The 72,089-nt window shown below is 46.5% G+C and overlaps 1 protein-coding gene across 1 annotated transcript; it reads left to right on the top strand.

Annotated features, from left to right (window-relative positions):
• The first annotated feature begins 39,982 nt into the window (after positions 1-39,982).
• plekhh1 (pleckstrin homology domain containing, family H (with MyTH4 domain) member 1) lies at positions 39,983-71,855 on the top strand. Its single transcript, XM_056425794.1, has 30 exons — positions 39,983-40,555; positions 44,394-44,594; positions 48,479-48,541; positions 50,006-50,155; positions 50,256-50,339; positions 52,625-52,706; positions 52,807-52,959; positions 53,590-54,296; positions 55,278-55,356; positions 56,017-56,114; positions 56,512-56,659; positions 56,870-57,006; positions 57,098-57,208; positions 57,726-57,812; positions 61,168-61,326; positions 62,443-62,523; positions 62,704-62,883; positions 62,978-63,089; positions 64,003-64,115; positions 65,524-65,700; positions 65,791-65,888; positions 65,994-66,171; positions 66,641-66,796; positions 67,139-67,236; positions 67,375-67,516; positions 67,605-67,756; positions 68,751-68,880; positions 69,009-69,092; positions 69,456-69,602; positions 70,264-71,855. The coding sequence occupies exons 2-30, from the start codon at positions 44,430-44,432 to the stop codon at positions 70,417-70,419; spliced, it is 4,227 nt and encodes a 1,408-aa protein (XP_056281769.1). The 5' UTR covers positions 39,983-40,555; positions 44,394-44,429; the 3' UTR covers positions 70,420-71,855.
• Positions 71,856-72,089: the final 234 nt, after the last annotated feature.

The following is a 72,089-nucleotide window of genomic DNA, read 5'->3' as shown; positions in this document are numbered from 1 at the left end:
TCAAAGGTCTTGTTATGTAGGTCAGGAGGTTTATTGTTCTTCGTAATGTCATAAGCAATGGCGGCGCTGAGACAGGGGGCTCTTAACCTTGTGTGACTTGAAGTCCACTTCTGATTGCCAATCAAAACCTTCCAACATAAATAAGGAGAAAAAAACATAACGTGACCAAAAAAACAAACACGCTGGGCTGTAAATATCTGTTTTAATGCTGTAATGACCAAAACAGATTAGGATTCCAAATGTAATGATTTATGTGTCATATTCCTTCATCACGCTGCTGTTATTAGCGCAGGGTTGTCTTTTTTTAAAGTTTTCTTTTTGCACATTACATGAAATAGCATTGTAAATTACCAAAATGAAACAAAACTAATCACTTTAATACATAAACTATTGTTCAGGTATGGTTAGTGGACCCTCTGTATGTATATAAACCTTTATTCAGACCCTCTGTATGTATATAAACCTTTATTCAGGCCCTCTGTATGTATATAAACCTTTATTCAGGCCCTCTGTATGTATATAAACCTTTATTCAGGCCCTCTGTATGTATATACACCTTTATTCAGACCCTCTGTATGTATATAAACCTTTATTCAGGCCCTCTGTATGTATATAAACCTTTATTCAGACCCTCTGTATGTATATAAACCTTTATTCAGACCCTCTGTATGTATATAAACCTTTATTCAGGCCCTCTGTATGTATATAAACCTTTATTCAGACCCTCTGTATGTATATAAACCTTTATTCAGACCCTCTGTATGTATATAAACCTTTATTCAGGCCCTCTGTATGTAAATACACCTTTATTCAGACCCTCTGTATGTATATAAACCTTTATTCAGGCCCTCTGTATGTATATAAACCTTTATTCAGACCCTCTGTATGTATATAAACCTTTATTCAGACCCTCTGTATGTATATAAACCTTTATTCAGACCCTCTGTATGTATATAAACCTTTATTCAGACCCTCTGTATGTATATAAACCTTTATTCAGGCCCTCTGTATGTATATAAACCTTTATTCAGACCTATATAAACCTTTATTCAGACCCTCTGTATGTATATAAACCTTTATTCAGGCCCTCTGTGGGTATATAAATCTTTATTCAGACCCTCTGTATGTATATAAACCTTTATTCAGGCCCTCTGTGGGTATATAAATCTTTATTCAGACCCTCTGTATGTATATAAACCTTTATTCAGACCCTCTGTATGTATATACACCTTTATTCAGACCCTCTGTATGTATATAAACCTTTATTCAGACCCTCTGTATGTATATAAACCTTTATTCAGACCCTCTGTATGTAAATACACCTTTATTCAGGCCCTCTGTATGTATATAAACCTTTATTCAGGCCCTCTGTATGTAAATACACCTTTATTCAGGCCCTCTGTATGTATATAAACCTTTATTCAGGCCCTCTGTATGTATATACACCTTTATTCAGACCCTCTGTATGTAAATACACCTTTATTCAGACCCTCTGTATGTATATAAACCTTTATTCAGACCCTCTGTATGTAAATACACCTTTATTCAGACCCTCTGTATGTATATAAACCTTTATTCAGGCCCTCTGTATGTATATACACCTTTATTCAGACCCTCTGTATGTATATAAACCTTTATTCAGACCCTCTGTATGTAAATACACCTTTATTCAGACTCTGTATGTATATAAACCTTTATTCAGCATCTTTCTGGCCCTGTTTGTGTAGCAAGGGCCGGGCTTAGTGGGAAGTAATGCAACGGTGCTGCATTACTTCCTCTGGGAACCTGTTAATGGTATAAACAGTCCCCTAAAAACAACCGCCGGATAGCAACAGGGGGCCGAACCTCCCTCGACCACAGAGCTGGAAACCATTTGAAGAAGTGGAGAAAGTGAGTGGGCTTCTTATCAAATCAGCAAGTCATCCAAAAACTTGCTACAGAGGAACCTTTATTCTTTATTTCAGGAATGTCCAGTCGTGGCGTGGAAGAGGAGATTGCGTAACATGCACGTCTGGCTCTTTCAATGCAAACGCTGTGAAAATCACATCCCCGAATTAAAGCAACAAGCCCCAAATCATTTCCTGTAGTGGCGCTTTAAACTTTTGCTTCGGCCCTATTTATTTTCGGGAGGGAGGAGGAGGACGGGTGGCCGTGGATACATAATACTCCCAGAAAGAAAAAAAGTGATTTATTCATGAATTCCAGTGCAGAACCCCACCGCCCCCCCTCTCCCGAGAGCCGGGCCAGCCTGCCAGAAGTCATTGGCCGGTGTTTACAGGACTGGATTGGCTAATTCCCACGCGGCGGTGTGCCTGCGGCGCTATCTTATTTATACAAGGCCTGATATGGGAGAACAGAGGGGTCTATTTTAAGGATTATTCCCCATAGATGGATTCGATCCCCCCCCCCCCCCCCCCCGACCGGGCCGGTTTCCTCCTGCACTTCAGGTCCTGGCGGGACGTTGTTTTGTTTTTAATCGCGTGCGAGTGGATTTAACGATGTGACGGCGGCCATTAAAAAACAGAAACCAATACTCGACTGGGAGCGTTAAAAAAAACACGTGAGCAGCAACCGCCCGAGAGACTCGAGATGTGCAGAAACCTCCGCGCGTTAGCATATTTCTCCCGTGCGCTCGGAGAATGAGTCACTCTCTGGGACGGGTCGCCAGCGGATTTTAAAAAGCGTCTTTCGCCATCTCTGAGCGTTTTAATCGCGGTCGTAACGCACCGCGTCTCACCTGCCTTCACGTCGCCATCTGCTGGTCGGCCTTGTGCAGCGCACCTTCCTGTTTATTTATTTTCTCTCCCCTCGCCTTCCTCACGTGGCGGAGTGCAAGTGAAGACCACGAAGAACGCGAAGGAAAGTCCCTAGAAATGTCCCTCGCGTGCTGCCGTCCGGGCCGATATCATTCACACTCGTGAGGAGAGGAAACTTGATGAAGTGCACGTACTTTGCTGAAGTACCACTTCGAGCTACTTCACTCCATGCCGCTACTTTTACTGCACGACGAGGCAAATACTGTACGTTGTCCTCCTCTACATTTATTCCATGGTTGCAGTGATTTAGCAAAATCATTAGAGACATAACCGATGCATGTCCGCGTATTTATTATAGGATTAAATCACACCGTATCGATCCCCTTTAATTACCTTCGCATTTAAAATGTGGAAGGTAATGTTTTGATCGCCGTGTATTTGTATGCGTGCGTGTTATTCGCTGACCCTAACCCTAACTGAATTGCATGAAATTTGGTGGGATGATTGGTTATTATCCGGGGACCATTTGATTAGATTTTGGGATTGATCGGGTCAAAGGTCAAGGTCATGAAAAGGTCAAAATCTTCTTTTTACCATAGCGCGGTCAATTTATATCTAATTGGCATGCAACTAATGCCAAAATGTTCATAATTCAATGCCCAATCTTGTGATATGCGAAGGTATGCGCTCTACCGAGTGCCCGTTCTAGTTACATTTGTATTTAAACTAATTAAAATGTTACTGTGCACTCATTTGAAAGCATTGATTATACTTTATAATCCTTTTCGTTTCAATCGGGTCCTCATTGAAGTTTTACAGGCCCTGATTATAACATCAATTATTCTGAAATCGGCCGTACTCTACGATGAGTGGTTCTACTCTTGTGCTTAAAGTTTAGGATGCACTTTTTTTTAGGACTTATACTTATACGTGGCATTATTACTTTTATTAAAGGTTGGTTTGGTAATCTAGATTTATGATATTTATTCAACCCAGAATCAAGGCTGACAGCTCCTCCCTTCAGATCTCCTTCCCCAAGACACGCCCCCAATCGCTACCGCGAAATGATCAACATAAACAACAACCACGGCTATTGTTAGCACTCACAGCTGTCGACTAAGCAGTGGAAAAACCAAGGTGGCGAGAATAGGAGCAGGCCGACAGGAAGCCCGTCCGCTCGTCCCTGATTGGACGAGGCTCATCACGGGATCTCAGGTTCACTTCATTTTCTCTCCGAACTCTTTCAGCAATCAGCTGTCGTGATAACGGGCGACGTCACGAAGGTGAGCTCGTCTGATGTTGCCGAAAAACCCGGCGAGGCCTCTGGTGCTCTTCTTCTTCTTCTTCTTCTTCTTCCTCCCCCTTTGATGCCGGTGCTGGTGTTTTTCCACTCTCGGTTGAATACCGTATCTAGTTTCAGGTGCACGTGCAACCTTGCACACGCCCTGACCCCCCCACCCCCACACACACACACCACTCCCCCCCCCCCCCCCAGGCAGTACTGTGTGACACAGAGAGATGAGTTATGTAGCGTCGTGTTGTTCTGCAAACCCAAAATAGGCGGTTTGGAGAATTACTTTGTTTCCCCCCCCCCCCCTCCTTAAAAAAAAAAAACAAGCGTAATGGACAACAGACGTTCTAATCAACTGGCGGAGAGGAAGCCAGTTGGAATACAACCACGACGAGACTCCCACCAAGCTGTGACCGCGGTCCCACGGGCACCGCTGCAGGAAACCCAAACACCACGATATCGGAATCGTGTAATCATTTGTTCGCCGTGGGATCAGCGCGTCTCGGGAACTCGGGAATCGAATGTCTTCTGGAGAACGAGATGCCGTAACGCCAAAGGAATTGTTCTTCTGAGAAGGTGGCGCAATCTTCGGTTCCGCCAGCTTTAAAGAGAAAGATGTTAAAAGAAGACAAAACCAAAGTAGTTCATTGATGTGTCAAGTGGTCCAGTTAGTGACTGGAACGTGTTGTTATTGGCCATTTGGGGAAATGAGATGTTCAGGGCTTTTATTGTGAAAGGTAAGAGCAAAGGAAGTGGCTCTGGTCTGACAAATGTGACTTAATATTCACCTTCAGTGTGAGAGGACTTGAACAGTTGTAAGAACAACTAGATGGACCTGCTCTCATAGTATTGAAAATAAAAGCTACAGCTAGTATCTAGTTAGCTGAGCATAGAGACTAGAAACAGGGGGAAACAGCTAGTCTGGCTCGTGTGTCGAGGGTTATAAAAATCGGCCTTGTGTATCATTTAATGCCTGTGTAATACATATGAAGGATGTAACCATGTAACCACCACATGTTGTCTTAGCTTAGCATAACGACTGGAAGCACGGAGGTAGTGGGGAGGTTTCGGTCAAGCGACTTGAATTTGTGTTGAGCGCACAGGGAGTAACTTCTAAAGCCGTTTGAACCATTTTGTTCTGTCTCAGGACCGTTCTGTATCTTCACTCTTTAGATCTGCACGTTGAGAGTGTTGGCTGTTGTTGTTCTAGCGTCATGAGGTCATGGGGTCATGAGGTCACGGGGTCATGGGGTCACGGGGGAGATGTGCAGCAGTTGTTCCTCAGCAGTAACCTCAGAGTCGACGTCTGTGCTGCTGGTCTGAAGACGTCCAGATGGAGATTTGTGTTGTTGTTTCAAGAAAACCTGGATTCTTCATGGCTGGCCTTTTAAATCTCTCTCTCTCTCTCTCTCTCCCTCACTCCTTCCCTCTCCTTTTCTCTCTCCCTCCCTTTCTCTCTCTGTTCTCTCTCCCTCACTCCTTCCCTCTCCATTTCTTTCTACATCTCGACACACACACACACACACACACACACATGTGAAGGATGAACCCAAAGCACCAGGTGTTCTCACGCGCTTCTTGCATCCATCAAGAAATAAGTAATGAGAAAGTTTATGAAGAAAACACTTCCCACAGATTTGTTTCTCTTTCTTTTTTGCAAATAAATGTTGTTAATTCAACGCAGGCCGGAGTCGCTCACACAGCGGGCAAAGTAAGGAGCTTCAGCTGGAAACACTGGAGCTCTTTTCTTCTTCTTGTTGTTTTTCTTCTTCTTGTTCTTGTTGTTCTTCTTCTTCTTCTTTCCTGTAAAGTCCGTCGACTCTTTAGATTTCCATGAATGACCAACTCGTCCCTTTGATGGAAATATTGTTTTAGTTCTTCTGGAGGGGAAAACAGACAATGATTCATGATCTTCAAACACATCTCTCTCTCTCTCTCTCTCTCTCTCTCTCTCTCTCTCTCTCCCTCTCATGAATCGATACATGAATACTTGTTTCTTCTTCCTCTCCTTTTGGTTTTTCTGGTCTCACTGTGGTTGCGGAGAGCAGATTCATCATCCATCCCCCCCACTCCTCTCCCTTTCTTTCTCTCTCTCCTTTGATCTCTCTCTATCTTCCCCTCTCTCTCTCCCTCCCTCTCCCTTTATCTCTCCTTCCCCCCTTCCTCTCTCTCCCTCTCTCTCATGAATCGATATGACACACATGACATACTTGTTTCTCAGTTTCTTCTTCCTCTCCTTTTATTTTTTCTGGTCTCACTTTGGTTGCAGAGAGCAGATTCATCATCCAGCCCCCCCCCCCACCCCACCCCCTCCTCTCTCCTCTCCTCCTCCTCCTCCTCTCTCCTCTCTCTCGCTATAACCCCCAAACTCCTTGTCAATGGCTTCCAGCTGGCCGTGGCACGGCGGTCCTCTTGGGAGAGGAGGAGCGCTCAGCTGGCTCCGGGCTCCGACTTGCACATCGTCCAAAGAAAGAAAGCAAGACAAAAAAAACCCTCCTCTCTTCCTCCCCTCTTCCTCCCCTCTACTCCCTCGACTCAACCCCGCCCGCTTCTCTATTTGTTTAATTTGTGGAAAAACCCATAAACATTTGTGTATGATTTGTGGAAAGCGGCTGACAAGAAGGGGGGGGGGAGGGGGAGTGCAAGCCGGAGGCCTGCGCGCGCGTGTGTGTGTGTGCGTGTGCGTGTGCATGTGTGTGCGTCTGCGTGTGTGTGTGTGTGTGTCGTCCAGACTTCGCATGCCGATTACGTCCAATATCTTAAATGACACGTTGAGGTTCTGAGCTGAGGAGGTTCAGGGTTACCTGTGAAGTGGGTCGATCGTGTCATCCTGATGAGAGCAGCTCTTTATTCTGCCGGTGCTGCTGAGGACCGTCTAAATATAGCTGACGGCGGTTCAATAGCAGGGCACCGCTTGCATCACCTCGGGTAAATATTTCTCTCTTTTTGGCAACAAGAACATTCAGCAAGAAAAAGAAAAAAAATCGTTCGTTCAAACACTGAGCTTTGCTCTGCGGCTGCAGGTGGGCTGGATTTGAGGGATCTCTTATTTTGAAGGGCATGAAAAAAATCAGGGCACGGTTTAATAAAAAACAAACTGGGTTTAAAGGACGCATCAAAGTGAGCATGTCGGTTTATTGACACGGAGATACACGCTCACGTTCTCTGCGCCCGCTGGCTTTTGATTTGTTCCCGTGGCGACGACATGTTTGCTGAGCGGGAGTGACGGCGATGACAGTGTGTTGTCATCGAGGTCAGAGGTCGGACGGGGAGGGGAGCGAGTCTGCAGGCCGCTAATGGAGGGACACGGTGCTTTGTCACCCCTCACGTCAAGACTGAGTGTGTGTGTGTGTGTGTGTGTTTCTTTGCAGAATGCCAACACACTGCTGGGAAGTGTGTGTGTATGTCTGTCTGTCTGTTTGTCTGTCTGTATGCGTGTGTGTGTGTGTGTGTATGTCTGTGTGTCTGTCTGTCTGTTTGTCTGTCTGTATGTGTGTGTGTGTGTGTGTGTATGTCTGTGTGTGTGTCTTTCTGTATGTCTGTATGTGTGTGTGTATGTGTCTCTCTCTGCCTGTCTGTGTGTTTGTGTGTGTCTGTGGGTCTGTTGTATGTCTGCCTGTCTGTATGTGTGTGTGTGTGTGTGTGTGTGTGTGTGTTCGGATGTGTGTATGTCTCTCTGTATGTATATATATATATATGTGTGTGTGTGTATACGTATGTCTCTCTGTATGTGTCTGTTTGTCTGTGTGTGTGTGTGTGTGTATGTCTCTCTGTTTGTATATATATATGTGTGTGTGTGTGTGTGTGTATACGTGTATGTCTCTCTGTATGTGTGTGTGTGTGTATGTATCTCTGTATGTGTATGCATGTGTAAGTGTGTGTGTGTCTGTGTGTGTATGTCTCTCTGTATGTGTATGTGTGTGTAAGTGTGTGTGTGTCTGTGTGTGTATGTCTCTCTGTATGTGTGTGTGTGTGTATGTATCTCTGTATGTGTATGTATGTGTAAGTGTGTGTGTGTGTCTGTGTGTGTATGTCTCTCTGTATGTGTGTGTGTGTGTAAGTGTGTGTGTGTCTGTGTGTGTATGTCTCTCTGTATGTGTGTGTGTGTGTGTGTGTGTGTGTGTGTGTGTGTGTGTCCGTCATGAATTCCAGGTTATTTGGGGTAAATCTGTTGTTTACCTGCTCGTATTTTAATATTTTGGATTATTGCAGAACGTTATCTCCGACCAACACATCACAATAATCTCTTGACCTCAACCGGAGACTTTAATCCAGACATCGATCCCAGAACCCGTGAAATAAAACTCTGAGACGAGGGAACAGGAAGTGGAGCGCTGACTCATCTCCACCTGTTGGAAACAATGCTGAGCTCACATCTCTGTGCACAGATTGTCTCCTCGCGACAAGAGCTCTGTCTCGGACATCAGGCAGGCGTCCGACCCAAGCCCCCGGGCCCCGGGCTCTGGCTCTGGCTCTGGTGCCGGAACACCGCCAGAGGTCAGAGGTTAATGGAGCAGAGTGGCGCCGGGCCGGTCATCCCCCCAGAATCCTGGTGGATTTGGTAAACAGTGAAGCTGTCACTGCAGATTAATACTGAGAGGAGAGTGTGGGGGGGGGGGGGCTAATGGCTCCCAACTGAGCCATGAAAGTGCCTGCCTTCCCCATTCTCCCCCCCCCCTCCTCCCAACTCCCCCACAGGCTTAAGAGAGGGAGGGAAGGAGGGAAGGAAAGGTAGGAAAAGAAGTAAACAAGAGGGCAATAATCACAAGTGCACTCGAGCGCCTGAAACTCTGAGAACGTCTTAAAGCTGCAGGAGCCTTTTAAAGGACTTCACCTGGAGGTCCTTCAACCCCCGACGAGCAGCTCTCCTCCGTGGGGACTTTGTCTTTCTTTCTTTCTCTTCTCATACGAAGAGTCGACACAAGCCGTGACACTGTCATGGCATCTTAGATCCGAGGGGTGGGGGGGGGGGGGTCCCACCGCATGCGTCCGGGCAGGATATCGTGTGTCACGTCGCCGCAGCGTTCTCGATTGTGGTTCGCGAGGGTTTATAATTACATCATGTACTCGTAATGGCTGTGTGTGTGTGTGTGTGTGTTTTGAATTTATGGATCTTTAGATATTCGATGAGGGCTGTAAACACTTTGAAGGGATGTTGAACGTAAACACGATTCTCTGCGGACAGGAACATCATCTTGAGGAGGCGGGGCCTCACACATCAAACGAGGCCCCGCAGACAACAGTCGTCTCCATTCATGCAGGAGTATTTTACAACGTGACTAAGAAGTGTTGTGTGCACAAATGTTTTTCATTTTTATGCATTTTTCTTTATCTTTAAAAAAACCTGAATCTCTGTTCTCTGTGACATAACTGTACTCTACTGTACACAGTCCCACGCATTCCTCCAATTACCCACGATGCCCCCTCCCAGCTATGTTGTCAGTTGGACCGCGGGGTGGGGGGTGGGGGGGGGGGGGCAGTGGAGGGGTGTTTTTGTCTGACCGTATTCCATGCAGCACTCCATTGTACAGTCCTCACAATGGGACCCAGTCTTTGATCTTAGAGGGGTCTCTCTCGTCCTCCTCCTCCTCCTCCTCCTCCGTCCTCTCATGTCTTTTGACTTTCTTCTCCAGCATTAAAGCTCCTCACCCTCCCGCCGAGAGAGAGAGAGAGAGAGAAAGGAAATGAAACACTGATTGAAATGAATGAAAAATGTAATGAAGTGAAGAGAAAGGGGGGTGGGGGGGGGCAACTAAAAGTCAGTTGTTGTGTTCTTCTCGTCCGTCGTTATTAAAAGGCCCGGGGTGGTGGTGGTGGGGGGGGGGGGAGCCGGCCCTCTGACACTGAGCAGGTGCTGCGAGGCGGCCTCGGTCATGGGAAGGTTCGCCATACGGGGGGCTGAGGGATGGGAGTTTGTCATAGGGGGGGGAGGGGGGGGGGAGCAGGACAGTAAGAGGCCTAAACACCCCCCCGCCCCCAATGGAGTCTGTCAGGTCAATATTCCGTTTACGTTGTTACCGCGCTCCCCGACTGCAGCCGTCATGTCCTCTGTCCTTATAGCCCCCCTCTCCTCTGTCCTTATAGCCCCCCTCTCCTCTGTCCTTATAGCCCCCCCCCCTCTCCTCTGTAACCCTCCTTCCAATAGCCCGTCTATAGATTCCTGGATCTGCACAGCGCTGCATTGCCCCCCTCCCTTTGGCCGTCTGCCAAGAACCGAGCCGGGCTTTTTGGAGAGAAAATAAAAGTTGTACTTCACCACAGAGCCTCATCTTTTCTTTCGGGCCCGGGCTTCTTTTTTCTTTGCTCCCCCCCACCCCCCCCCCCCACCCACACACCTCCTCCTCCTCCTCCTCCTCCATTCTTTCCCTTTTCATCTCTCCCTGTTCCCCGGCTATTTTCTTTATGCCCAGAGAAGCCCGCGAAGTATTTACCCCGAAGCACCCCGGCATTGAGAGGAGGGGGGAGGGGGGGAGGGAGGGGGGGGGGGTCATTGTGCCGGAGAATGGATGGACAAGTGCAAAAGGCGGAGTGGAGGGGTGGTGCTAAGGCTGCTGGGTAAACAAGGACGTGCATGTTGTTCAGTCTGAGCTGCCCGGTCAGGACTCTGAACCTCACCTCTCGCTGTGTCTAGTCATACAGTCTCACTCCGGATAGTTGTACTTTTAGTTCAACTTTTCTTCTGCTGAATCAGCGATTTCAAGATTTAAAAGTGACTTTTGAGCACACCTCTGATCAACAGAAACACGGCGGCGTCAGTCGCTTTCAGCTCAACGACCATCAGGAATCACCAGTGGGGGATCGGTCAATAAACGCCATATTTAGGGAGTCGTGGTGGATCGGAACAGAGCGGTACAGGTTCACTCACGTGAGCGGGGAGTCCTTCGTGTTCTTGGCGACGCGGCCTCGTTAAATATCGTAGAAATGGACATTTTCTCTTCAATTTCTGGAGCACAGCAAAAGGAAATCCTGAGACACGGAGTCCCACAAAAAGCTTTCAGAAGTATCTCTTCCTCACTTATTGTGACTAAGTCACTGATTCATGAGTCACTCATTAACTTGCCCTACTTCTTTTCTCTCTCTCTCCCTCTCTCTCTCTCTCTCTCCCTCTCTCTCTCTCTCTGTCTCTCGATGATACCTGCGTCGTCCTAACCTCTCCGGTCTGTCCCTCCATCCTCCTGAACTCCCCTCCCTCCCCGTTCACCCAGTGTCACCTGTCCCAGCAGCACCCACGCCCTTCATGGTTTTCACGGTGCGTGGGGGGGGGGGGGGGGGGGCATTCCATCCCGACAGCACTCTGCATCCCAGACGTAAACAAAGGTGACAAATGGGGCCCCACGGTATCGGGTGTCAGGTGTCAGGCATGGAAGATTTATCAGGTAACAAGACAATGGGAGGTGGACACACACACACACACACACAAACACACACACACACACACACACACACACACACACACACAAATTAGCCTCTCTTATCTCCCCATCGACACTTAAGAGGTGGGTGGAAGGTTTTAATAAAGCGAAGGACGCTCGGGTTTCAGCCGCCATGGAGGGAAGAACGATGTCCTCTCTGAGATCCTCTCGGTGGTCCGGTGTCCGGGGGGACGGGGGAGGACCAGTTGGGGGTCAACGGCTGTTTTTTAGGACTAAGAGAGGCGTAATAAAGCACATCTGATACGTGTGTGTGTGTGCAGCAGGCTGTGATGTACAGAACATGATGACATAGAGCCGTTATCTATAAGCTACATTTTGGTTCCCCGTCACTCCCTTTTTTTGGGCGTGTATTTCAACGCGAGTCTCTTTATATCGTAGCTTTGTTACTACGACGACACGCGGTTCACACGGGTCGGATTTCTGCTTCACGGTGAATTCATTACAATCACATTAGAATGTTTAAACTGCAAGGTACTTTATTAAACGTGCATAAAGAAAAGCCACTTGGAAAACACTGTTTATTTAAAACATCCAGCTGTTATGGAGGAACATTGTGATTCATTTGGAGTCATGTTTCGTGTATTTAAGTCTAATATTCACTCTCTTTTTGCTAATATTCGCTCTCTTTTTGCTAATATTCGCTCTCTATTTGCTAATATTCACTCTCTTTTTGCTAATATTCACTCTCTTTTTGCTAATATACACTCTCTTTTTGCTAATATTCAATCTCTATTTGCTAATATTCACTCTCTTTTTGCTAATATTCACTCTCTATTTGCTAATATTCACTCTCTTTTTGCTAATATTCACTCTCTTTTTGCTAATATTCACTCTCTTTTTGCTAATATTCACTCTCTATTTGCTAATATTCACTCTCTTTTTGCTAATATTCACTCTCTTTTTGCTAATATTCACTCTCTATTTGCTAATATTAGCTCTCTTTCGCTAATATTCACTCTCTATTTGCTAATATTCACTCTCTTTTTGCTAATATTCACTCTCGTTTTGCTAATATTCGCTCTCTTTTTGCTAATATTCACTCTCTATTTGCTAACATTAACTCTCTTTTTGCTAATATTCACTCTCTTTTTGCGAATATTCACTCTATTTGCTAACATTAACTCTCTTTTTGCTAATATTCACTCTCTATTTATATATATTTATAGCTTGTCGTTAACTGTGTTTGTCTGAGCAGGCGGAGCTCAGCGGGTTACTAGAGATGCTTCTACCAGCAGGTTGTATCATTTGATTACAACAAACTTTCAAGTCAAAAGACGCGTGCGGCTTGTGGTCTTAAAGTCATTTAGAAGTCTCTCCCGGATCCTCTCAGCAGCCCAGATGGATCCTCCTCCTCCTCCTCCTCCTCCGAGACATCGAGGTGATGACAGGCCAGAGAGGAGATAGGAAGGAAGGGGACCGCTGGCTGCTGGCTGCTTGTTTTTTTGTGGAGCGGTGTGTGTGTGTGTGTGTGTGTGTGTGTGTGTGTGTGTGTGTGTGTGTGTGTGTGTGTGTGTGTGTGTGTGTGTGTGTGTGTGTGTGTGTGTGTGTGTGTGTGTGTGTGTGTGTGTGTGTGTGTGTGTGTGTGTGTGTGTGTGTGTGTGTATGTCTTAATTGTTCGTTCATCTCCTGTTATATTTCAAATACATGAGAAAAAAAGTATTTTACATCAAAATTCCCCTACGTTTATAAAGTTTATTTCCCTTCTGAAAAAAAAGAAGGTTTGAAATGTTTGACGAGTCCAATCTATCGAGCCTTTGGGCCGCACCAATCATATCAACTCAACCTTCACCACTGGTGGGTCGTAGTCCGCTAACAGAGCTCTTTTGGGGGGGACGTGTGTTTGGATTTCGGTTTGGGTAAAAAAAACACGTTGTTTTCCCGACCAGAATGTGGCCGATTGAATTCACTCCAGAGAAGCTCTGCAGATGGAGGTCTACTTTAAGAGTAGACTTAAGACCTTCCTCTTTGACAGAGCTTATAGTTAGGGCTGAATCAGGTTTGCCCTGGTCCAGCCCCTTGATATGCTGCTATAGGCTTATAGCTGCCGGGGGACGTTTTAGGATGCACTGAGTACCTATCTCCTCTTTTTTCTCTCCTTAAGGATGAATTTTCATCTCTCAATCACACGTTACTAACTCTGCTTTCTCCCCGGAAGTCCTTTTGACTTTACGTCTCATGGGGTCATCGGACCCTATGAGACGGCATAGATCTATCTGCCTGATGGATCGTCTGGGTCGTAATTCCTGCTCATGACTACGCCACTGTCCTGTTGAGACTCCGCCCTCCTCCTCCCCACCGCCATCTGCCTGATGGATCGTGGAGGTCTCCATCGTGGAATATGCCTACTATGAACTATTCATACACTCTGTCATATTCATTGAATGTATTTTAACTCTAAATCTGTCCTTCTGTACACATTACATCTATTGCATCTGTCCATCCTAGGAGAGGATCCTCCTGTTGCTCTCCTCCAGGTTTCTTCCCTTTTTTTCCCCCTGAAGGGTTATTTGGGAGTTTTTCCTGGTCCGATGTGAGGTTTTGGGGCAGGGATGTCTATGTGTACAGATTGTAAAGCACTCCGAGACAAATTTGTAATTTGTGAAATTGGGCTATACAAATAAACTGAATTGAATTGAGTGGAGGCCAGCACGGCTCTTAAGCCCCATACCACGTTATAACTCTTTAAGCCGGCCCACTTTTGAGCACACCGATCGCATACAAAGAATTTGCTGTAAATCCCTCTTGTAACTTTGCACTCCGCTCCAATATTTAGTTTCACTTCGAGGAACACGGTCACAAATCAAAGTATGTCGTCGGCTCTGCAGCAACAGAGAGAGCTTTAAAGATACGCTGGATGTGTAAATGGGCCGCTGTTTGACTCTGGATGGTCTTAATCAGGTGATAATATGTCAGTGTTGTGTTCACAGCTTCCTGCGCTGCCCCCTAGCGGCCACAAAATAACTTGTTGCAGGTTTGAAACTTAAGAAAACAGGTTTGTTTTAACTTGTTGACAATGCAAATCGACTTGTTTTCGGGCTGGACAACAAAATGACACTTAGGGTTCAATAATCAAATAACTTGCAGACTATTATCCAGATCTAACGTCATCCTTCAATGTTATGTTTTTGCACCACAATCCCAGAGATGGACGTCTCAATGCGGCGTTAACAGGAAGTATCTGGGACCATTTAGTTGGTTGCACAGACTAACTGAGGCGAGTTATTTTAAGTTGCAGAGAATAAATCACATTATTAATCTTATAATTTGTTCCAAGGATCGAATGTGTTTATCTTCTGTTCTCTATTAAAGCGGGTCATCGGTCTCATGACCACGCTTCGGTTGAAAGCCAACGGAGCAACAGTTTTCCACCCGCCCGTCTAAACATGGCTTCACACCAACTTCTTGAGTCTCCTCTGGTGTGTGTGTGTGTGTGTGTGTGTTTGTGTGTGTGTGGGGGGGGAGGGGAGTTTTCCCTGCGGTGCTGTGCTCTGATTGGCTGACGGGAGATGGTTGAGTTGAGTGACGGACTGTCAGAGGGATACATTGGGGGGCACTCAGAGGCTCAGAGGTCAAGTCGGCTAACAACGGCTCCACCGGTGAAGTTTGTCTTCTGCTGAGGAGCCATCCTTTCATCTGTGCCACTCTTTATCAGAGCTTTATCAGAGCTTAAGCCCCGCCCCCTCCACCCCCGCTGCTCCAAACAGGCTGTTGTGTGTGTGTGTGTGTGTGTGTGTCTGTGTGTGTGTGTGTGTCTGTTTTGTGTCTGCCAGTGACCCTATTTTGCCAGAACAATTGGGAATCCACTGATCAAGGCAGGAGTGTGTTTCGTTTGGCATCAAACCCCCGGGCTGTAGTTTTACTCCCCTTACACCTTTTTTCCCCACGCAAGCCCATAATAATAATCATTATAATAATTATAACCACAGCTCTCCAGAAGTGGATGTCCTGTGGAGTGAGGATCAATAGCGTGTTATTTTAAGCAGAAGCCAGATAGATCGATGATGTGTGAGTGTGTGTGTGAGGATGAGAGGGTTCATGGAGCTTCACCAGATAATGCAGAACACACGTCTGTGTGAATGCATGTGCGTGGGTTAAATTGCATGTGTGTGTGTGTGTGTGTGTGTGTCCATTCTGGTGGAAGAAAGCCGCTCACTGTCCCCTTGCTGGTCCTGGGCTCTGAGAGTCTAGCCGGGTCCTGGCCTGAGACCCGGGCCTGTGTGTCTCTGCAGGCCTGAAGCCCCGGCCTTGTTCCCAGCTGTTTGTTCAGCTGGCCCACCAGCGGGGACACCAGGGACTCCAAACCCCCCCCCCCCACCCCCACCCCCGGCCTCTCTCGGGGCCCAGTCGGACACCTCCACCGCCGCACCCGCCCAGGTCACCAACCTCTTGACCCCCCCCTGGCCCCCCCCTGGGGGTTATTTGCTCCGAGGCCATCGTTTTTGAAGAAGGGAGTTTTGTTCGGACCTCATTTTGGGCCCTGCAGTCCCCGCTTAGGCTCCTGTCATCAGCGCCATTGATCTGCTCCAAATGAGCTGATTAGGGGGCCTGCAGTTTGTCCCGTTGAGTGGGCCAGGCCTAAGCCGGGCTGAGCTCGGCGGGACGAGGAGGGGAGGGGGGAGGGGATGAGGGGGGGGGGTCAGAGGGCACGCAGAGCAAACACAGTCGGGCCATTCACGCTCAAAAGATGCAACAGGAAATTAGCGGTTGTTTGAAGAGGATTGGATCAAACACATTTTTTTGGGGTGGGGGGGGGGGGTTGTTATGTCAGTTCTGACCCCCGCGGCGCTCGGATCAGCGTCCGCTCTGACAGCGAGCGTTCTCTTTGCTTTTCATTATTATCCTCCTTAACACTCGGTTCCTCCTCATCGCTTGGTTCCCCCGTAACAACTCAGACGTCCGAGAACCAGAAATTAGGATCAGGACATGTGACGCTCTGAACGCTGAGTGTCACGGCTGCTCTTAGTGCCCACAGGCCTGCGTGCATCGGCGCGTGTGAGCGTTTCTCTATTTTGTATTCATCGGCCTTGAATCCTCATAATTATAGTCCTGGGTGGGTGTCATCCAACACTCCTCGTATAGACTGAGAGTTCTTCCTCCTCCGGCTGGGGGGGGAGGGGGGGTCAGGGTTTAGAGCCTGCGGAATGAGCTGCACGTTACTCCGAGACACCCTTAACACTTGTCAGGGAGGTATCAATAATATGAGAGGGAAAAGGAGTTTGTCCAAGGCCCCAAAAAGATAAGGAGACAGGGGCAGGGGGGGGGGGGTACCCATAATTACTCACGTAATTTGTCACAGGAAGCATAAACAGAGCGAGGGTTTTAATTAATGAACGGTATTGTGCATCGGCGCGATGCGGACGCATTGAGACTCTCTCTTCGTGCATCGGGCCCTCGGGGCCACAATGGGGCCCTTTGTTGCCTTCGCTTGTTTACACGCAAGCTGATATATTTCTTGTTTTTTAAGGCTGTGAAAGCGTTTCTTCCGAAGCGGGATAGTGAAACTGTTGGATGGATGTCGTGTAATTATCCGAATGTGCAAATGAAGCCGTCTTTGTCCCGCTCTCTCTCGCTCTCTCTTCTTTTCTTTTCTTTTTCCCCTCTCTCCGCTATATAGGCCTCTGTGCAATGCTGTGTCATGGGTCAAAGTTGACAAGGGTTAGGGTGGACACTGTGTCCTCACATCCGTCTTCATTAGAGGTCTGGAAGTACTCAGTGACCAGACCTCCTCCTCCTCCTTTCTTTTCAAAACGATCTGTCCGTTTCTGATAAACAGCCACATCAGAGGTCGGGGCTCAGCGGTGTCAACGCGCAGCGGCCTGACGGGATCCACCGGTGAGATGCACTCTGCCGTAAACAAGCGTCTTCATCCCTCTCCCTGGTGGATGAGAGCTTTGGATCCACCAGATGAGTTTCTTCTGTAAGTTGTTTGTAATTTATTTCCCCCTCTAGACAGATGATGCATGTGCTTACATTATTGGAGATAGGCGGATATGACAGCATATTTCAGAAATGCTTTGAGCCCCAGCTCAGGCGCTCTCATTATACCAATATTGTGAATTAAGAGCCGGTACGAGTCTTGAACTTTACTAAGGATGGAACTCTTTCATAAATACTAAACTGTTTCTACTTTGTTGCAGCTCAGCACATTTTACTAAAACAACCACTTGTGTGAATGCTGCAAAAACAACATCAGAAACAAGTAGTTATAAACAAAAAACATAAGAAACTTATAGTTATAAACAAAAAACACAAGAAACACGTAGTTATAAACAAAAAACATAAGAAACTTATAGTTATAAACAAAAAACACAAGAAATACATAGTTATAAACAAAAAAACATAAGAAACACGTAGTTATAAACAAAAACGCAAGAAGCACGTAGTTATAAACAAAAAAACATAAGAAACACGTAGTTATAAACAAAAAACACAAGAAACACATAGTTATAAACAAAAAACACAAGAAACACGTAGTTATAAACAAAAAAACATAAGAAACATGTAGTTATAAACAAAAAACACAGAACAAGTTAAAAGAAAGTAAAAGTTAGGAGACAAGTGACATAACTGAGTTAATTTCAGAAACATTGAACATTTTGGGAACCTGTCACCATTTCTTTCATTCTTTATTTAAAAGCATTAAGGGGTATGTTCATTTAGGCTTGCGCATGAATTCTGTTGCCGTTGCCCCTGGTTTCCAGTCTTCGTGCTAAGCTACGCTACGCTAAGCGGCTACATATTTAACGTACACACATGAGAGTAGCCCCAATCTTCTCAACTGATTTTCGACGAGAAAGCGAATGAAAGCGTTTTCCAGAAGGTATTCCACACCATTACACGTGGAAGTGACTTCACACACACACGTCTATTATCTAAAATGTCAAAAGAACATGATTACTCTCGGCGTGTTGCTCCCACCACAGAGAAGGAAGAAGTTCGGGGGAAAGCGAGATCTATCGTTTATCAAAGTGGATCCAAACAAGACCGGACTAGATTGACTCCGAACCAAACCAGACCAGACGCTACACATGCAAAGGAGGGTGGGGGGTAGGGGTGGGGTGGGGGGGGCGTCCCTCTTCCTCCTAGAGGACGTTATCAGAACAATGACATCACTGTGGTGGAGTCCGTCTTTGGCGTTCCCTCCTGTGGTCAGGACTTATAGGGGGAAGAGAGCAAAGGAGCGATGAAGGGAATGAGAAGGAAAGAAGGATGCATTGACAGAGACAACAGCAGTCTCAGAGAGAGAGAGAGAGGGGGAATAAAAAGAGAGAAAGCCTCGAGCTTGGCTGAACTCACCGTGAACCTCAGGCAGATTTATTTCCCCCGGAGCTCGTTGCTCGCTCCAAGGGGAGGCCAGACTTACACGCCTCTCCCCGGCCGCTGTGGAGCTCGGCGATGGACGGGGATGAGGGGCTGGTCACGCACCGCGAGAGGAGACCTTCAGAGTCCACCTCCCCGATCCTGCCGGCGGCTCGCCATCAGAATGAGAAGCACTCTCTCCATTAACCGGGGGGGGGGGGGGATCGCGGCTCACGCTCGCTGCATCCTCTGCGGTGACGACGCGTCTCTTTCCCCTCCAGAGTTTCATCGCGTCTTTACCGCAAGAAGGGAACAACGAAATGAAGTCTCGCTGCAGACGACGAGGCCCGAGGTTCAACTGTGAGGACACAAGCAGGCTGTCTGTCAGCGGGAACATAGTATGATTACTGGGTCTGATTGGGTTTCCCATGATGCACTGCGACATCCCGACAAGAAGATCACATTTCATGTTTGGGTTTACGCCATTTCTCTGGTTCACGAAGGCCGTAATGTGCCGGACTTGCACATGTAGAGACGCAGAGCTTATGCAGACTCGGCTGGGCGTCTCTTACTGTTAGGTCACAGTAAAAGTGGAGAAGATCGTTCATATTTGGCCAAACTGAGGCAACAGGACTTTATAAATATTTAATATAGGTTTATCAATTCAGGACCTCTTCCCTGCACTATTATCTGCTCATAAGATGTGATTTATTTCAAGAATCATAAGTCACTGGAGTTAGAAAGAAGTCAGCATGAAGGTCTAATGTACATATCCTCGCCAGTGCATTATGGGAAATATAGGATCCAGAAAGTCAGAATATATCTCGGCCTCTGCTTCATGCTTTTTTTTCTTCTTCAGATTCCTGATATTTCAGAACCTTATGGGCGTACGGTACTGGCCCTTTAAGAGAGCAAGTCAACCGACTGTAATACGAATGAATGTGTTGTTGTATTTGTTCAAACTGTCACCGTGGAGCCTGACGGTCGCCACACGGATCACCTGTGACACGATTCCCGTTGCTCCGCCTTCTTTTCGTGCTCCCGATGTTATTTGGAAATAGGAGGAGCCTCGAGCACGCTGTCCATCACTCCTCGTAAACAATCACACCGTCCAGTCGGACAACGCCGATCTAAGCGTCTCTTTCCAGCCTAAAAAAGTTTCGTCGTCACGTTTCAGCTTTCTGGTTCGCTTCGCACACTGCGGAAGGTTATGTTTTGATCGCTGTGTATTTATTTATTTGTATGTGTATGTGTGTGTTTGTGTGTCATTCGCATAACTCAAAAAGTATTAAACCGAATCGCATGAAATTTGGTGGGATGATTGGTTATTATCGGGGGACCATTTGATTAGATTTTGGGATCGATCGGGTCAAAGGTCAAGGTCAAGGTCATGAAAAGGAACCAAAAAAGTGGCTGCGGCGAAGGTATGCGCTCTACCGAGTTCCCGTTCTAGTTGTTGTTGTTTTTTTACCCGGCCGCCATGTTGAAAACGGTCGAGCCGCCTAAAACCAAGCCCCGCCCACCACTCTCTAGTCACTTCTGACTGCATAGAAAAGAAAGATGGCGACGTCCACAGTCTATGACACGAGCGGCCTTCCAGAAGCACACGCCCACCTCCCGCCTTCCACGCAAGGTATGCACGATACTAAAAAGAAAAGAAAAGCTGCATTACATATGTTTAACCTCCAGGGTTCCCAGAATGCCTTGGACCAGCGTGTCCGTCCATGTTGTTCCCTAAAAGTTCCCCTCATGGAAACAGGATTTCCTCCGGTCCTGTAGCTGTGGAGGGGTCAGGGTTCGATGATACAGTGAACGAGCTCACACTGGAGCCCACTGAGGAAGAGAAGAATTACCCCCCCCACACACACACACACACACACACACACACACCTCTGACTCAACTCTCCGTGAACCGCTGGTGGAAACCAGGGGTCAGCGGCTCTGGCTCTCGTTTCGTTTTCCCCCTCCCACTCCTCTACTGTTTTTGCAGGGTGAGTTAAGGAGGGTTCTGGGAGGCAGGAAGGCCCCTCACTCAGCTCCCCATGTCCAGCTCGCCCCGTCTGACAGGTAACGCTGAGCAAGCCCAGCTGTGACCTGTGAGGGAGGGGGGACGAGGGATGGGTGTAGAGCATTAGAGCGCCATTGGAAACTCCTCTCGCACATGTTTTTGATTTTACAATCAGGCAGAGGTGATGTGTGGGTGGGTGGGTGTGGGGGGGAATAAAAGCGTGTGTGATCTATTTGGGGTGCGACAGATGTTTCACCCGATAATGCTCAATATGTCATTATTCTGTCTTTCTTTTCTCTTTGACGGTGCAACTTCCGTTTTAACTGCATTCGTTGTACGAATTTTGCCAAATGTTTAGTTTTACTTCCCCCCCCCCCCCCCCCCCCCCCACACACACACACAAGTGCAAAATACATGTTTTAATTTTGCTGAATCGGATGATTTGTCACGTATCTGGTGTGACTTTAAAAATAGTGAGTCATCACAAACTCTTTCCCATGGCAGGGCTGAGTTTTGTGTAAATGTGCATTAAACGATACACACATGCACGTAATACATCTATAATATTGTTATTATCATGTATCTTGAATATATTCAATGTGACACAATGGAATAAGATGATTTAAACGACCCTTACTTCACAACGGTGGATGTTCCAGCTACACAGAAAGCTGTAAACACAACACTGACATGTTATCATCACCGTATAAACGTGTTATAGTGGTATAACTGTTTACACCTCCAGGAAATAGGCCTCCAACTTTAAAGTGAGGAGCAACATCCAAGTATTTATTTACTCCTATTTTCCTGCTCAGGGGAAATATGTGTCCATCCAGTGACTGGACAGACTCACAATTATTATTATTATTATCTTTATTTTAAAGGGACCCTAAATGTCACCATTACAGCTCATTTGCATATTTAACAGACCATAAAACACATAAAACAATAATAAACAGTCTACGGGATAAGACACACCACAACAGTGAAGAACACACAATACACACAATGTGAAGCTACAGTACAGCACATTAAAAGTTAATACTATTAAAAGTAAGGAATAAAAACCGTTAAAAGTAAGTAACACGAGCCGTAAAAACTATAAACCAAAACAATAAGCGGAAAGATATTAAAACCACTTGTTGCTGGATACATTTCTGTCTCAATAAAACTTAGAAAAACAGAAAATATTTGATTAAAGCTGCTTTTAAAGCTCCTAGAAAGGGGAGACGGATGCTCGGTTGGTTAAAACAAGAAGTCGACAACAGCCAATCGACTTGTGACTCCTGCACTTCGAGCTAATCACTCGAAATCCAGACTGTTTGCTATCCTGGCTCCTCGGTGGTGGAACGAGCTCCCCACATCAGGGCAGCAGGAAGTCTCTTCACCTTCCGCCGAAACTAAAAACACATCTTTTCCGACTATATCTGGATTAAAACACAGATTAGCACTTCAGTGGCACTTAAATGGCTCTTATTGTGGTACTTTTGGAGTTCGACTATGTTGAGAAAATGTTACTTTCTGTATTCTTGTTGTTCTTAGTTTGTACTCTTGGTTGAAATGCACTTATTGTAAGTCGCTTCGGATAAAAGCGTCTGCTAAACGACATGTAATGTAATGTAAAAGTCTGCTTATTATAATCATAATAATAAAAAATAGCCATATGCTAACGTGGCCTTCCTTCATATGAATGTACGGTTGCAGTTGTTTTTTCGAGGTACAGACTCATGTGATCATCACGTGTAAAGAGAGCAGAACATTTACACACTAACTTTAAAGGCTTATCAAAAATACGCCAGGAGGAGGAGGAGGAGGAGGAGGAGCGGATCAAAGAAGATGTGGTTTTAAAAAAAGAACAGCACCCAGGGACACCCACCTCCACATAAACAGGAGATCTCCTTACCAAAAACAAAGAGGCCAGAGCCGCCAACCACATCCAGCGGAACGGGGGGGGGGAGGTTGAACACGGTGGTTGTTTACCGGAAGACAACTACACACACACACACAGAGGATCAATCTGACTCTCTTTTCCGGCTGTAATTGATATTTTTGTGACATATTTTGGCCATTTGAGCTCCTTTTAGCTCATTGCTACTCATCGCCTCAGCGTGACGGATGTTTTCACTGTGTAATGAAACACAATGGTACGCTGCCCGTAAAAAAAGTAATAAACTAGAACGGGCACTCGGTAGAGCGCATACCTTCGCATATCACAAGATTGGGCATTGAATTATGAACATTTTGGCATTAGTTGCATGCCAATTAGATAGAAATTGACTGCGCTATGGTAAAAAGAATATTTTGACCTTTTCATGACCTTGACCTTTGACCCGATCGATCCCAAAATCTAATCAAATGGTCCCCGGATAATAACCAATCATCCCACCAAATTTCATGCGATTCGGTTTAAAACTTTTTTTGTTATGCGAATAACACGCATACAAATAAATAAATGAACTAGAACGGGCACTCGGTAGAGTGCATACCTTCGCATATCACAAGATTGGGCATTGAATTATGAACATTTTGGCATCAGTTGCATGCCAATTGGACACAAATGTATCGTGCTATGGTAAAAAAAAAAGATGTTGACCTTTCCATGACCTTGACCTTGACCTTTGACCCGATTGATCCCAAAATCTAATCAAATGGCCCCCGGATAATAACCAATCATCCCACCAAATTTCATGCGATTCAAGAAGATTTTGACCCGTTCATGACCTTTGACCTTGAACTTTGACCCGATCGATCCCAAAATCTAATCAACTGGTCCCCGGATAATAACCAATCATCTCACCAAATTTCATGCGATTCGGTTCAATACTTTTTGAGTTTTGCGAATAACACGCATACAAATAAATTAATTAATAAATAAATAAATAAAAACACGGCGATCAAAACATAACCTTCCGCATTTTCAATGCGAAGGTAATGAAGTTGAGCTCCCATGGCTGGTGGACATACGGCTCCCCCCCCCAAGAAAACAACCCAAATCATATCTCACAGACGTGTAAATCTAAAGCTGAGAAGTTAGCTATATCAATTCACAAAGACTATAATATGTCATCGTTGGTGTATAAACACGGTTAGCAGCGTTTAGCTTAGCACGAAGCTACCTCTGCATACTTTGTATACATTATATGTATATTTAAGCAATAAGGTACTCGAGGCATACTGTATTGTCAATAATGTCCTGCTCAAGGTTGTTGCTCGGCAAACCCTTGAGCAGGACATTATTGATGATACAGTTCTGCCTCTCGTACCTTATTGCTTTTATAATACGGTTGCGTGCGGCATCAGAATGCTTGATTTCATCCACCCGTATTATAAAATCTATTTAATCTGCACTGACTCCAGCTTTCATGCTAAGCTAACCCGTTGGGGATAGATATTTAGATATTGATCTCCATCTCTATCTGTCAGCAAGAAAATCAAAGTATTTTTTTGCACTTGAACTGCGGCTTTAAGTTAAAAAAATACAAACAAGGTTCATTTCTCACTTTTAAATGTGAAATGACCAGTTAAAAAATCACACGGGAGACAAAAAAAAGGAAGCAAAGTCTTTTTAAAACCATTTATCACTTTTAGGTGCCTGAAGTTCCTACCTAACCCTAACCCTCGTGGAACATTTTCTGACCGCAGCTTCCAGCTTCTCATCTTTTTTATCGCCTCCTCCTTGTCATGTTTACCTCCTCCTCTCCGTGTCCCCCATCTTAGAACAACAAAAACAACAACAACAAAGACACTGATGCGTTTCCAGTCATTCAGGAGACCTACAGGTGTTTCATCTGTGCCAGGAAGAAAGAAGGAAAACATCTCCGGCGTGCTGCAGCAGGAACATGACACTGTAAAGTGTAAAGGAAGTGATTATGGTGTACATGTACATGCATGTGAGATGTGTCACGTGACATCGGTGCAGAGTTTGCTTTGGTGTTCGTCTCCATCCTGGAGGTCAGGAGTCTGATTTGTTTCCAGAGCTCAGGGTTTTAAAAGTGAAGTGCAGAGACGGAGCACAAGTGGCACCTAGTGGACAGAAGCGGTGCTGCACCCTGCCTGATGTTTCTTCTCAGCTCCCACTGGCTCAGTGAGACATGGCCACCTCTTGGTCCATCTTCTCTTTACCACTCACACATGTTTAGGTTGACCTCTATTATTGTTCAGGACAGTTGTGAAGCACTTTGAAACAATGTTCTAAAAAGTTATATTTTATATTATAAATATATTTAATTATAATTATTATAATTAATATATATTTATATATATATAAATATATGTATTTATATATATCTAATATATATATATCGATGATTTATGTATATATATAAATAATTATATTTATATAGAAATAATATATATTTATATATATTATATATTTATTATATGTATATATTATAGATATATATGTACATTATTATTTATTTATATGTAGCTTTTTAAAACATTGTTTCAAATTGCATCACACATATATATATATATATACATATATACTATAGTAAATGGATGCATTTATGTTTTTAGCACAAATAAGAGTAACACATAAATAGATCCATGCATCAGTGATCACGTGGACAGTAAATGAATCTGACATATCAAGTGAACAAAACATAACAAATATAAATCACAGACAAACTGAACTTGTGAAGAGTTAAAGAATCGTTTCCCGTTTTAATGTCAGGACTCGAGCCGCTGGTGGTGATGCTGTGGACGGCCATCCTGATGTCATGAGACGAACCACGTTGTTCTCCCACGGTCCTGTCACAGATCAATACGATGCTGCTGTCTCACGCTCCGCTCTCACGATGAGAACAGAAATTGCAAAACTTTTTAACCGTCCACACAAGGATGAAATAAAATGGCCTCCTTGTGTGTGCCGGCTTTTTTCCCGCAGCAAATTTCAATCGTTCAATATTGCATCCTGGATATTTCCAGACTCGTGAGTCACGGGTATGGGCCTCGCTTCTTGTCGTCTCTCCTCCCTTTCTTCTCAGAACATCTGGCTCCATCCGTGTGTTTGTCTCCCGCTGACCTGCAACAACTCCTCTTCCTCCAGAGAGGCTCTCGACGGCCACGCCATCTGACCTGCTCACGGCCCATTGGCTCGTGCACATACACACACGTGTTCGCGGGGCCTCTTTCGTGTCGATGAAAAATAAACGCGGCGCTGTGTAAATATGCACACGCGCACACGGCGGACTCATACACACCGGCATCCAAGCACGCACGCATGACCGCGCCCTGCAGCCTCTCCTCCTTCGCGGACGGTGCACATCTGGGCTGCAGATGTGCACCGTCCGCACCGAGGTGGGGGGGGGGGTGGGGGGGGATGCATTAGTCGGTTTGCCCGGCCGGCTCCCGGGGGTTTTGGTACCGACCTGCACAAAGCCAAATCATTTAGGGCCGATGCCAGGCTGCCGGGTCAGGTGGGTCATGTGGGTCAGATGGGTCATGTGGGTCAGGTGGGTCAGGTGGGTCATGTGGGTCAGGTGGGTCAGGTGGGTCATGTGGGTCAGATGGGTCATGTGGGTCAGGTGGGTCAGGTGGGTCAGATGGGTCAGGTGGGTCAAGTGGGTCATGTGGGTCAGATGGGTCAGGTGGGTCATGTGGGTCAGGTGGGTCATGTGGGTCATGTGGGTCAGGTGGGTCAGATGGGTCAGGTGGGTCAGGTGGGTCATGTGGGTCAGATGGGTCATGTGGGTCATGTGGGTCATGTGGGTCAGGTGGGTCATGTGGGTCAGATGGGTCAGGTGGGTCATGTGGGTCATGTGGGTCAGGTGGGTCATGTGGGTCAGGTGGGTCATGTGGGTCAGGTGGGTCATGTGGGTCATGTGGGTCAGGTGGGTCATGTGGGTCAGGTGAGTCAGGTGGGTCATGTGGGTCATGTGGGTCAGGTGGGTCATGTGGGTCATGTGGGTCAGGTGGGTCAGGTGGGTCATGTGGGTCAGGTGGGTCATGTGGGTCAGGTGGGTCATGTGGGTCATGTGGGTCATGTGGGTCAGGTGGGTCAGGTGGGTCATGTGGGTCATGTGGGTCAGATGGGTCATGTGGGTCATGTGGGTCATGTGGGTCAGGTGGGTCATGTGGGTCATGTGGGTCAGGTGGGTCAGGTGGGTCATGTGGGTCAGGTGGGTCATGTGGGGGACCTTCGTGCCGAGATCTTCTTCGTCGTGAACCGTCTCTACTTCTGCGTCCGTCACGTGTGATGTGGATCAACTTAAATAATGGAACTTTATTTTAATCGTCACATACATAATATTTAACCTCTGCATTTGACCCCTCCTCAGCCTTTAGTAGCTGTACTGTACTATGCTGTCCTGTATTATACTGTACTGCACTATGTGCCTAATTAATTAACTGAGTACCAACGACCTCAGTTGTACATTTCATATTTGTGTCTTTGAGATTTAGAACAATAATAAAAATTGTACCTTCAGGTTTGATGTTGTAACAAATTTCTTTCAAAGTGTATATTTATTTTAAAAAGTGTTCCAACTTGTGTCTTATTTGACACATTGTTGTCCTATTGTTGCTGCTGCTAAAAATAACATCATAGGAGTAACATAGTTCCTTCCTGAGGTTTGGAAACGTGACGAGGTCACGAAGAAATAAGTCATAAAGGGCGAAACGAGAGGAGTCCCACGAGGACACGTTTATAACAAATGTCTCTTTTTAACTCCCAGAATGTGAAACACAACGTTGTTTTCCTCAATGAGTTGGATCCAGCAGCACTTCTGAAAATGTAGGTCATGACTAATTAACCAGATGCATCATGGGATCAGACCGAGCCCTGCCCCCCCCCCCCCTCCCCCTCTGTGCCTCTCGGCTAGCCTTTGGAAAATGTTCGGTTAATCCAGAGGAAGGCCCAAATCCACGAGAGGAAGTCCGATCCACGGGAATAATAAAACACGACGACATGACACGTTTATATATCATAATGATCACTTAACAAGCTGGGAACAGAGTCGTCGTTGTGTCGTAGCTTCGTATTGTCTGCGTCTCTCGAGGAGCTTTGTGTAGCGTAGCGTAGGATTTTGATGACTCGGCTGGATTGATTTTAATCTCAAAATAAATACTGACCCAAACGTTATCAAAGTGCCTTCAACAAGCGCAATAATATAAACATATAATACTGCAAAAAAGGTCTTTTTTTATTTTCGTATCATCATAACCAAAACATAAGACCACATGACCGGTCCACCGGACCACCGGACCACCGGACCACCGGTCTGACGTTCAAGTCTCAGTTCAACTTTTTTTGATCCTCCTCCATTTCTTTGGGGCCGTTGGCCGGCGTCTCCACAGCTGCCCCCGGAGAACCGATTCCATCCCTCACACCACCTGCTGCAGGTTCATAGCCACAGAGAGATGGGAACAGTGTGTGTGTGTGTGTGTGTGTGTGTTAAAGCATCCATCTATACACACACACACACAGTTCATAACCGACACCGCATGGGGCCCCATTGTGTCCTCATCAGTGGACCAGGAACTGAATAACCAGCGAGTCCTCCGCCGCCGCTCCACTGAGCACGGCCAGATAGCGCCGGCCCCTTTGATCGGAGCGTCCATTGGTCATTATGGGATGTGGCGTTGCCGGGAGGAGGAGGAGGAGGAGGAGGAGGGGAAGGAGAGAGAGTGCTCGATTGTCTTGTCCCTTTCTCTCTCTTTTTTCCGGGATGCATGACCCCACCAAGGAGCCGACACCCAGGTCGTGACCCCCTTCTGTCCGCTGAGCGACGCCCCCCCCACCCACAGACCCGTCTCACTCAACTACTCGTGCCACCCTGGCGGAGGAGGATGCGTCGGGTGGAGGGAGTAGATTAAAGACGAACGCCGGCGAGAGACAGATTGACTGTGTCAGCGTGTTTTAGTTATGGAGGCATCTGTCGCTGCAGCATGTGTGTGGGTGTGTGTGTGTGTGTGTGTGTGTGTGTGTGAGCGTTTTCTGAGAAATGGAGGAGGAGGGGCTGTTTGTTTCAGGAGTCTGGTGTTATTTACTCTATTGTTATTTATGCGTGTGTGCAGCCATCAAAGGCCATTCGGTCGTTAGCGGCGACGTCGTGTGTGACGGCCGTGCTGCAGACTTCAAACTAAAAGAGAAAAGGCATCCGCGGCCCCCCCACACACACACACACACCGAGAAGGCCTCAACACACGCATGTTTCCCATCTACTCTGAGAAGCTGGGGGTGGTGGGAACACAAGATGTCCGACATGTGGAGAGAACATGACCCGACGTGGAACCGATTGTGAATTTTCAAAACACAAAAATAGAAGAAGAAAAAAAGTTTCTGACGCTCCATTTACACTTTTAATTGATTTCATGTGAAACAATGACAAACACTGGTGGGATTATACTGATCTATTACGACTAAATCTCCACATAATCATAATCTACATGAAAGATGCAGGTCAGATGAATATTTAACCAGTTTAATTGATTCACATATAATAATAAAAGAAGCACACAAACTCAGCTCCCTTGACACAGTTAAATTCCTTCTTAGATATTAAACATACTCGTGGAATATGGAGGGTAATATGAACCTCTGACAAACAGTCGAGTACAATGGAGATGTTCAAGTAACTTCAGGACAATAGAAAGAAATAGAAGAGATCCTTTTTTGAATCGCTGATTTTCTTGAGATAATTTCCCTTCATCAGTGATTTTCTTTTCATAGAAATGAGTCCAGAGCTGCAGGTCTGGCGGGCTCGAGTGGCGAGGAGGCGGAGACTGGACGTCGAGGACAGTTCCCTAAACTGTCCAGCAGAGGGCAGCAAGTTACTGATACAGTCATGTTTGAACGCCCCACCTTCCTCGTTTCTCTCTCTCTCTCTGTCACATTCTCTTCCTCCATTGCCCCTTTTCATCAGTCTGTTCATCTTGAGCTCTTTCTCTGTCAGCTTTGCTTAAATTGCAGACAGATAAACACACACACAGACATACACACACAGACAAACACACACACACAGACAGACAAAACACACACACACACACATATACACAGACAGACACACACACACACACACACACACACACACAGTGACAGACAAAACACACACACACATATACACAGACAGACACACACACACAGACAAAACACACACACAGACAGACAAAACACACACACACATATACACAGACAGACACACACACACAGACACACACACACACACACACAGTGACAGACAAAACACACACACACATATACACAGACAGACACACACACACACACACAGACAAAACACACACACACATATACACAGACACACACACAGAGACACACAAAACACACACACACATATACACAGACAGACACACACAGACAAAACACACACACAGTGACAGACTAAACACACACACACACACACACACATATACACAGACAGACACACAGAGACAGACAAAACACACACACACACACACACATATACACAGACAGACACACACACACAGAGACAGACAAAACACACACACACACACACACACACACATATACACAGACATACACACACACACAGAGACAGACAAAACACACACACAGACAGACAGACACACAGACACACACACACAGAGACACACAAAACACACGCACACAGACATACACACACAGATAGACAAAACACACACACACATATACACGGACAGACACACACACACAGACACACACACACAGAGACACACAAAACACATGCACACATATACACAGACAGACACACACACACAGACAAAACACACACACACATATACACAGACAGACACACACACAGACACACACACAGTGACAGACAAAACACACACACACACACACATACAGACAGACACACACACACACACAGAGACACACAAAACACATGCACACATATACACAGACAGACACACACACACACAGACAAAACACACACACACATATACACAGACAGACACACACACACACACACACAGACACACACACACAGACACACACACAGTGACAGACAAAACACACACATATACACAGACAGACACACACACACACACACACACACAGAGACACACAAAACACACGCACACATATACACAGACAGACACACACACACACAGACAAAACACACACACACACAGACAGACACACACACACACACAGACAGACACACACACAGGCGGGCAACAAACCAACCATATGGGTCTTGAGTAACAGAAGACTGTTTTTCCTCTCTGTCTTCTTCTTCTTCTTCTTCTTCTTCTTCTTCTTCTTCTTCTTCTTCTTCTTCTTCTTCGTCTGCTTCAGCCTGAATCTGCTAAAACCATCAACCCCCCCCCGCCCCCCCCTCCACCCTAACCTCTCCTCAGTCCTTTCCTCTCACTCATCTCCCTTCCTTTGCCCCCCCCCCCCCTCTCTCTCTTCATTCTTCACCTACAAATCTTTCCTTTTCTCCCACTCTTAAACCAAAGTGCTGTGGGAGTCTCTGACTCTGAGTGGAGGACGTCAGCTCCCCGAGATGAAAGAAGCTGACGTGTGAAAAGAAAAGGCCAGGTGGGATGAGGCCAGAGTGTGTGTATGTGTGTGTGTGTGTGTGTGTGTGTGTGTGTGTGTGTGTGTGTGTGTGTGTTCTTCTTAGCAAACCTATTTCATATTTCTCACATCTTTCCCCCAGTCAAAGAAGAAGCAAGAACTCGTAGTTTGTGAAATCCGATCTCAAAGGAAGCCATTTTTATTATCAACACATAACCGGGACGCTAGCGTCTGCCCTCTGGTCCACGGCTTTGTTCCGGGCTGAAATATCACACGGCGATCCTCTGACTTTGCTTTTTATGGGGGTTGGAGCAAAATTTCTCGACAACAACAGACCATTAGGTACAGGGATCCCCCCTCCCCCCCACATGTCTCCTCAGTGTCTCCTCAGTGTCTCCTCAAGGTGTCTCCTCAGTGTCTCCTCAAGGTGTCTCCTCAAGGTGTCTCCTCAGTGTCTCCTCAAGGTGTCTGCTCAAGGTGTCTCCTCAGTGTCTCCTCAAGGTGTCTCCTCAGTGTCTCCTCAGTGTCTCCTCAAGGTGTCTCCTCAGTGTCTCCTCAGTGTCTCCTCAAGGTGTCTCCTCAGTGTCTCCTCAAGGTGTCTGCTCAAGGTGTCTCCTCAGTGTCTCCTCAAGGTGTCTCCTCAGTGTCTCCTCAAGGTGTCTCCTCAAGGTGTCTCCTCAAGGTGTCTCCTCAGTGTCTCATCAAGGTGTCTCCTCAGTGTCTCCTCAAGGTGTCTCCTCAGTGTCTCATCAAGGTGTCTCCTCAGTGTCTCCTCAAGGTGTCTCCTCAGTGTCTCCTCAAGGTGTCTCCTCAAGGTGTCTCCTCAGTGTCTCCTCAAGGTGTCTCCTCAAGGTGTCTCCTCAAGGTGTCTCCTCAAGGTGTCTCCTCAGTGTCTCCTCAAGGTGTCTCCTCAGTGTCTCCTCAAGGTGTCTCCTCAGTGTCTCCTCAAGGTGTCTCCTCAAGGTGTCTCCTCAGTGTCTCCTCAAGGTGTCTCCTCAGTGTCTCCTCAAGGTGTCTCCTCAAGGTGTCTCCTCAGTGTCTCCTCAAGGTGTCTCCTCCTCTCCTCCTCCACAGAAGATAGCTGGCAGATGACAAACTGACCTCAGGATTTATAGCTTCATAAACACATCTGGTTTTTGGGAACACTTTCATGGCGAGCTGTTTAGAGTTTGTTGGCGTTAGCATGTTTGTGGTCGTTGGGTGACTCCTCTGTCTCTTCCTCCGGCGGTTAAAAAGCATCGAACACACGGCAACAGCGCCGCCGCGTGTTCGCGGGTCGTACGAAGGTCTTCTCTTAGGGGTGACCAGATGCGTTCACACGTTTCACGCGGACATCCCCCCCATCCCCCCATCCCCCGGAGGAAGTGGAGTCGAGGCTTGTTTTGCATCTCTAAAGCTCAGTGTGAAGCTTTTGTTATGCTCTCATAGACTCTGTGAGGCCAAGAAATCAGTGAATTCTTTTCTATGTACTTCTAATGTGTTAATTTGTGAGCTTTTAGACGTGGTAGCTGGTGGATTTTCATCGGCCTCCTGTTTCCAGTCTGTGTGCTAAGCTAAGCTAAGCTAACCCCCAGCTGGCTGAAGCCTTGTCGTGGCGGTCTGACAAGATAAGTTCGAGACACTAATTATCCAGCGTGCCATGAAAATGGAAGATTTGAGAAAAATCCAAAACTTGAATATTAAGAACTTTATTTTAGTTTTTTCCCCGTCTGATTCGTCGTCTCACATCAGGTCCGATTTATCCGGTGACCCTCAGGTTGGACCCCGAGTAGTTAAAATGCGCTCCACCTCCGCCAGCAACAACAGGTCCATGGTGCTTATGAATTGTTGGATCAGTATTAACTAATCTAATAAACACTGGCAGTATATTTTTTTACTTTAATTTTGTTGATAATACTCGTGAATATTTGAGTCCTTCCTCCAGCTCACGGCGTCACATGGAGTCTGAAAGTTAGCCTCTCACTTTCTCCACCCTTGAATTCTCGTTTCCGCTTTCTTTTTTTCTTTTTTAAACGATAGCGCCCGAGCTTCACTTCCTGTCTGTACGTGTTCGAGAGAGAGAGAGAGAGAGAGAGAGAGAGAGAGACGCTTATCGAAAGCCGGATCTTATCATCATCTCTCCTTTTGCAAAAAGCACTCTCACTCTCTCAAACTCTCGCCGGAGGAGTGGAACACGGCTCACTCTTTACAACCATCTCATTCTCTCATGCTCTCCTTTGTCCCCGAGCTCCAGCAGATCATGTAACATTGCCTCATCCTCCGCCTCTCGGCCTCCGCCCTGTTTTACTGCGTGTGTGTGTTTTACTTTTTCTTCTCCCCAAATGAATAAACACATATTACGCACGCTGTCTGGCATTGCGTGTCACTCGCTCCATCATTCTTCATCGCCCGGGCGCTCGTTCACTCTTAATTCAGTCGTTTGGTGGCCGCATCACTCTCCTTCGCTGCGCTCTCCTTCGTTCCGCTCTCCTTCGTTCCGCTCTCCTTCGCTGCGCTCTCCTTCGTTCCGCTCTCCTTCGTTCCGCTCTCCTTCGTTCCGCTCTCCTTCGTTCCGCACGCTCTCCTTCGCTGCGCTCTCCTTCGTTCCGCTCTCCTTCGCTACGCTCTCCTTCGCTGCGCTCTCCTTCGTTCTGCTCTCCTTCGTTCCGCTCTCCTTCGCTACGCTCTCCTTCGTTCCGCTCTCCTTCGTTCCGCTCTCCTTCGCTGCGCTCTCCTTCGCTGTGCTCTCCTTCATTCCGCTCTCCTTCGCTGCGCTCTCCTTCGTTCCGCTCTCCTTCGTTCCGCTCTCCTTCGTTCCGCTCTCCTTCGCTGCGCTCTCCTTCGCTGCGCTCTCCTTCGCTGCGCTCTCCTTCGTTGCGCTCTCCTTCCTTGCGCTCTTAGGAGAGAGCTTTTTAAAGCATCAGTCATGGCACCAGAGGGGGTAAAGTCTTGTTTGAGCCCGTAGCTGTGAATGTGTGACCGCTGGACGTGAACGTGGCTACAGTTTCACAACTTTAGACTATCTATATATATATATATATATATATATATATATATATATATATATAAACTATATTCAATACCTGTGGCCCGGCGGTGAGTCACCCACAGGACTAGGCCAGGTCATTTAGGTCATTTAGATCTTCACGCTGCACATTGTTTACGCATTGCAGAGCCACTTGTGTGTTTTACAGATGTGCACGTGTGTGCACGTGTGTGCACGTGTGTGCACGTGTGTGCACGTGCAGCTTTTATGAAAATGAGTGTTATTGCGAAAGGGGGCTAAACAGTCATCACCTGTGATTGAAGGATCACGGGGCCACGCGCTCCCACCGGCTCTCTGCTTCACAACGCACCACCAGACCAACAGCGGCCGACTGTGTTTACGGCCGTGCTTTTTAAAATGTGTTATGTCTATTGCACATGTTCGGTGTTATGGAAAAATTCAAATGGGATTGTTTTGAATACAAGACTTTGGGGAAAGTGAAAAACATTGAAAGAGGTCACATGACCCCACGGAGAGCTATCACATGGAGCTGGAGCTCCACTCGGCTTGAGGGAGCTTTGTTTTGAGATTGCGTATCCAGACCCCTTTAAATGTGTCACTCTTTGTTTCATTGCAGCCATTTGTTAAAATCAAAAAAGTTCATTTTATTTCTCATTAATGTTCACTCAGCACCCCATCTTGACAGAAAAAAACTGAAATGTAGATTTTTTTTTACATTTATTAAAAAAGAAAAACTGAAATATCACATGGTCCTAAGTATTCAGTGGTATTTTATACTCTCTGCTCTGGGTCGCTCTCCTGGAGTCTTCAGCGGCAGCTGAATGCTCTAAAAACACCCCGCACTGTACACCTGCTCATTCCCAGCAGCACACAGGCCCAATTATAGACGACACAGGGTAGCGTTCAGCAGCTACACACACAGAACCATCATGGTTCTCAAATGGTTCTTTAAAGGCTTTGTGGTTCTACGAAGAACCATCACCTCCTGAAGAACCATTATTTCATTTGAGACAACTTTATAGGTTCTTTGAAGAACTCTTTATGGAACTGGTTCTTTTAAGAACTCTGGTATAAAAGTAGCCTGCTTGAATTGAAAATGAATTGGTGGTAAGAATGATATGAATGTAATTGTTATAGTCAATCAATATGGAGGATGATGATTTATGTCCCTGTTTTTCTGGCCTCGTCTGGTTTTTATTTTTATTTATTTGTTGTTGTTGGTTGTCTAATCATGTGAGGTAAGGTGTAACTTGTAAAAAACGTAAAGTAAAATGATTGAAAGCAAGACCACACACACAGAGGAGGGAGGAGGAGGAAGCACACCGAACAAGAGAAACACACACACACACACACACACACTCACACGGGGTGAAGAGGCAAAGGGGAGAAAAGAGTTAACGGTCTTGTTATCACAGAGGGTGAAGAATGAAATGGCGAGGAGTTCTTTCCGTCATAAAAACTCATAATGCATGTTCAGCCCCCCCACACACACACACTTCAGTGTCCAACGTGCTATCATCTCGCTCTCGCTCTCTCACTCTCAAATTGTTGCTGTTAAACTTTGAGTTTGGTTTATTTTCTTTTTTATATGGAGTTTCCATCGCACTCCACTCCCTCTGTGGTTCCAGCGCGGCTGGCCAAGCAGCAATAAAATGCTCAAAAGGACATCAGAGAGGGGAAGAGAAGGAGAAGCTATTTGTTAGCCTAACAACATCTCCAGTGGTTAAATAGGCAGTCGACATGTGATAAAAAAAAGGGGGTAAATGCTCTGCTTCGGTGCTGTTAAGAGGGGCAAGACAAGTGGCTGGAAGCATCTCATCGGGTCTAAGACAGTCATTAAACCGACCTTTGACATCTGGATCCAGTCGTCTGTATTTATGTTGTGGGAGGCTTTTTTTTAAAATTCAAACTGAAAAACTCCTGGAATATGTGCACAATACAAGCACATAAAGTAAACGCATTGAAAAACAAGAACACAAGTCAATAAAAAAGCAGGTTTTTGGTCGAATAAAAGCAAAGAAAAGCATGCAACGTCATCCCAAAAATAAACAAGCGCGAAGTCATCGTAAAAAAGAAATAAGCACAAAGTCATCCTAAAAAACAAACTTGCTGAAATTATGGTTTTGAAATGCGAGTGGAAGGAGTGAGTCTACGTCGGACACTGAAAACTGGAAGCAGATTATTTTTCTTTGTTTTATTTTGGCGGGGAGGAGCTTTTGGAAAATAAACAGTTGTGACAAACGTGTCAGTGTGAACCCTCCTGAACCCGGTGGACTGACTGGGTCATCACGGTTAAAGCAGAACTCGAAAGAACGGTAGAAAGAAGAAGCATGCAACGTTGTCGTCAACAAATGAACGATGACATCGTGTCCAATTAAAGATGGAAAGCTTTTTAAAAAAGTATAAACTTTCACGCTTCATAAACTCTCAATAACTTCCTAAATGAGTCGTTGTTAGCAACTGCTTTGGAGAGTTAATGAGTGTTTCCAACAGCGGGCCAGTGTGTGTGTGTGTGTGTGTGTGTGTGTGTGTGTGTGTGTGTGTGTGTGTGTGTGTGTGTGTGTGTGTGTGTGTGTGTGTGTGTGTGTGACTTTGAATTAACCACAGTGCTGATTGTAATAGAGGCGCATGGCTCGATGGGTTTTTGATTGCGTCTTAAAAATAAGCTTCTTGGTTTCGGTCCTTTTTAACAGGATTTTGTTGACAGGAATATACTAAATATAGACTTTTCTACAAAATAGTCATCTTTTTCTCTTTTTCTCGTTCTCTCCGCCTCGCATCTTCAGTGTCCTGGACGACGTGTCTTCGGAGCAGCTCCTCCTTTCGGTTCTCCCATCTCTCCCGGGGTCACCGTCCGGGGGTCACCGAGCAGCTCCGGAGGTCAACTCGCTGTAAGAACACTTTAATCTGCACACACTTGGTGAAACTGGCCTTAAACTCCCTCTGTCCTGCCCCCAGTTTGTTTTGACTTATTGCGCAGCACAAGGCTGAGCCTCGAGCCTCACGCCTTCCACTTCCAGAGCAAATCTTTTTATCAGCATGGAGTTTTTTTGGAAGCGCGCACACACACACACACACACGTTAGTTTAATGCAAACATTTCTCAGCATTGTTCCAGAGGAATCCATTAGGGGTCAATTTAGACATGAAGGGCCGTATCGGTACTGCAAAGCACTCAAACCTTTACTGCAGAGTCAATATTGAAATAAAGGCCCTGAATAGTCTTGAATTGGCTTTTAGGAACTGAGTAACACTTCACAGGTTATATCATAAGAATGATGAATAAATACAGCTTGAACCAGACCAGAAGGCTTTTGTTCGTGTGAATCGTCCGGTCCCAAAATAAACTCGCCTGTTAGCACGAGACGTATGAAGGTAGATTTTATGTTCGCGTTAATAAAGACTCAAATCTACCTTCATGTAGCCGCCGCTGCATTGCTACGTCACGGCGAGGTGGAAAGCGTGTTTCTTGTTCTCACGCCCTGTTGTACTGACGTGGAGGTAGCTTCTGGCGCTATGTCAACGTTAGCTAAACGCTCGCTTATTTTCGCGCAACAATCCAAACGATCAGACCGGCGTTATATATATAAATACATATATATATATATATATATATACACTACCGTTCAAAAGTTTGGGATCACTTAGAAATGACTTTATTTTTCAAAGAAAAGCACTGTTTTTTCAATAAAGAAAACATTAAATTAATCAGAAATACACTCTATACATTGTTAATGTGGTAAATGACTATTCTAGGTGGAAGCGTCTGGTTTCTAAATGAAATATCTCCATAGGTGTATAGAGGCCCATTTCCATCAACTATCACTCCAGTGTTCTAATGGTACATTGTGTTTGCTAATCGCCTTAGAAGACTAATGTGATTAGAAAACCCTTGTGCAATTATGTTAGCACAGCTGAAAACAGTTATGCTGGTGATATAAGCTATAACTGGCCTTCCTTTGAGCTTGAAGTTTGAAGAACAAAATTAATACTTCAAATATTAATCATTATTTCTAACCTTGTCAATGTCTTGACTATATTTTATATTCATTTGATAAATAAAAGTGTGATTTTTCATGGAAGACACGAAATTGTCTGGGTGATCCCAAACTTTTGAACGGTAGTGTATATATATATATAATGTTCCAGATGGAGATGTGCGAAGGCCACAAGAAAGGGAAGTGATCATCCCGCCTCTTTGATCGGGCTCCATTTGTTTCTGAAGCCGGCGACCGCTGATTAAAAAACGGCGTCACGGTGAACTATTTCTGACATTCGAAGGGGGGGAATCCTTATGAGGTTTTAGAGAATGAAGGCCAGACCTCACTTGTATTTTGTTGGTGCGGTCTCAAAAACTTCCCAAATTATATCCCCCCCCCCCTCGCTTATTCTTCTACCACCCAGATAACGATTCATTACGGTCTCAAAGCTCCACGCAGCGGTGGAACAGCTCGTGATGCCAGTAAAGCTCCGGCCTGGAAAGCCTTGCCAATAAACAAGCACGCTTGTAATTAGACTACTAAAATACCTTAAAAGTTGGACTTCGCAACGCGCCCTCAAGGTGGTCTTGATTTTTTAAATCAGAGGTAATATACAAACCGCTTCAAATTAGACAACTTTAAGACCCCCATCCGACTCAAAAATGTGTTTTGCTTATTGTTACTAAAAAAGTAACTAAAATCATTGCGCTAGCACTGCGTTAGCATCGTGTGAGCACGCTGATGTTAGTGACGCGATTAGCTCAACATTTCTATGAGTCCGGTTGATATTAATACAGTTGTTGTTAATGAACACAGGTGATGAACCTTCAGTCGTAAAAGGTCGACGCGTTTTCACATCAGCACCGCCGTCACAAACAGATCATCACGTTAACGTTAGCGCTTAGCTTCGAGCGTCGCTATCCACAGAGCTAGCTAGACTCTTGTTAGTGTTTACACGCCATGTGAAACTAGCTAGCTAACATGTGTGCTCTCGCCTGTGATTGCAGACTTGTTACCGCATTAATTTAACTTTTCTTTCAATTATTGTTCAAATCAGAGTATTTAAATATGTCTTAAAACATGTGTGGAAGGCGTCTTCAGTGTGTCAGGCTACAAGGGTTAGAAGGTCGTTAGTGTTTTTTCAATAGGCTACACTGCAAAATTCAAGAGATATAATGTAAAAATAAAGGAATACCAATAATAAGTATGTAAAAACTACAAGAGATATGTACAAATGTAGGGATATCTGTTTTTCAAAGTAAAAGAGCAGGAACGTGCACAATATTGACCAGCGAATGTGTACAATTCACAGTCGGAAAAAGTATTTTATTTTATTGTATTGCTGTTACTTTATACTTTAGAGACACTGGATACACTTTTTTTTTTTTTTTACATTTTCATTTCCTTTATTATTTAAATTCTTAAATGTATCATGCCCTGCTATTTTATTTTTATTGTATATTTGTAAAAAGTAAAAAAAAGTTTGCTGCTGCAAGAAATTTCCCCTTGGGGATGAATAAAGTAAAATCTAATTTAAATCGAATGTAATCTATAAAAAAAGTATCGCCTTCCAGAATATAGTTATTTTGGCGTAAATCTAGAAAGTCTTAACTTCACAAAGTCTTTATTTTAGTGTTTTTAAAGTGTTTGCAAACTCAACGACGAATAGGCTACAGTGCAAAAAGATACAATATAAAATAAAGCAATTCATTAATATATAATTATTAATTAGTATATACGTACAAAAGTAGGGCTATGTGTTTTTCAAAGTAAGAGTTCCTGCACAAAATCTTGATTGTGTCAAATTCACAGAAGGAAAAAATGAACTAAGCAACACAGTTTTCTTTCTTCCCCTCCTCCTCCTCCTCACAAGACTGTGTTTACATCCGAAAAGAAAGAAGAAGAAGGAAAAAAAGCGAGTGGAGCCAGCCTGAACGCGATCTCCTGCGCAGCGAGGGGGGGCCGGAGTCCTGCAGAAACCTGATCCGCATCGGGCCCTTTAAAGGAATATGGGATGAGTCTGTTGAATGGAGCTCACAGGGAAGTCCCACTGAGGAGCACCGCGACGGACCAGCGAGCAGCAGCAACGGGACCGGCACTGGGACCACGACCGGGACCCGGGGGACTCAGGACTCCTCCAGACATGAACCACTGCGCGTGCGCGAGAGAAGAAACGCAAGGATATTAGAAGAGGAATGAAAAACGGAGAGGAAGTTATGAGCCGAGTTGCGACGAACTATCGGGGAAGGTGCCCGTGAGCGGAGAGAGCCGACTGGAAGGGGAGGAGGAGGAGGAGAGGCAGCACAGTCACAAGGTAAAGGAGCTGTGGAGGAGCCTCTTCTATAGCACGCGCTGCTGCTGTTGTTGTTGTTGTTGTTTGTTTTAGTTGAAGCAAAAGCGCGAGGAAGTAAGCCGCAGCTGAGGAGCCCGGATCAAGTATTTCTCTTTTTTTCTTCTTCTTCTTCTTTTTTCTTCTTCTTCTGCTGACTGACGGTTTTACTGTCTGCACACCTGTTCCATGTGGCCTCTTTCTCTTTACCCACTGCTCGCCCTCAGGGCACTGACCCCATGTGTGTGTGCGTGTGCGTGTGTGTGTGTGTGTGTGTGTGTGTGTGTGTGTGCGTGTGTGTGTGTGTATATATGTGCGTGTGCGTGTGTGAAACAAAAATACATCTTCTGGCTTGCTTTTGCATGACTTCTTGAGGACATGGTGTGTGTGTGTGTGTGTGGGTGGGTGGGTGTGTACGTGTGTATGTGTGTTGCCACATGTGCATGCTCCTCTCCTCCTGCATGTCACACATGAATCTGATCCGGTCTGACCTCTGCAGCCGTAGAGCTGCACATCTTCCGCACACACACACACACACACACACACACACACACACATACACCACACAGTGCTGTGTGTGTGTGTGTGTGTGTGTGTAGGACAGAGGAGCTGCAGAAGGTAGATGTTTACATCTCAGCACAGAAGAATGTCCGGGCCTGTATTTAGAGAGGCTGATAATGAGTGTGTGGTCAGTTTGCAAAGGCCTGTCATTAACCTGTGAGCCGGGAGAGAGGTGGGAGGAAACGATGCCTAGGGAAGGAGGGTAGGAGGGAGGAAGGGTGGGAAAGGTGCTGCAGGAGGAGAGGGAATAATAATAATACGAAGAAGAAGAAAAAAACTGGACGCACACTGTTATTCATCGACGCTCCAAACATCACAAGGTCAAAGGTTTAAGACGTGCGTCGCTGCATTGGAGACCCTCCCCTCCAATTTATATAGTGAGGTCACTAATTGAAACGGGCCTTCTCGACGGAGGAGAAGATAAAACAATATTTAACGCCCTCGTACTTGACTCTCTGTGCCACGCTGACACGAATGTGCAAGCGAGTGACCCAGATCCACACCACATGCTCCCGTTTGAGAGGAGTTATTTGATGGGTGTGTGTGTGTGTGTGTGGGGAGCGGGGGTCTGCCAAAAAAACATGGGGAAGCCGAGTCGGACCTCGGCGAGATTGAACGACGTCTGGTGGGGATGATATCACTGACCCACCTAATCACTTACATCACCGGAGCTGCATGCTCAGCAGTGTGTGTGTGTGTGTGTGTGTGTGTGCGCACGTGTGTCTGTTTCCAATCTATTTCGTGTGTTTCTCCATCTGTGTCTGTCTTGAGTTCTGGTAAGCAAAGCGCTGAAGACTTACGACCGGCCCGGAGTGTGTGTGTGTGTGTGCGTGTGTGTGTGTGTGTGTGTGTGTGTGTGTGTGTGTGTGTGTGTGTGTGTGTGTGCGCGTGTGTTTGAATACGTGGTGATTAAAGGAGGTTGAAGTCAATGGAAGGACTGACTTGAGATCAGTTCTCACGCGACAGATCTTGAATGACGTCTCTCCTCTCCGGGCATCAAACCTCCGTCGCGGTCTGAAGGAACGACGGCGTTAAAAATAAGAGGCGTCGGTGGGAAGCGGTTGCCGTAGAAACGGGGCCCGCCGGGTTGCCGCGGTGGCATTTTCCATTCGCTTCTCCTCCCCCCCCACACACACTTTCTGGCAGCTCGATTGGAGGTGAAGAAGAAGCTCCCAGGAGAGGAGCCACCGTTCTCCTGGGACTTCCCATCATGCACCTCTCACACTCTGGGACTTCCCATCATGCACCTCTCACACTCTGGGTGGGCCTCTGGTACCAAACAGGAGATCCTGCAACGCTTGTTTTTGTTATCTTGGCTTCTTTTCTTCTTCTTTCCCTCTCTCTCTGTCTCACTCTCACACACACACATGCACACACACTCTCTGTCTCTCTCTTTTCCCCTCCCTCTCGCTCTCTCACACACACACACACATGCACACACAGATGCACACACACTCTCTCTCTCTCTCCCCCTCCCTCTGTATTCCTCTCTCACTCTCACTCTCACACAAACACACACACACTCTCTCTCTCTCACTCTCATACAGACACACACACACTCTCTCTCTCTCTCTCTCTCTCACTCTCACACTTACTCACACACTCCCTCTCTCTCTTTCTCTCTCTTTCTCACACACAGGTAGAATGACCTCATTCTTGACAGGATAGCAGTGCGGGGTTAATTTCTTATCCGAATGCTCACCCATGCGGAGAGAGGAACCTTTTTTCTTGAACCTCTGGCTGCCCTTCGTCCTCGTCCTCCTCAGTGTTATCATTTCCCTGAACCCTTGTCCCGGGGGAGATCGACACAGCGTTGCAGCGAGCGTTCGACCGGTACACGTCCTGTTCGCACCCGGCTGTCTGAGCTCCTTCGCTTGACCTCTCCAGTCTTTCCCCCGGGTAGAGAGCGAGCGGTGCGACGTAAACCTCGACCGCCCGGCCCCGTGCGGAGGCTTCTGTAATTAGTGAGCGAGGCCTGCACTTCCGAGCAGCTTTAATTGTAGGGAGCGCCGCGGTGCCGCTCCAGCTGCCGGACTTTGGACCGTCTGCTCGGCTGCCGTCGGTGTCTGGCGGAGCCGTGTGAGTCTGTGCTGCACTTTTTAACTTTAAGCTCTTTTTTAAACCTCGTTATTTATAACCTCGTCTGGTTCCGGAGTCTCGAGTCGTCGCGTCGGCTCTCGTGAGTTGTAATCCCCCCAAAGAGCTGATCGTTACGGTGACTTCTATATCTCCAGATGATAAGACTTTCATTGAGTCCACGCAGTCGGGGGAGGGGGGGATAGAAGGGGGGAGGGGGGGGGCCTTAAACCTTTTGTGAATGAGTACCGGGCCCAGAGAAGAATAACCGCCCGGTCAACCCCTCCTCAGGTAAAAAACAACCCACATTCAGCCCTCGGCCCCCATTCATTCTCACACATTCTTTCCTCTTTTATTTTGCAGAGGCGAGCTGACCCCCCACCCCCTTTCCCCCATCCCCCCATTCCCCTACTCCCCCCCCCCCCCCTCTAGTTGTGATGGGACTGTCATGCAGAAATACACCATTGTGCCGCCGCAGGATCCCGTTTCACTCTTGCCTTGTAATTAAGAAGGGATTGCACGACGAGGGGGAGAGAGAGAGAGGGAGAGAGAGAGGTAAGGAGAGATGGGAGAAGTGCTTGAGGAGAGAGTGAGGGAAGGAAACAGGGAGAAAGAGAGTGAGTGAGGGGAGGAGAGAGGGAGAAAGAGAGTGAGTGAGGGAAGGAAACAGGGAGAAAGAGAGTGAGTGAGGGGAGGAGAGAGTGAGTGAAGGAGAGAGGAGAGGGAAGGAGCGAGGGGAGGAGAGGAGAGAAGGTAGGAGAGAGGGAGAAAGATGGACACAGAGCCTCCCTGCTGAGGTTTTGTTCAGTGTGTGTGGGCGTGCGGAGAGACGGGGGAAAAAAGGGAAAGAAGGATTCTCCCTCCGAGACGCATGCTTTGTTTCAGGTGAAACGTTTCGGCTCCGAGGTCACGGGGTCACGGGGTCACGGGGGCGACGTGTGAAGTGAGAGGAGGCTTCGGCTTGACTTCAGTCGCCGCGTCATGTTTCCTCCCTGAATCACGGGTAGTGAAGCCCACGGAGAGAATTCACAGAGGCTGAATCACGCTTGTTTCTCTCCTCTGAGGCCGAAAAGTGAAAACAGGAGCCGGTCACCATGACGACTTCATGTGACGTGTCATTCACTGCCTGCAGATTCTGATTTGGTAAACCACGTCTGAGTAGACTTTGTGTCTTCTTGTGTTTCAGCGGGAGTCTTGAGTCCGGAGGCGGAGCCCCCCAGGCATGGCCGACGTGCTGGAGAGCGGCGGCGGCGGCGTTGGAGGCGGCGGGTCCGGTGACGTGCGAGAGGCCGGCGTGGACTGGCAGAAGCGCTGCATCGCTCTGGAGATGCAGCTGCTGAGGTTCCGGCTGCAGGCCGGGAACATCCGAGAGCTGCTGGCAGAGAAGGTGAGAGGGGGAGGAAAGGAGAGGGGGAGGAAAGGAGAGGGGGAGGAAATGAGAGGGGGAAATGAGAGGGGGAGGAAATGAGAGGGGGAGGAAATGAGAGGGGGAAATGAGAGGGGAAATGAGAGGGGGAGGAAAGGAGAGGGGGGGAAGGAGAGGGGGAGGAAATGAGAGGGGGGGGAAATGAGAGGGGGAAGAAAGGAGAGGGGGAGGAAATGAGAAAGGGGGGGAAATGACATCATGGAGAAGCTTCAGGGATGTATGAGTCGGCACGGCAACTCCATCAGACATTGATCTGTGTGACTGTGTGTTTACGTGTGTGTGACTGTGTGTTTACGTGTGTGTGACTGTGTGTTTACGTGTGTGTGACTGTGTGACTGTGTGTGTGACTGTGTGTGACTGTGTGTTTACGTGTGTGTGACTGTGTGTTTACGTGTGTGTGACTGTGTGTTTACGTGTGTGTGACTGTGTGTGACTGTGTGTTTACGTGTGTGTGACTGTGTGTGACTGTGTGTTTACGTGTGTGTGACTGTGTGTTTACGTGTGTGTGACTGTGTGTTTACGTGTGTGTGACTGTGTGTTTACGTGTGTGACTGTGTGACTGTGTGTTTACGTGTGTGTGACTGTGTGACTGTGTGTTTACGTGTGTGTGACTGTGTGTTTACGTGTGTGTGACTGTGTGTTTACGTGTGTGTGACTGTGTGTTTACGTGTGTGTGACTGTGTGTGACTGTGTGTTTACGTGTGTGTGACTGTGTTTACGTGTGTGTGACTGTGTTTACGTGTGTGTGACTGTGTGTTTACGTGTGTGTGACTGTGTGTTTACGTGTGTGTGACTGTGTTTACGTGTGTGTGACTGTGTGTTTACGTGTGTGTGACTGTGTGTGACTGTGTGTTTACGTGTGTGTGACTGTGTTTACGTGTGTGTGACTGTGTGTTTACGTGTGTGTGACTGTGTGTGACTGTGTGTTTACGTGTGTGTGACTGTGTGACTGTGTGTTTACGTGTGTGTGACTGTGTGTTTACGTGTGTGTGACTGTGTGTGACTGTGTGTTTACGTGTGTGTGACTGTGTGTTTACGTGTGTGTGACTGTGTTTACGTGTGTGTGACTGTGTTTACGTGTGTGTGACTGTGTGTTTACGTGTGTGTGACTGTGTGTTTACGTGTGTGTGACTGTGTGTGACTGTGTGTTTACGTGTGTGTGACTGTGTGTTTACGTGTGTGTGACTGTGTTTACGTGTGTGTGACTGTGTTTACGTGTGTGTGAATGTGTGTTTACGTGTGTGACTGTGTGTTTACGTGTGTGTGACTGTGTGTGACTGTGTGACTGTGTGTTTACACACACACACACACAACTCAGAACTTAGCAGCTCGTCTTCTCTCATTCACAAGAAGAAAAATAGTGACGAAAATGATGTCCGCGAGTGTAGATGAGATCATACCAACTCTGACCGGGAACCGTACCATTCTAGTTTCTGTTTGTAGTCCGACTTGTATCGACCAATCACGTCCCATCCCGATGTTCAGCTCTTGTATTGGTCTAACGTTAGCTTGTAAACTGGCTACTTGATGCTTAATAATACGAGATGTGTTCTCATCCGCAGCAGAAAATAGTCCCCAACAAATTCACTATTATCCCTGTTTGAGTCACATTTACCGGCCCTTTAAGAATTAATAGTACGTATGTGTGAGCTGCTTTAAAGATGTCTGTCTTCAGAAGGACAACATGGACCTGAGTGTGTGTCAGTGGGGAAGTCGACATGTAGTAATACAGGAAGTGGATTGATTTGCGGTTTCCTTTTTTTTTCTTCAGGATTTTCTTTGACAGGAAGAAATAATATAGAATAATGCCAACTTTATCCCCTTTACCACCAATAAAGACGTAGTTACAACAGGAAGTGGAACCCACATCCACACGCTGTACAAACGCACTGTTTGAATACACACATTGGCTTTTAATTTCAACTGATTCATTACACGTCCAGTCAATTCCCAGCATGCACCATGTTTATTTATTGGGCTAGAAAATAAACTAATTAATCTCCAAAGTTTCTCTTTCACTGCTTCTCTCATAAACACACATGCACAACCACACACACACACACAGCTCTGAGTGGGGTTTAAGTGGAGGCCTGTGCTGCTGACTGGTTGTTTTTTTCATGGGGGGGGGGGGGATTGCTGAGTGACTCCGATGGCGTCATGTTATTACTGTTTGGAAAAGTCTGATTCGCGCTCTTCACCTCCTCCGCTGCCAAGTTTGGAGTCTTTAATGCACACTGACCCACTTTGAGATGGAAAGACATCGGGGGGGGGGGGGAAGAAAGGGAAGAAACGTGGAGGTGGGTGTGTGTGCCATGGCGTTCACCCCCCCCTCCCCCCAAGAGGCTAACTGCGAGTGAGTGAGGGAAAGGAGAGAGGGGAGGAGTGAGGGGAGGAGTGAGGGGAGGAGTGAGGGAAGGAGAGAGGGGAGGAGAGAGGGGAGGAGAGAGGGAGGGAGAGAGTGGAGGAGAGAAGGAAGGAGAGAGGGGGAAGAGAGTGATGGGAGGAGAGAGAGGGAGGAATGAGGGAAGGAGAGAGTGATGGGTGGAGAGAGGGAAGGAGAGAGTGAGGGGAGGAGTGAGGGAGGAATGAGGGAAGGAGAGAGTGATGGGTGGAGAGAGGGAAGGTGAGAGGGGAGGTGAGAGGGGAGGAGAGAGGGGAGGAGAGAGGGGAGGAGAGAGTGAGGGAAGGAGAGAGTGAGGGAAGGAGAGAGGGGAGGAGAGAGGGAAGGAGAGAGAGAGGGAAGGAGAGAGGGGAGGAGAGAGTGAGGGAAGGAGAGAGGGAAGGAGAGAGAGGGAAGGAGAGAGGGGAGGAGAGAGTGAGGGAAGGAGTCAAACTCAAGAAGTTTGATTTCTTGTGAGGTTTTAAGATGATTTTTGTCTTTATTTTTACGGCCTTATAAAACATGATGAAGCCTGTTATCCGTCTCCATGGCGACTGAATGAATGTGTGAGCAGACATAACGGTGGAGCTGAGTTACAAACGGTCAATGATTAAAGTCCAGAGCCCTCTATTAATTATTATTCCGGCCTCCTCTCTTATTCAAATGAACGTCCGTGAACAAATGAACAAAGAGAAGTAAACGGAGGTAAAGAGAGAAAAGTGCTGATTGATGATTAGTGATAATTAACTGAGAGTAATGAGAACAAAATGCACAGTTCTTCAGCTGGAATCTACGGATAATAAATAGTTGGAGGTAAACAGATAGATGTTGAATAATATAATGAAAAATAGCGTATAGGTTGGAAGAGTTAGCTAAAAGAATATACAGGTCGAGGATGTAACGAAGAATAATGCGTCAAAGTAGTGGATACACACTTCAGATGGGAGGGGGGGGGGGGGGGTGACGAGAGGGGAGACAGAAAGGAAACAAAGGGGAAGGGAAACCGAGATGACGGGAGGTATTTGAATGCATCTCTGGAGCAGAGTGAATCCATTAGTATGTTTGTTCTCCTTTCACCTGGGTCACTGCGCTCAGAAGAAAAGGAGTCCTGTGTGTGTGTGTGTGTGTGAGGGTACTTGTAGATGTGTGCATACTTGCAGGATGGATGGTGTTTGCATGATTGCACAAAAGGTGACGCAAGCTTGTGCACGCACGCATCGTTTCTTTCTTTCTTCTTTCTTTCTTTCTTGTCGTTTGACCAGTGAGAAGATGTCGGGCCCCTCCCTAAGGGCCTCTGGGATTTAGAAAAGATTATCCTGCTTCTTCTCTCGTGAGAAGTTGATTCTTGAACATCAAAATTCACATTCTCTCTCTCAGCCGGTTTCTTTCTTCACATTAGAAGTTACTCTTCAAGATCAGCTGATGTCACAGGAACCCATGGTCTCTCTCTCTCTCTCTCTCCCAGATGCAGGAGCTGGAGCAGAGAGTGACGGAGGCTGACCAGCGTGCCGAGGGTGCTGAGAAACAGGTGGAGAGGCGCTCCTCAGCTTGTGAAAAACACTTTCTTTACCGCACACTTCAAGCTTTCAACCGTTTATGTCACATGTTCCTTATTGAGCATTTAACTGCTTAGCAACTCAATTACTGCAGATATTAAGGTGGATTAATGTTCTTTTTTTTGTTTGAATGCACTTTTGTGTCGGTCGTTTTAAGGGGGAAAAAAGCATTTAGCGAAAGTTTGAAGAATATAATGTAAAGTTAAATCTACTATACTCTCAAATGCTCTTGGGTAACTATTTCTGCTTTGATGAACTGCTAAGATCTTATAGATCTCAGGAAATAAACTTTGTTAATTACTTTGTGATAGAAATGACACCATAAACTAGAACGGGCACTCGGTAGAGCGCATACCTTCGCATATCACAAGATTGGGCATTGAATTATGAACATGTTGGCATTAGTTGCATGCCAATTGGACAAAAATGTATCGTGCTATGGTAAAAAAAAAGATGTTGACCTTTCCATGACCTTGACCTTTGACCCGATTGATCCCAAAATCTAATCAAATTGTCCCCGGATAATAACCAATCATCCCACCAAATTCCATGTGATTCAAGAAGATTTGACCTGTTCATGACCTTTGACCTTGACCTTTGACCCGATCGATCCCGAAATCTAATCAACTGGTCCCCGGATAATAAACAATAATCCCACCAAATTTCATGCGATTCGGTTCAATACTTTTTGAGTTCTGCGAAAGATTTTGACCTGTTCATGACCTTTGACCTTGACCTTTGACCCGATCGATCCCAAAATCTAATCAACTGGTCCCCGGATAATAAACAATCATCCCACCAAATTTCATGCGATTCGGTTCAATACTTTTTGAGTTTTGCGAATAACACGCATACAAATAAATAAATAAATACACGGCGATCAAAACATAACCTTCCGGCATTTTCAATGCGAAGGTAATAAATACACGCCGATCAAAACATAACCTTCCGCATTTTCAATGCGAAGGTAATAAGAGCCAAGTTATAATAGAGCAGAGAGTTTGAGAACGTTCCATGGAAATGTAGTTAAATAAAAAATTAAACCCAATTCAATGCCACAGTCAAGTGAGTTTATATCTCAAATATAACACATTATTTAACATTATTTCATTATTTTAATTACTGGTAATAAAGGTTTTGGTCTGTGGAGGAGAGACGGTACATTTAGATCAATCATGCTCAATATTGAATGATAGAAATCCTAAAATTCAGTCCATAAAGTCACACAGTCCATTGGATTTGAGGTTTTTATTGGACCAGTAAGAAGGAGTCAACCTTTAATGGGATATTACACACACACTCTGATGGCTTTAATCTCCCTTTAATGTCACGACTGATCTTCCAGGTGTTTTCCTGCCGGTGGTAATTTAATGGCGCCCTTTCTTTAAAAAAATCAAAAAAATAGCTTCAGGTGTTCATCAAAACCGTCTTTTCAGATCCACGTCATGGAAGAGAAGCTGAAGTCGGCGAACATTCAAACCAGCGAGACGGAGAGCTCGTTGTACAGGAGGTACCACGAGCTGACCCACCGGGTCCAAGAGAAGGACGCCGCGATAAAGAGGTTAGAGGCGCAGCTGGAAAAACAGGTACGGGACGGACGGAGAGTTATGATGAGGGACATGAAACGTCCTTTTATGTCCATGGAAATGGAGGTTGAGATAACCCCCCCCCCCCCTCCGGTTACAGATCTTCGTCAGGGCCCAGGAGGCGAAGATTATTGAGGAGAAGGCAGCCAAGATTAAAGACTGGGTCACCTTCAAGCTCAAAGAGGTAAGCTCCAGGGTCCCTACGGTCCTGGAAAACCTGGGAAAGTCCTGGAATTTTAAAACTGTTATTTCCAGGCCTGGAAAAGTCCTGTAAAAAAAGAATCCACACATTTTTGGAAAAGTCCTGGAAATGTGTTTTATTGATATGTTTATTTACGCTGCGTTTTAAATAATGTATATGCTTTTAAAAAGAATAATGCTCAGAATTAGGGCTGGGCAACGATTAAAATTTTTAATCGCGATTAATCGCATGATTTCCCTGATTAATCACGATTAATCGCGATTAATCGCATTTGTATACGCAAAATCCAATAATTCATTCAAAAGTAGTGTATAGCGCACTTCTATTTGAAATGTTCTGCCATATGAATGAAAGTGCCATAACATGTGTTGTCCCTGTTAGAGTGAGACACCAGAAAACACTTTCAGTGCAGTTTGTCAATTCCTAGAACTTGACACTTATTTTAAATGTTCTGCCATATGAACTAAAGTGCCATAAAATCTGTCAGGACATTGTCAAATGCACTGTTATGCAGAGACACTGTGACAGAGCGCTGGAGACTGAAGCAGGGACATGATCAAAGGCAGTCGTCTCGCAGCAGCGATCATCTCTGGTGCTCTATCTGCTCAGTGTGGTGACTTTATTTGTCACATTCCACTGCTGTGTAAAGTGTCGCGCGCACGTTTCAGCATCATGTGTCTCCTCTGTTTTCATCAGTCAGGGCGTGTGAATGCAGCGCCCACTTCTCATCAATATAATGCACAGTCACTCCGAGGTCATTGTGGTTACAGAGTGATGTCCAGTAGGGTGACCAGATTTGAGTTTGTGAAAAAGAGGACACTTCGTCTGGGGGCTGAGATTAAACATCTCTCTTGTTCTGCCTGTTTTGTGATATACATGCCTAAAAGGTGCCTAATATTTCTAGACTGAAATAATATCGGCATTATAATTATTATAACTATGAGGATTTTTAGTTGCCTATTTTGTGGAGCCCCACAGGACGTGGTGCCCCACGACCAGCGCGTAGTGCATTATGGGAGCGGCGACGCTGGTTGTAGTGTATAGCATGCCGCACAAACAACAATGAACTAGTGGAGGCGGCGAGGTGCTCCGTGTTGCCAGATTGGAGATGGTGAAGTATCGCACCAAAGGCTCAAAATGGTTGTATTTGGAGGATAATTATCGTATCTGGCAACCCTGAGATCGGTCGACCAATGACTGTCCTCTACAGTCAGAGCTCACGTAAGAAGGAGATACCATTTCCTAAACTTGTCAGGGTAAATACGAGTTTATGAAAACCCAGAGAAAAACAAATATCCGACGAAGCAAAATCCCGGACGTTTTTGGAATCCCTGCCGGACGATTTTTAGGGCTCAAAAGCAGGACATGTCCGGGGAAAACTGGACGTCTGGTCACCCGATGTCCAGTCGTCCCCAGTGAGAGCAACAGGGTGCACGTTGTGAAGCTGTCGCCTTTGCAGTCCTCTCCTTTCATACAACTCGTGTATTCTCCGTGTGATGTGTGTCTTGAGGGCGTCTCATACCTGCCGTCATTTGTTGAGATTCTTTTTCCCCCACAAATACTCTGACTTTATGATGTTATGTCCATTGTTTTGTCGTCTGCATTGTTTATAGTACTCTAGGTGTTATGTCTATGTATTGTCTTTTGTCTAAAAAAAAAATAAAAATAAATATTTAAAAAAATAAAAAATAAAAACATGCGTTAATGCGCGATAAAATAATTGTCGGCGTTAATTAAGTGCTGCGTTAACGCAAGATTAACGCGTTAACGTGCCCAGCCCTACTCAGAATATAAACCAGCATACGCTCTTTCATACTCACATTTACTGAAAAGAAATAAATGTTTATTCTTTTAATCAAACTATCGTCTCATTCATTGGAGTAATTTAAGGTTTTATACTGTATGCTTTGGAATTGTCATTGTTAGTTTGTATACAACATTTTCTCACTTTTTCATGTATACACCAAGATTTTAAAAAGTGTTAGGTCATGGAAATTTGGTTTAAAGTCCTGGAAATCCCTTGTTCATGAACCCTTGTTAAGCTCCCACATGTACAGCAAGAGATGCGGGTGAATAAACACATTTATACACATCCAGATCATTTGAAAAGTGATTATTTATAAAAACGTATCTCTGTAATTAAGACGGAATGCTCACAAAATCAGCTTCTCCAAAACTGCGTTGTTTCATATATATTTGTTTGCAGTCTGAATGTTGTCGTTTAAAATGTGTGTATGTGTGTGTGTTTGTGTGTGTGTTTGTTGCAGATGGAGCAAGAGAACCAGCAGCTGAAAGTGTCCAACCTGAAGCAGACGGAGCAGATCATGTTGCTGCAGGACAAACTACAAGGTGAGCCCCCGACAGGAAGCAGTTCTTTTACGGTTTCATTACGTTAAAACGTCCATCACACCTAGAAGGTCATAAAGTAAAAGAGCTCGTTCTGCTGCAGCCCTCCTGGAGAAACCCGCCTCCTCCCCGGTCACAGACGCCCACCTGGTGCCCAGCAGCCCGCTGTTCCCTCCCAGCTGCCCCGGCACGCCGCCGGCCCAGGACGACGGCTGGAGGCCCCGAGGGGCCCCGAATGCCAAGACCCTGCAGACAGGTGAGCTGCATCCCGTCGTCTTCGGGAGCGTTTTTAATTCAAGTCTGGCTGGTCACGTGACCGGCAATGGTGGTCACGTGACCGGCAAGGGTGGTCACGTGACCTGCAATGGTGGTCACGTGACCGGCAAGGGTGGTCGCCTGAGCGGCAATGGTGGTCACGTGACCTGCAATGGTGGTCACGTGAGGCACATTTAAATAAATATAGTGCAATAGTATTCTGTGACAAGATTGGTGGGAAATATTCTGCTCATTGACTGTCTATAAGTGCATCAAAACTAACGAGGAAACACGTGTAAAGTTCGAAAAAAATAATGGCAAAAGTCATTCAGAAATATGTAAAATTTAGCAAAAAATGCAATTGGTTCAGGGTTAAAAAAAAAATACTTTGACAATAATAACACATTCACTATCTATAACCAGTCTTGGTAAATTCTGTTGCAATCCTTATATAATATTTACTTTTAAACAGACGCATTGTCTCCTGCATAAATTAATACTCCCCCCCCCCCCACGACCCCCAAAAAAAGAAGAATATGAGAACATGATTCTTCCTTCCGTTCCCAGGGGTATGAACGCGTCCTCCTTTATGATTATAAGACCTAACATCACTAATAATCTGCCTCCTCAGACGTGAAACGGGCTCCTGAGCCGTCCGGTAAGGGCATCTGTCTCGGGGACCTCGCGGCCCACAATGCTCTCTCTCAGGCTCGGAGCAGGGAGGGTCCCGGCGGCCCGGTTCCCACCAGCGCCCCGGGGCCCCCGGAGGGTCCGTCCGGGTCCTCCGACCAAGACAACTCCTCCGACGAGCTCAACAGCAAGTTCCGCTCGCAGTGCCTCCACTCGTCCTCCTCCTCCTCGTCTTCGTCCTCCGCCTACGAGACGGCCCGCGGGGGGCCGAGCTCCCCGGAGTCGTCCCTCGGCGCGACCCCCAAAAGCCCGCTGCTGTCGCGCTCGCCCTCCACCAACAACCCCTTCCCCAACCCCGCGGCCCACCGGTCGGGCGCCGGCACGACGCTCCCCAAGGTGCGCACACCGCTCACCCCCAGGGACGGCGTCCAGCTGGTGAAGAAGCACGACGGCCAGCCGCAGCCCGGCCCGGAGCCGTCCTCCGCCTGCTCCACCCTCAAGAGCGCGGGCACCACCGCCGGCGCCTCCTCGCAATTCCCGCAGGTGGTGGAGGAGACGGACATCGACGACGGGCTCCCCAACGGCATGGAGGGCCTGGCGGAGGGCCCGGGGTCAGAGGAGCCGCGCCGCAACGGGGTCTCCCTCGTGGGACCGGCGGAGCAGCTGGGTCCACCGCCAACGCCGCCGTTGCACCGCTTCCCTTCGTGGGTAAGAAGGCAAATCCTGTATCTCCACATCTAATTGGTTTCAATCCTCGCCTTTGGATCGGCTGGATTTCACAACCGACTTCTGATGGCATGGAGAGAGATATTCAAATGACTTAGATAACTGTAAAGCAAAGAACATCATCAACTATGTTACCAATCACTTAGAAATAGGTTTTAGAAGATATATATATATTTATATATGAAATCTATTTATTCACTTACTGTCAAAGTTTTGCGAGCGAGCAGGTTACGAATACTTCTGCTTCCCGTATTGTTTAATGTTGTAAAAGTCCTTCCTCAAAGCATGAGGATCAAAATTGGATCCATCATATTTTTATTTAAATTACTACTCACTTACCTTGTTTTAAATCTTTGGGGAAATACATACGCTTATTTTCTTTCCTGTTGATAATTAAGAGAAGAGACAACACCAATCTCTTGTTTGTGTGGTATATATGAAGCTACCACCGGCAGTTGGTTAGCTTAGCTTAGCACAAAGAATGGAAACGGGTGGAAAAGTTCGCTAAAATCTTAATTAACTGGTTAAATCTGGTTTGTTGAAGTGTAAAAATTACAGTTAGCCTTTTTTATTTTATTTACGCTAAGCTATTTGTGTGTCTATCTTTCTTTGGGACCGGTTGCCGAGCAACCAGCGGATACTTGCCGTTCTCGTCGAATAAATAGTCGGTGCTACTGTTAAACTTGTTAATGTCACACGTGTGCAGATTAAACAAAATAAATATTATGAGTTAATCAGTGAGCTTTAGAGGCGCTAAACTAAGCTAGCTTTATGTTAAGCTAAGCTATCCAGCTGCTAGCGGTGTAGCTACGTCGATCTTCTCTTGTAACTCGTGGCAAAAAATAGCAAATTTAGTTTATTCTCCAAATATCCCGATGCCAACACGTTGCCCTGGTGGTTATAATGAATGCTTTGAGCGGAGTGACGAGGAATATTCCTCATTTCTTTATTCTCTCTCTGCAGGAGAGTCGGATCTACGCCGTGGCCAAGTCAGGAATGAGAGTATCCGAGGCCAGTCCTGGAGTCAGGGGCCCCGGACGAGGTGAGCGCCCCCTCTGTGTGTGTGTGTGTGTGTGTGTGTATATATGAGTCATTACCGGGAGGCGACGTGTCACTCGTCCGAAGCTAAAAGCCGCCGTGCAGGTGTGCGGTTTGGGTTTGGGATCCGTCATTGACGAACCCTTTGATGTCACTTCCTCCCCACACACCTGTACAGGTGTGGGATCTTCTTCCCCCTGTTCCTTTTTTTTTTTTTAAAGAGCAGAGGAAGAGCGTAACAGCGGTGCGGTTGCTTTTCAATCGGCTGCGATGAAAGGAGTCGTAATTTAGGGCTTACGGTGTGGGAGCATCCAGAGCTCTGGCAGGATGAGTCACGGGCCCACGCGGTCTTCACATGGCCTCTTGTGAAAGATCACCATGAAATATGAAACAACAGCAAACAAAACAAGATAAAAGCTTAAACTCCTCAGCAACACAATGCACCGCGGTTCAAATCCCAACGCTGTGGACCAGGATGACCTCATGGGGGCCAGGGTTACTTCTATTTCATTATTTATGTGTGACTTACATTACAGAGTGAGTTGACAGATTGGCAACGTTTTGTAAATGTAAAAGTGACATAATCGAAATAATCTAAACCAAAAGTAAATACAAGGGAAGTGACATAAGTTGTGACTCCACGTGTCTCCCCCCCCCCCGCCAGTCTCAGGGTCCTACTTCCCCCAGTACCCAGCGGCCGGTCCGTTCCCCCAGCTGGTCTACAAGAACATCAACGTGCCGGTCTACACCACGCTGAGAGGGGTGAGACACTTCACCTCCATTAGTGGGCCGCCTTCTTCTTCTTCTTCTTCTTCTTCTTCGACTTCATTCTCCTTCTTCTTCTTCTTCTACTTCATTCTCCTTCTTCTTCTTCTTCTTCTTCTACTTCATTCTCCTTCTTTTTCCTTCTTATTCTTCTTCTTCTACTTCATTCTCCTTCTTCCTTCTTCTTCTTCTTCTACTTCCTTCTCCTTCTTCTTCTTCTACTTCATTCTCCTTCTTTTTCCTTCTTCTTCGACTTCTTCTTCTCCTTCTTCTTCTTCTTCTTCATTCTACTTCTTCTTCTTCTCCTCATTCTCCTTCTCCCCATTCTTCTTCTTCTTACTTTACAGTACTCGTTCTCATGTGCGTGTGCGTTTCTTGTGTTTCTTTTCTTCAGAAAGCCACTCAGATCAGCAGCGTTCCTCTCCAAGACGATGACTCCGGGTCAGAGGACGACAGCAGCTCCCTGGCCAGCTTACGGACCTCCGTCCTGCTGCCGGACAGGAAGGGCGGCGTGTCGGGGAGCCCGCGGGCCGCCAAGAGAGGTGAGGAGCCCACGCACTTTAAACATGTCATCAGAACACAGACAGAGAAAATAACCCCGACTGTATGCTAAACACCAGCTGGAGAGCATTACACATCCCGATGAGATCTACTAGTGGTCCATGGAAGAGCCTTCTCTCACTCTTCTTCTTCTTCTTCTTCTTCTTCTTCTTCTTCTTCTTCTTCTTCTTCTTCTTCCTCCTCCTCCCCAGGCGTGTCCGTGTCCTCCGTCAGCTCAGAGAGTGATTACGCCATCCCCCCCGACGCCTACTCCCTGGACAGCGACTACTCGGAACCGGAGCACAAAGTCCAGCGGACCTCCTCCTATTCCTGCGAGAGCACCGGGCCCGTGAGTGGAGTCCTATGGAGTCTTAAGACATCTTATTTAGCCGGTCATGTTTATTTAGCCCCCCCCACACCCCCCTCCCCCCTCTGTGTAGGAGATGCTGGAGAAGTCGGGGTACCTGCTGAAGATGGGCAGCCAGGTGAAAGCCTGGAAGCGCCGCTGGTTCATCCTGAGGAACGGAGAGATCCTCTACTACAAATCCCCCGTGAGTCTGAGCCCCCCAAACCTCAAACCCGGGCCGCTCCCTTCTAAGACACAGGTGTCAAACACAAGGCCCGCGGGCCGAAGCCGGCCCACCACGTCATTTTATGTGGCCCCTGACGGCTTGAAAGACATATGATCACCTTTTCTTAGAAGAAATTTTACAAAAATATCCTATCCTATATTTGAAGGTTTCAAATGAATCGGATTTATGTGATAATATTAGATATATGTTCTTATGTATAATATTTCTACACTCAAATAAACAATAATCACATGCAAAGAGAGTGATTTAAAAATATTTTGGGAGTACTTTATACAGAGTTTCAGGTGCAACCGGCCCTTTAAGAGGGCGGCCATGATGCTGACGTGGCCCACGATGAAAATGAGTTTGACACCCCAAAGAAGACATTGCACAACTATTTCAAAAGTCTCAACAAAATACGTCGTGATGGCATTTATGATTGTAGTTTTATTAACAGAAATTAAGATTTGTGTGTGTGTGCGTGTGTTTCTTTCAGAGTGACGTCATCAGGAAGCCTCAGGGTCAGATCGAGCTGAACTCGTCCTGCCGTATACTTCGTGGAGAGGGAGCGCAGACATTTCAAGTGAGTGGTATTCAGAGCCTGGATTTAAACGTTGCGTAACATTCGAGATAGCCAATCAAACTTTTATTTCAGACTCGAGGTCCAGATAGTACAAAAACATTAAAATAGAATAAAATCCGTACAAAATCACAAGTAAAATACATAGAACTACGAATGCCTTATAAATAAACAGCTGTACCGATGTCTCCACAGCTGGGAGAAACACTTCACAGAATCAGAATCAGAAACAGTTTTATTGCCAGGAATGTTTTCACAAACAAACGAGGAATTTTTTTTGGTGGAAGGTGCAACATTTGGACATGACAAACAAACAACAATCAACACGACAGAAAGACAACAAATAATGTGAAGTGTTTGGGTGTGTGCTTCAAGTGGTGTGTTTTAGTTAAAGTGCATGTTAAAGTGACGTGTGTGGAGGAGGGAAGAAGAAGGAGGAGGGAGGAGGAGTGAGGAGGAGGAAGAGGAAGGAGCGGGAAGAAGGAGGAGAGAGGAAGGTGGAAGAAGAGGTGGTAGTCCTGGGGGTGACAGTCAGTCAGTCCCGGGGTCCATTGATGAGCCCGACCGCCGTCGGGAAAAAGCTTTGGTGTGGCGGGTGGTCTTAGTCATGATGGACGCAGCCTCCTCCCGAGGAGGGACTCGAACAGGGAGTGTCCAGGGTGGGAGGGGTCAGCGACAATCTTTTCGGCCCGCTTCAGTGACCTGGAAGTGAACAGGACCTGGAGGGAAGGCAGATTGCAACCGATAACCCTCTCGGCCGAGCGGATGATGCTCTGCAGCCTGCGCTTGTCTTTGGCTGTGGCTGCAGGGTGCCAGACGGTGATGGAGGAGCAGATGATGGACTCAACGATGGCCGTGTAGAATTGTACCATCATCTTCCCTGGCAGGTTGAATTTCCTCAGCTGCCTCAGGAAGAACATCCTCTGCTGGGCCTTCTTGGTGATGGAGCGGATGTTCAGCTCCCACTTGAGGTCCTGGGAGATGATGGAGCCCAGGAAGCGGTAGGACTCCACAGCGTCGACGGGGGAGTCACACAGGATGAGAGGGGCGGGTGGGGCTGCATTCCTCCTGAAATCCACAACCATCTCCACTGTCTTCAGAGCGTTGAGCTCCAGGTTGTTCTGGCTGCACCAGGTCACCAGGTGGTCAGTCTCCCACCTGTAGGCGGTCTCGTCCCCACCAGAGATGAGTCCAATGAGGGTGGTGTCATCCACGAACTTTAGGAGCTTGACGGACTGGTGACTGGAGGTGCAGCTGTTGGTGTACAGGGAGAACAGCAGAGGGGAGAGAACACAGCCTTGGGGGGAACCCGTGCTGGTGGTCCGGGAGCCTGAGACGTGTTTCCCCAGCCTCACGTGCTGCTTCCTGTCGGTCAGGAAGTCTGTGATCCACCTGCAGGTGGAGTCGGGCACGTGCAGCTGGGAGAGCTTGTCCTGCAGCAGGGACGGATGATTGTATTGAAAGCAGAGCTGAAGTCCACAAACAGGATCCTGGCGTAGGTTCCTCGGGAGTCCAGATGCTGGAGGATGTAGTGAAGGGCCATGTTGACTGCATCGTCTACAGACCTGTTGGCTCTGTAGGCGAACTGCAGGGGGTCCAGGAGTGGGTCGGTGATGGTCTTGAGGTGTGACAGGACCAAGCGTTCAAAGGACTTCATGACCACAGAGGTCAGGGCGATGGGCCTGTAGTCATTGAGTCCTGTGATCTTGGGTTTCTTGGGGACGGGATGATGGTGGAGGCCTTGTAGCAGGTTGTAACGTGGCATGACTCCAGGTGGATGTTGGAGGTGTCGGAGGACACCGGAGACAGCTGGTCAGCACAGTGCTTCAGGGTGGAGGGGGAGACGGAGTCCGGGCCCGCTGCTTTGCGGGGGTTCTGCTTTTTGAACAGCCTGTTGACGTCTCTCTCCAGGATGACGAGGGTCGTCGCTGAGTTGATGGAGGGTGCTCCAGAGGTGTGAGCCCCTGATGGGCTGGGGGAGGGTGGGCTGATGGTCTGTGGCTTGTTGATGGGGCTGCGGGGGATTGTCTCAGGACTGCTCCATTGTCTTTCAAAGCGGCAGTAGAACTCATTTAGCTCGTCTGCCAGAAGCACATTGTTCATGGAGTGGGGTGATTTGGGCTTGTAGTTGGTGATCTGCCTGAGCCCTCTCCAGACAGAAGCAGAGTCGTTTGCTGAGAGCTGCTGTTGCAGTTTCTCAGAGTACAGACGTTTAGCATCTCTCACCGCCTTGCTAAACCTGTATTTTGACTCTGTGTACAGGTCCTTGTCCCCACTCCTGAATGCCTGGTCCTTCTGCAGTCTTAGCTTCCTGAGCTCCGCTGTGAACCAGGGTTTGTCGTTGTTATAACTCACCCTGGAGCTGGATGGAATACAGCTGTCCTCACAGAAGCTGATGTAGGAAGTTACAGCCTCTGTGTACTCATCCAGGCTGTTGGTAGCAGTCCTGAAGACATCCCAGTCAGTACAGTCCAAGCACGCCCGTAGATCCTCCAGAGCCTCACTGGTCCACTTCTTGAACTTCCTCACCACAGGTTTGCAGAGCTTTAGTCTCTGCCTGTATGAGGAATCAGATGAACCATGACGTGGTCAGAGTTTCCCAGTGCAGCTCGAGGACGGCGTGATAGGCCCTGCTGATTGTTGTGTAGCAGTGGTCCAGAATGCTCTTCTCTGGTAGGGCATTTAATTAATTGTCTATATTTAGGGAGTTCGTGGCTGAGGTTTCCTTTGTTAAAATCCCCGAGTACAATAACTAAAGAGTCCGGGAAGGTCCGCTCCACACACCGTATCTGTTCGGCGAGGGTCCGCTGTGCCTCGTGCACGTTCCCCTGCGGCGGCATGTAAACTCCGGCCAGGATGAATGAAGCGAACTCACGTGGGGAGTAGAAGGGTTTGCAGTGAATGATAAAAGATTCCAGGTCCGGCGAACAGTGCTGTAGGATCACCGTTACTGGCTCTCCTCCACCTCGGCAGCATCATTATATAGTCATACTGTGAATATATATATTTAATAATATATGTAAGGAACTGAAATGGTCTCACGTGTTTTTAAACATCTGCAATTCTCCAAAAAACCTAGACTTAGAAAAAAGAAAAAAGATAGAAAAACAGTGTGTTTGAGGGCAGATGCAGCCACACACACACACACACTCTGTTATTACCGCACTGCATCGCCGTACAGCGTTACCGCTGCATACCAGAGAAGAGGCTTAGAATGACGTCATGTGCGGCATCGGGCTGGAATGTTTCTCCCGTCTCTCCGGCGGCTGATCCTGATCTCCTCCGACACGCCGGTGTTATCTCGGTCGGGCTCGGGCTTAAACCTTTCCCCCTCATATTTCTCTCCCTTTCCAATCAGCTGATTACGGAGAAGAAGACCTTCTATCTGACGGCCGACTCGCCCAACATCCTGGAGGAGTGGATCAGGGTCCTGCAGAACATCCTCAAGGTCCAGGCCAGCAGCCCGGTTACCGTGGAGACCGCCGCCAAGCCCACCATGAGGGGCTGGCTCACAAAGGTCAGGAGGAGGAGGAGGAGGAGAAGTCAGATAGATGTGTAGTTATAACTCAGCCTAAAGACTGGAAACAACTGGCAAGGTATTAGAATGATATTAATCTCATATCTCCTTGTACTTCTGTATAGTATTAAAATATTCATTAGATTTATTTAACAACACTTGTATTACTTTACTGGAGCATGACGCTCAATGTTGTAATGTGTCATGACTCATGAGGCCTCAAACTAGCGATTATTTTTTATTATCTCAGGATTTCTTTATTCTTTTCATTTTTAATGAATACATTTCCGTTTTTTAGAAAACAAAAAAAAGTTAAACAAATATTAATTTTCTTTGGGACGCTGGAACGAATGGACGATTCATAGATTATCAATATTAAACAAATTGATTTCTAATGTCACACAAACATAACAATAACGAAAAATTTAATTTGTTTGCGTTTCCGTGTTTGTTTTTACTGAAACAACGCCCATGATTGTGTAGATTTTGAACACGTGTGTAGCCTTACGCCACTGAAGCCCCGCCTCCATTGCGTAGATGCATGAGGTGTAGATTAGTTAAATAGCTACACGTCCTCTTTCAGATGTGTGGACGTGTCTGAGGCTCCGACGGAGCTCTCGGAGTCTCGAGCAGCGCCTTCACGTTGGGGCACGTGAGCTGCAGGAATGCTTTGAGAGCTCCTCCCCATCCCCTCCTCCCCTCCCCCTCCTCCCCTCGGCCCGTCGTCTGCCCGGTGGGGTTAAGACACTTAAAACACATCGGACAGGGTGTGTGTGTGACGGGTCTCTGACAGATGACTGACAGCCCCCCGCGTCCTCTCGTCGAACGCCCCCAAATCCCGTCTTTGATCTGCCGGTTATAACGTGAACTCGTTGACCCCTGGCGACCCCCCCTCCCCCCCCCCCGTCTGAGGGTCGACGGCATCCTTCAGTGACGGCGTTGCTCCGTTCACATCTCTAGAAACTCTCTGAGAGAATTCTGTCGCAGAGAGTAACGCGTAATTATCCGTGGCAGCGCGTTCAAACTAAACTTTTCATCAAACAAAAGAACACAAGGTGTAAAACCCCCAGACGGTCTCGGAGTTTGTCCTGATGCTTCTGCGTCTTCTTGGTTCAGGTCAAACACGGACACTCCAAGCTGCTGTGGTGCTCGCTGGTGGGGAAGGTCTTCTACTACTATAGGAACCAGGAAGACAAGGTGCTCCTCACCTGCTTCTAATGTCACCTTTTGTCCGTGCTTATCGACACCTCGCACTTTTAGGCTCCGCCCTGCAGAAGGATTGAGCGTAGGCGCTTATGGGCGAGAAAAAGACTGCGTAATTGTGTCAATTTCTCGCCATCTTTTTGTCGCCGGTTTGACTTCCTCGTCCTCTTCCAGCTGCCTCTGGGTCAGCTGCAGGTGCGCGAGGCCTCGGTGAAGGAGGTGGACCGCTCCTGCGACTCGGACGAGGACTACGAGGCGGGCGGGCGGGGTTTCCTCTCGTCCCACTGCACCGTGGCGGTCCAGCCGAGGGGCCAGAGCCCCACCTACATGCTCATCGGCACCAAGCAGGAGAAGGTAAGCGGGGCGCCTTCATGGGGATGCACACCTGTTTTCAATCCTTTGTTAAATTTATTTCAGGGATTCATTCTTGTTGTTTTCCCCCACGCAGGACACGTGGCTGTATCACCTGACTGTGGCGGCGGGGAGCTGCGCGACCTTCAGAGTGGGAACGGAGTGCGAGCAGCTCATCGGTAAACTCCTCGATGCGGAGGGAGACCCAGGTGAGGAAACCCATGACCTTTATTACCTTCGCATTGAAAATGTATTTGTATGCATGCGTGTTATTCGCATAAGTCAAAAAGTATTAAACCGAATCGCATGAAATTTGGTGGGATGGTTGGTTATTATCCGGGGATCATTTGATTAGATTTTGGGATCGATCGGGTCAAAGGTCAAGGTCAAGGTCATGAAAAGGTCAACATCTTATTTTTACCATAGCGCGGTCAATTTTTATCCAATTAGCATGCAACTAATGCTAAAATGTTCATAATTCAATGCCCAATCTTGTGATATGCGAAGGTCTGCGCTCTACCGAGTGCCCGCTCTAGTTATACCTTTTTTTTATTAAACCTTTATTTAACCAGGTGAATCACATTGAGATTAAAAATCCCTTTCATTCAACGCTTACCTGGAGAAGACAGGCAGCAACATCAGAAACACATAATTACAAACAAACAACATAATAAACACATAGTTACAAACGAAAAAACACATGAAACACATAGTTATTTCGTTGTATGTTTTTACTATGAATATAAACATTCTCACCTTATTAAAAAAGTCCCACAAATTGAACACGATGAAATCCCTTTCAACACGACGTCGCTGTTCTCAGTGGTGACAACAACAAAAAATCTCCTTTTTCATATTTCTTTGGTTACAAAGTGAACACTGCAAATATTTTGGAGATTCCCTGAAGGCTCCCAGAGTCTCTCTAGAAGTGGACGCGTTAGCAGCTACATGCTACGTTCATCTCACAGCCTTTATTCCGCTCTGCAGACGGTGTTTACGACCGGCCGTCAGCTGCTGAGTCGTTACGGCTCGGAAACTCAATCTTGTTTATGTGTGCGTGTGTTTGCGTGTCTCTCTCGCTCTCTCTCTCTCGCTCTCTCTCTCTCGCTCTCTCTCTCTCAGAATGTGCCTTGTGGAGGAGCGAGGCCCTGAGCTGCTGTAAGGAGGGCCTGCGTTCTCCTCTCACCACTCTGCCCTCTGAAGCTCTGCAGACAGAAGCTCTCAAGCTCTTTAAGGTCAGCCTCTCCACCTCCACACGCCCCCCCCCCTCTTTCTGTCCCTCTGCTTCTCTTCCGTTCGCTCTTCCTTTCATCCCTTTCTCCAAATATTTCCTTTTTCCCCTCTGTGCTGCGAGGGTCTGTTCAAGGCATCATCCCTCCCCCTCCTCCATTATCCCCTCCCACTCCTGGATACGCTCCGCGGCCCTCTTCCCTCTCTCATCCTTCCAGATCAAAGCCCCTCCCCCCGAGGACGAGGGGACCCCCGGCTCATTAAAAAAGTCTGTGGAAGAGACATAATGGTGTTGATTATCTGCTCTGATTGAGGCTAACTGTTCCTCTGGTTTACAGCCAGTGTGAAAGGCTGTGGGAGGTTCAGGGCCATCGGGAGAGAGTGGTTGCAATGGAAGCTACACAAGATGGGGGAGGAGGAGGAGGAGGAGGAGGAGGAGGAGGAGGAATGGGATCAGAGCAGAACGGAGGAAGATCCTTTTCCTCTCTTTTCAGCCTTGTAGCCCACCCAGAGCCCCCCCCCCCCCCCCACCACATCCACCGCACTAAGGAACTAAAAGTTGAATGGGCCGGCGCTCTCTTTGACCAGCCGGCCACAAACACAACACACAAAGAAACAGGATGAATAGAAGTGACACGCTTCATGCCCTTTTGAAGTATTAATGAATCCCACCAGGCAGGAAGTGCCCTAAAGCTGCATTCTCCCTAATGGCCACAAAGGGGGCGTCTCCTTTGGTTGCAAAAAAAAAAAGTTGTATCATCTTTATTTGAAGTCTTCTTCATTATAATATATGATGTTCATTTACTAAATGATGGTGCCGTAAAGCAGGGTGTGCTTTAGGGGGCGTGGCCACATTGTGATTGACAGGTCGCTACCACGTTGTGAACTGTGTTTTCAGTTCATGAAAGTTAAGTTACAAACCTTTAATTAAAGTCGTCTTATCCGGCGTTTGGTTGTACTGAGACCCGCCCTCTTTTTTCTGGTTGCATAACTCCAGGGCACAAAACAGCTTCTTCAAACTTCTTATATACTTCTTGTATACTTCTTATATACTTCTTATATACTTCTTATATGCAGTCTATGGTTTAAGACAAAACATTGTCTTCAACGCTCTCAGACAGGAGAGAAAATGTGAGATGAGAATAAAAGTTATGGCAAACATATTTGCTGACCTCATGCCGCATGTACATCTTTAAAAAATATATTTTTATAATTTCTTTCGACCTGAAAATTAACTATTTTAGCTGTGTAGTCTCTGGTGTGTGTGTGTGTGTGTGTGTGTTTGCCTCCACCTGGTGGCAGTGCAGTGGAACTGAAAACCAGAAGTCTCTCTCTCTCCTCCTCCTCTTCCTCCTTCTTCTTCTTCTTCATTCTCCTCCTCCTCCTTCCACCTTCCTCCTTCCTCCTCTGCAGTCCTGCCAGCTCTTCATCAACGTGCTGGTGGAATCTCCGTCCGTCGACTACCACACCTCGCTGGCCCAGAATGCATTGCAGGTGTGCCTGACCCACCCGGAGCTGCAGAACGAGGTGTACTGTCAGCTGATCAGGCAGACCAACCGCCGCACGCCGCACAACTACTCCCTCACGCAGGTCAGCCCGGTGGACGGAATGTGGAACTGCAGTTCTGGGCACAGGTTTATTTATTTCTGTTTTAATGTATTTATTTGACTCCCCCTGTAGTGCTGGCAGCTGCTGTCCCTGTGTGTGGCGCTGTTCCTCCCTCAACAACACTTCCTCTGGTACCTGAGACAATACCTGCAGCGCAACGCCGACCCGCGGTGAGGCGCCCACGGCCCGCAGGCCTCCGAGTAGAACAACTCCACCCAAAAGGGCATGGTTTACAACTCCGGTTCCTCTGTCCCCCCCAACACACACACACACAGGAGCGAGGTGGGGAAGTACGCCGTGTACTGCCAGAGGTCCGTGGAGCGGACGCTGCAGAACGGGGAGCGGGAGGCCAAACCGTCCCGCATGGAGATCGTCTCCATCCTGCTGAGGAACCCCTACCACCACTCGCTGCCCTTCAGCATCCCGGTGCACTTCGTCAACAACACGTACCAGGTGACACGACACGCTCCACGCGGTGACCGGCCCCAGCTGCCTCATCAGCACGTCTTATGGACGCCACACTGGGCTCCGCTCGCTTTGAAGGGAAGGCATCGATGTGACCTCGGAGGAAAATTCGTAAATGTGTGCTGTTGGGCTGTTTGAAATGAACTGAATTGAATATTTTGTTCTCCACATTCCAACTGGTTCCGCCTTCAGCTTCAGTTTATTTACACGTTGTCAACAGCCGCCTCAATATCTTGTGTCACCTGCGGTTTTCTGCCAACTCAAGAGGGATCCGGCATAAACAAAAACACCCCCCAAAATAAATGTGATCTCTGTATTTCTAGAACTCGAAGTCTATTTCTCAATCTGGACTATACCTGTATGTATTTCATGCAAGGCTGTTTTTAGACTTTGGACTGGAGATGCATGGCGACCGTTAGACGTGGTGTGACTGGTCCTCTCTCTCCCCGGCGTGCAGGTGGTGGGCTTCGACGGCTCCACCACGGTGGAGGAGTTCCTCAACATGCTGAATCAGAGGATCGGCGCCAGGAAGCCTCAGCTGTCCGGGTTCGCTCTCTTCAGCGACGATCCGTCCGGCAAAGACCTGGAGCACTGCCTGCAGCCATCTGCCAAGGTGTATAAACCTGCTTTATATATATATATATATATATATACTACCATTCAAAAGTCACTTCGAAAAAGAAAGAAAAAACTTAGTAAAGCACTGTTTTTGTCAATGAGGATAACATTAAATTAATCATAAATACACTGTCTATATAGTTAACGTGGTAAATGACTATTCTCTGGTGTTTAATGAAGTCTCTACATAGGTGTATAGAGGCCCATCTCCAGTGTTCTAGTGGTACATTGTGTTATCGCCTTAGAAGACAAACGGAGGGGTAGAAAACCCTTGAAAACCCTTTTTGTGTGAGCGTTTATGTGAAAACAGTTAACTAACCTTGTCAATGTCTCACAGATCTGTGATGTCATTTCCAAATGGGAGCAGGCCCTGAAAGAGTTGCATCCTGGGAAGAACGAGGGCACGCGGATTGTGCGTCTGACGTACAAAAGCAGGTAAAGTTTCCCTCGTCACGTCTGAAACACGCACGGCGCCCCTCGTTACCTTCTTTCATTATGCGGACAGAAGGGGATGCAGGAATGTGTGTGTGTGTGTGTGTGTGTGTGGGAGATTCATGACTCGCGTGTGCACAGGTTGTGTTTCAGATCTCAGGTGAAAGGGGAGACGGAGCGAGAGCGCCTCCTGCTGGCGTACCAGCTGAACGACGAGGTCCAGCGGGGCCGCTTCCCCGTGAACAAGGAGCTGGCTCTGGAGGTCGCCGCCCTCATGGCGCAGGTCTGTAAAGCGTACGCTCATTCAGAGGTGTATCACTCTCCCTCTTTCTCTTTCCAATCCCTCTCTTCTTCTTCCATCGCTCCTCCAGGTGGAACACGGAGACCTGGAGAGACCGGCCGCCTCCTCCTCTTCCTCTCCGACCGGCTCCCCTCAGCCCAAAGCACAGCTGATTCTCCTGCAGGCCTTGGAGCGCTTCTACCCCAAACGCTACCGACAGGACTGCAGCGCGGAGCAGCTCAGGTGGAAATACAAATAAATACCAGAGAAAATATACACACTACCGGTTAGAAAGTTTGGGGTCACTTAGAAAAGTCCTGATTACCTTTGCATTGAAAATGCGGAAGGTTATGTTTTGATCGCCATTTATTTATTTGTATGCGTGTTACTCGCATAACTCAAAAAGTATTAAACCGGATCGCATGAAATTTCGTGGGATGATTGGATATTATCCGGGGACCATTTGATTAGATTTTGGGATTGATCGGGTCAAAGGTCAAGGTCATGAAAAGGTCAAAATCTTCTTGCGTTGCATGCAATTTGGTGAGATAATTGGTTATTATCCGGGGGCCATTTGATTAGATTTTGGGATTGATCGGGTCAAAGGTCAAGGTCAAGGTCATGAAAAGGTCAAAATCTTCTTTTTACCATAACGCGATCAATTTCTATCCAATTGGCATGCGAATATGCAAAGGTTTTCGCTCTACCGAGTGCCCGTTCTAGTTTCTCAAAGTAAAGCACAGTTCTATTCAATGAAGATAACATTAAATGAATCATAAATACACTCTACATAGTTAATGTGGTCCATGACTATTCTCTGGTGTTTAATGAAGTCTCTACAGAGGTGTCTAGAGGCCCATCTCCAGCGTTCTAGTGGTACATCGTGTTATCGCCTTAGAAGACTAACGGAGGGGTATAAAACCCTTTAAAACCATTTTTATGTGAGCGCAGCTGAAAACAGTTACGCTGATGAGAGAAGCTCTAAAACTGGCCTTCCTTTGAGCGACAAGCTTGAAGAACAACATTAATATTTCAAATAACAATCATTATTTCTAACCTCGTCAATGTCTTGACTATATTTTATATTTATTTGATAAATAAAAGTGAGAGTTTTCATGGAAAACACCAAATTGTCTGGGTGACACCAAACTTTTGAACGGTCGTGTATATTTATATAAATACAGCGTTACTGCAGGAGGCTCTGGGTGAGCCTCTAATGTTCCTCTTCTGCTCTCAGGGATCTTACTGAGCGTCTGGCCACGAAGTGGTCCATGCTTCGTGGCTGCAGTGCACCCGAGTGTGTGAGGATCTACCTCACGGTGGCTCGCAAGTGGCCCCTCTTTGGAGCCAGACTCTTCAGCGCCAAGGTAAGAACAGAGCGAGAGAGAGAGAGAGAGGGAAGTCCGCTTAATGTGACGCTCCGTGTTGCTGCATTCACTCTGATGTGGAGGACCCTCGTGACCTCCTCTTTGTCCCCCCCCCCTTGTGTCCACAGCCGCTGCCCCCGTCCCCCGTGGAGCAGAGCCAGGTGTGGCTGGCGGTCAACGAGGACGGAGTGTGTGTGCTGGACTACGCCATGGTGAGCTTCAAACTAACAGGAACACCTCGTGTGACAAAAGGAGAGTCAGAGAGTCAGATAGAGTCAGAGGGAGAGAGAGAGGGATGGAGAGAGAGAGAGAGGGAGGGGGAGAGAGAGAGTCAGAGAGTGAGAGAGAGGGAGGGGAGAGAGAGGGAGAGTCAGAGAAAGAGAGTGTCAGAGAGAGAGAGAGAGGAAAGGGGGAGAGAGAGGGAGAGAGATTACCATTGAGTCAATCCCAAATCCCTGGATGTAATGTCAAAAAGCCGAAAACCAAAAATATTTCTACGCTCTAATTTGGTGCCGCCGATAAAATGTTTTCATGTTGGCTTGACGCCTTCCTTCCTTCCTTCCTTCCTCCCTCAGCACACGCTCGCCACGCACTCCTACCAGTCCGTCATCACCTTCGGCGGTTGCCGTGACGACTTCATGGTGGTGACGAGCCAGCAGCGGGAGCCCGGAGGAGGGAGGAAGAGCGCGGAGAAGCAGGTCTACGCCATGGCCAAGCCCAAGGTGAGGGGTGAGGGGGGGGGTGGGGGGTTGAGGTGCTCCGTTGTTGTTGTTGTTGTATTGTTGTTTTTATAATGTTTGTTTATTCATCTAAGGTTTGCTGTACGGCCCGTTATGACAATACATGTTCAGTCAGATGATTTCCACGTACTTTCAAAAAAATGCTTTCATTGCATATTTTTCTGTGGTATTCTGTGTGTGTGTATATATATATATATATATATATATATATATATATATTTCATGCCGTCGACCTGCCAGATCCTGCACATGTTTGGCTACATCGACATGAAGCGCTGTTAACTAATATTTCCCCTTCTTATAATGAGAAATAAACATAATTATGAGTTTATATCTCAAAACAAGTATATATATATTTTAGTAAATGTATTTTGTTACTTTCCATCCGATGGTTTCCGCTTGAGACTTTGAGTCAGATGATGGAACGATGGAAATATTGTGGAGTAGCTCAACTAATCAGATCTGACTAGAACGTCGTCCGCTGTAAGAACAGGACGACATGCGGCGGAGGAGTAACCAGTAAAAATATAAATGTTGTGTGTTTAAATCGTGTTAAATACCATCCGGTTTAAACCGGGTGTTGACGGAGGGGCGGAGCCTCCAGAATCCAGTAAATCCATTAAAGGCCGATCTCTTGTCTCAGATCCTGGAGCTCACTCTGCTCATGGCGAGCTACATCAACCACTGGAACCTCGGCCTCCCATTGGCCGCCTCGCTGCAGCCGCCCGGCCAATGGGACGTGGACAGCAAACACTTCCCCGCCATGAACTACACCACCAAGGGCCCCACGCTGCTGTGAACCAGCCACACGGGGGACGGACGGTGCCTATTCTGATTATTATTATTTTAATTTTTTTATGAAACATCAGCTCCGGGTCTTTTGAGACTATATATTTCTACAACAGATGAGTGTTTCAAACTCTGCTCTCTTAAGATTTCAGGGTTCAAATTCTTATTTTTTTAAACACAGACGTGGTCTGAGGATACATGCAGCGGGATGTTTCAGATCTTTTCATATTTTCTAGTTTTTCAGAGCTTCTGGTTTGACTGGAATACGCCATTGTGTGTGTGTGTGTGTGTGTGTGTCGGTCGCTGTCTTTTTTTTACCGCCCCATGTGATCACTCGTAATTAGCAATAAACCAGCATTTAAATTCCTCCACGAGGTCTTCTGTGCAATTAGAAATGTCATGTGATACTTTTCAGCCTCTTGATTGGCTAATAATCCACATGTAAGAATTTAGAGATTCCTTACATTTTTATTATAGATTCATTTGATGATTATTTTCTCAATTGATTAATTCCTTTGGTCCATGGACCATGTCAGAAAACAGAAAAGTTGACATACACATGAGTTTTTTTTCTGAAGGCGAATCCTGGTCCTCGGAAACACTTCCACTATTGTCCACAAGGGGCGCCAGAATCACCAACAAATGAAAGTCCCTTGTCTTAGCTTTAGTTTTAATTTCGTAGAAGCTTTCAAAAAAAGATCAAATGTTTAAAGAAAAAATACTTAAATGATGAATCTAATAATGAACGAAAAAGAATCAATCAATTAATTTAAGGTTTTTCTCATTAAAAAAGGTGCAGGACAGTTTTTACCACGTAAAAATAAATATCTAAGAACATTTTTATAATCCTTTTCTATTAGTTTCTCTTTTTTTTTAAAGATAATTAATATTTAGCTCACATGTGGTCTGTTATTGTTGTGATGTTATGAGGAAAACAATAACACAATGGGGGGGGGGGGGGGGTGATGCACTGTATGAGTAATCTGTGAAAGGTGAGCAGTGCAACATTTAAGGCATCGAGATTATTAATTATTAATTATTAATTATTAATTCATTGTTTAATAAACAAACAAAAAGGAAAAAAGACTTGAACTGTTTTGGATCGAACCACTTGTGTGTCCATATTAGTTTATTTATGTTTACGCCCAAAATTATTATGTTTTGCTCACAAAGGTAAAGTTTTCCACAACTATCACGTTTATATTGGAAAAAGTCCTTTATGTAGTAATTTAAGGGTGTGTTTGGATATCTGTCCTCGAATGTGTTCATGTGTTTCTGTGTGTGTGTGTGTGTGTGTGATGTTAGAATAAACGGTACGATCCCGTGTTCCTGTGTGATTCCTTACTTAATCTAGTATAGAAATATGCATAAATATGTAAAATATTAATATACATGTGTGAATAATGCAAACTTGCATATGAAATAAATTGCCATTATGGTCCACAACGGAAGTTTGTGATTAAAGTTATTTAATGCATCATGAATATACTTCTACTTTTTATAGTTTATATGTACTTTTTGCCAATCATACTTTATACATTTTAACTTCATTTAATATTTGAATGCAGGACTTTAGAGTTGTATTATGTCATATGGTAAATGTTCACTCCAGTAAAGCACCTGAATACCTGAGTATTTATTCAACAGGTATAAACCGACATGATTTATTCTTAATTCTTG

Source organism: Pseudoliparis swirei, chromosome 11 (assembly GCF_029220125.1).
Source record: "Pseudoliparis swirei isolate HS2019 ecotype Mariana Trench chromosome 11, NWPU_hadal_v1, whole genome shotgun sequence".
NCBI lineage: Eukaryota > Metazoa > Chordata > Actinopteri > Perciformes > Liparidae > Pseudoliparis > Pseudoliparis swirei.
Note: the sequence above shows the minus strand (reverse complement) of the source record. Positions and strands in the feature narration are given on the sequence as shown.

Coding starts and splice junctions, on each gene's coding strand:
- plekhh1 (XM_056425794.1), top strand. CDS start 44,430: ATGGCCGACGTGCTGGAGAGCGGCGGCGGCGGCGTTGGAGGCGGCGGG. Junction 63,090..64,002: donor CGATGCGGAGGGAGACCCAG/GTGAGGAAACCC, acceptor TCTCTCTCTCAG/AATGTGCCTTGTGGAGGAGC. Junction 67,517..67,604: donor TCGCCGCCCTCATGGCGCAG/GTCTGTAAAGCG, acceptor TCGCTCCTCCAG/GTGGAACACGGAGACCTGGA.